Source organism: Drosophila guanche, unplaced genomic scaffold, assembly GCF_900245975.1.
Source record: "Drosophila guanche unplaced genomic scaffold, DGUA_6, whole genome shotgun sequence".
NCBI lineage: Eukaryota > Metazoa > Arthropoda > Insecta > Diptera > Drosophilidae > Drosophila > Drosophila guanche.
In genome coordinates this window covers 5,305,647-5,356,369 of record NW_022995743.1, presented here as the reverse complement: position 1 = coordinate 5,356,369, position 50,723 = coordinate 5,305,647, and the positions used below count along the sequence as shown (strand labels likewise).

Below are 50,723 nucleotides of genomic sequence, written 5' to 3'. Positions count from 1 at the left end.
GGGGGGGAGTGAGTGTACAAATGTGAAATTACATTATGATTGGTCCTAGAAATGAGATTATTATGCAACTGATTCTACACACTGATGGATGTCCTGCCACATGCCGGAGAGGTTAACACATCCGTCTGCGGGGGGGGGTTCGCAGGGTGCGTGAATAATTTATGCCCCTAATGTCCGGCAACAGTCCAGCCTAATGAGACGCCACTGTACGTGGTGCATGCGTGTCGTGATAAATAAATACGGCAAAGACACCTTCTGGCCATTGCCATTGTGATAATGCTCGGCAGAGCAGCACACACGGAATCTACATTTGAATTTGAATATGAATAAGCATTCATAAGTCGCACTAAACACTAAACACTAAACATGGAATGTGTGATTTGGCTAGTAATGACAATTTAACCAACAGCACAAATCATAATGTGCAACATGACGCGTGACACACTACACATGCAGCGTGCAACACTCACGCAGGAGCGAGATAACAGTTGTCTCGTGGTGCACGACAAATAACCAAAATGGAATATGGAAAATTTGTTGATATGCACCTCCCCACCAGACACCCCAGTCACCAGTTCGCAAGAGCAATAGCCTTTACATAGAATTGCATGTAAACATGTGTAAATATGTATTGATGTACATATGTATGTTTGTCTATGAAAAATCAATGAATTTGACAGAGCAAAGGCCTAACCAGTTGGAGATCTGTTCGTAACCAAAGTGTCGGGCAATTAGCAGTTGGACAGAATGACACTGCCACTGCCTGACACTGCTAACATGGCCAAAATGCAGTTGCCCCCCCGTATCTCTGCTGTCTCTCTGCTGTTGCTGCTTCTATTGCTATCTTGATTCTGCTGCTGCTTCTGCATGTAAAACGTAATCCAATTGAGATTCTCGAGTATTATTTAATTATTTATAAGCCCAGCTAGCAGAGAGGACACCAAACTGTGTGCGTAGATTTGTGTATATATTTTATGAGCTGCAAATTGAGTGGGAAAGTCGAGTTAGTGACAGTTTTTGAGTGGCTGCTCGGCTAGAATAGACGAAGAAGGACAGTGTGCATTTAATAGGTAACTGCTAGTCGACAGCCTCTCGTCCCATGCTGATTGCATTTCAATTATTTAAAGCTAAAATCGGGCACGGGCTGGCATTTTTCATGTGGTCCATTCACAAAATACATTTATTCATTTGTATGCCACGCAATTGATATAGAGATGGGAGCGGGGAGCGGGGAGTGGGGAAGTGGCTTGAATGGAATTGAATAGATGATTGATGGCCGGCTGCAATATGCAAACACACACACAAAAACAGTTGATTTAATCAAGGGCGATGGAGCAGTAGTACGGTTACGACATAAATATTTCTGTACATCTAATTTATACAATTTGCCCAAACAAAGGTTATTCATTTGGGCAATTTAATTATAAATTGTTAGATAGTTTTATTTGTAGAATGGAAGAACAATGGCGAGAACCCCAGAAAGGGTTTCTCTACATGTTCCAAGTACCGCTGATGGTTTTTCTATGCAAATGTCCACACACACACACACACACACACACACTAAAAGGGAAAGGGAGAGAGCGAGCGTCATAAAATTGTTGGCTGTCTTCCCTTTCTTTTCCGCATGGCGACAGCAAAGAGCAAAAGCAGGATTCAATGGTCCTTGCGGCCTTCGCATATTTCACGTTACTTATCTTTATCATTGCCAACTAATTTCACAGGGTCCAGAAGGAAGCAGCAGGCAGCGGAGCTCCCATGCGAGTTTCGTATCTTTTTCCAGAGGCTGAGGGTACAAAATATTTGTTTATTTCTAGTTCATATCTCTCATGTGCGCTACACTTGCTGCCGCCGCACCCCAACCCCTGCTTGCTGCTTTGTGGCATGTTTGCGCCATTTTGCGTTTTTGTTTATGTTTAGCTGGGTCATTGCGGCCATTCCGCATACATACATACATGTCTATGTGCCACTTTCTCTTTTGTCTGCATGTGTGCGTGTGTGTGTGTGTGTGTCTCTTTCTCTTTAAGTTTTTTTTATTGTCTTTTGCTTAGGGTTAAGTTTTGTCGTTGCCGGGCTTTGTTTATGGGAACGTCTGTGACCCCACACACACACACAGCCATCCTGCCTGCTGCCTGCTGCTAATCCTTTTGTTGTATGGCATTTAATTTATTTTTAAAGCTTTTATTTTGCGCCGCTGCCCCGCAGCCATAGCCAGCAATGCGTTTATAGGCCGCAGAACAAGGCCAGAAAACAGAAGTGGAAGGGAAATACATTTTTGTATATTTTTATGCTGCTCCCCCAACCGTTGGCTATTTGGCTAACATCAACACCATGAATATTGCACGCTCTTAGTTTTTTTTTTGTATTTTGCTTCAGCAGAAAAACATGCAACAGGGCCGTGTGTTTCGGCAATAATTGGCTACAGCCACACCACATATTCGTAGTGGGAACAAATAGTAGGAAGGAGAAAACACATAAGTAGATGCTCGAGCAATTGGCTACACAACTGCAACAATAACAATAACTATTCAATATGCCCCGCAACAGATGCCACACGAAACCACTTGGCACTGACACTGACCCCGGGCTACCGTCACAGACAGCAGCAGCAGCAGCAGCAGCAGCAGCAGGAGCATCTGTCCAGCGTTCTGCACTTGTAAGCCTGTTCTAATTGGCCCTCATTACATCAAAGAGTTTTCGCGTGGGGAATACCAAGCACAAAAATAAAACTCATCTGTGGGCGAAAGCGTGTGTCCGCTTTTCCACTTGTCCGCTTGTGTGTCTGTTGTCTGCTGTCTGTTGTCTGTGGCCATGGCAATGGTAATGGAAGGGATCGACTAGGGGCCACGCCCTGAACATCTGCTGATGGCCATTGGAGGGGACGGTACAGCAAGGAGCTTGTTTTATTTCGGCTACCATTGTTGCGTCCTTGCTCTGCATGTCCCTTGCGCGCTCTCTCCGACATTCGATTAATCTGTGGCTGTTCGTTCAGTGGCTGTGGCTGTGGCTGTGGCAGTGGCACGCCACGCTCCGGTGTCCTAAAGAAGTAGCCCAAATAATTGCTCTCCATTAGCCTCTCACTCTCAAGCAGACGACCTTGAATGGATTTGAATGTAGCTTAATGTTTCCTCGCCACTTGACCATTTAATTAGCTGTAGATATTCCATTGGGATACTTACGTTTTGGTTCGTAATGAAATTGTGGCATTGAAAGATGTTAAATATTTTTTTCTTTCTCTTCTTTTATGGGAAAAACCACACAAATGTTCATTTTATTCTTGTAAAAATATTCATTATTATTCATTGCAAATTGCAACTATATTTTCCACAGTAGAGCCATGTTTTTGCCACTTTTTTCTACACTTAAAAATTAATTTATTGTTATCTTTCCTTGTGTCAGATGTCCCACTTTGATTTGTTATTCTTTATGCTCTCATATAGTTGTTTGGTTTGCCCAAACTCCGCATCCGTGACGTACTATTGCGGAGTGTCCTTGGCCACAAACACACCAAAGAGAGTTCGCTTCCATCCGAAGTTTAAGTCACAGGCATGGGAGTGCTCATTGCACTCGAAACTAATGTCCTAATGAATGTTGATGCCTGTTTGATTTCCGCTCTCCAAAATCCACTTTCGCTTTTCCCCACACTGACTATCGATTTCGCTGCTGGTGTGTGTGTGCCCGTGTGTTTGTGTGTTTGTGTGTGCGAGCGATAATACTTGATATCATTGTCGAGAGAGAGAGAGAGAGAGAGGCAGATGTCCCAAAGTACGTGTCTGTCATTTTGAATTACAAGAGGCTCGGAAATGTAAAACGGGAACGCTTGTGGGGCTCAGCAGGGGTGCGCTGGGCAGACGTATGAGTAACGTCTTGGATATTGCTGTGCTGTGCATTTCTATGGACTTACGTCGGTCGCACCCCACAGCCATCTCTCTGGCTTGTGGCATAATTGTGCGTCGTTAAGTTTATTATGAAGTGGCATGCACACGCACACAGCTTCAAAGGGAGTCCACACACACACACACACAAACACAGCCGCACAGGAGTGACTGGAAGAGGACTTTAAGTCAGCAATTGGAAACTAAATTGGAATTTTTATGACAGCCATCAGGCAGGAACGTTCATGGCGTGGGCATGGGCAATATCGCTGCAGAGGGCAGGGCATTGTGTGAGCGCATTTGACCGACAAGCTCTAACAACTATGAGCACACACACACACACACATACACAGATGCCACACGCATAAATACAGTTATAATGCGTTTTGCATTTGGTAAATTTCCCCCAGGCCCCGTTTTCGTTACGGTTTGGGCCCTTTCAACGTATTAAGCGTTGACATGGCCAAAATTCACGCCTGAGTTGGCCAAATGATGTTGAGGCTGCCCCTGCCCTGCTGACTGCCGTTTCTGTGTAGACTCCAACTGGGACTGGGTCGGAACCAATGAAAAATTGAAATTGTTTAGGATGCAGCAGCCAGCAGATAGATTTTCTGCCTGTCTGATTGAGTGTTAAATTGTTCGCTTTGGTCATACAAAATGCTCATCCATTTAATATAATGGATTCAGACTCAGTCTAGGACTTCTGCCTGCCCTGACCCCCCCTTGGCAGGGTTTTTTTCTGCTGACTTTGATTTTATATGTAGCCGCCTGCAGCAGCAGCAGCAGCAGCAGCAGCACACGCCCACCTCCCTTGGGAGTGACTGTTGATATGAGCAAAGAACATAATAAACGATACAGCCGCAGTCGTACTCGTACTGCTAGTTGAATGTAAACACACGAGTGTGTACTCCTCCAACTGAAACTATTGCCTGGTACAACCCACTCCCGGGGCAATGGCAAACAGCTTTTGGGTTTCAGCAGTTTTGCGGCTCTGAAGTTTGCTCGATCTGTTCTGGCTGGGTGCTGCTGTTGTTGTTCGCTTTTAAAGCCAAGTTTGTATTTGCAATTGAATAGAAATCAAATGGGCAACAAATCAAACTTCCTTGGAACGAAAGCAGAGAAGATGACTCCGAGATCCGAGTTACCTCCGTCCGTCAGTTTGCAACTTAAAACTGGCAACTTAATTACACGGATTTCTCACAGAGTCCGGCTGAGAGTCGTTGAGCCGCTGAGAGTGTGTCTGAAGTGCATTATGCCGGGTGGCTGGCTCTCGTGGCAGTAAACTGAGGCGCCACGGCATTCTTATGGCCAACTCGATGAAGACAGGCATCAAGTGTCGCCTACAGGCAGCCACCATTTTCATCTTCATCGTGTTGGCTCTCCTTCTCATCTTCGACTTCGTTCTCTTCGTTGTCGTCATTCTCATGAACGTCGTCGTCATCATTCTCGTCACACAATTTAGTTTTATTAACTGAAGCGAGTGGCGGCAGGAGACCGATGCAGAGTCCAGCAACAAAGTGAGCGAGCTGATTCTGGTGGCTCCCCAAATGGCTTGCCCAAAGCTGCCACTGCCACTGCCACAGCCACTGATGGCCCCTTAAGTCATCCATACAAGAAGCCATTTCATTTTTATAGTTTGCATAATTTTATTATGTTTTATTTGTTCGTTTCTTTTGGTTTTTGTTTGGTTTTTTGTTTTTTCAGTTTTTGGTTTTTTTTTTTTTTAGGTAATTTACGTTACATTTAACTACACAGACTTAGTGGCTAGAATTACTCATTTCTGCAGCTGCTCAATTATTTACACATACACATATTCTGGGGGAGGTGCCACAGACGCAGCAGCAGCAGCAGCAGCCGCGCCTCGGCTTTGATTTTGATCGGAACTCCGTTCGCTCTTTAGCTAGTTCGTCTGTATTGCACATCTCTCTCTAAGACAGTTAAAAGTTTTGTCCACTAATTAAAAGTTACTTTACTTTAGTGAATATTTTGCGTTATTTTAGACAATTACTCGTAGTTTATTTTTGATTACTCGATTGTTTTTTGTTTTTTTTTTTGGTTATTTCTCTTTTGATTAACAACAACTTCTGGCCAAAACCTGCTCTCTTTTTGCACACTCACTTTTCCTACTTTTTTCTATAACTTTTACCCAATAATTTATTTACAGCTTAGCTCTGAACTTCGAGCTAAATCAAAATGCGTAATCAAAATCCGTTCTAATCAGTTGAGTGGTTCTCTGTTGCTCAGTAAAACTCCCACCATAAATCATAGCCACTTCCAAAGTGATGGCTGTCCAGAGTTCTTAACCCTAAAGAGTGGGTAGGATATACATCTGGTAATGGGTGTACGGGTGCTCGCTACTATTCGGTCAGTTCTTCTTTTTGAATCTGGAAGTGACTCCCTCAACAATCTGTTACTTTGCTTGCACCACTTGATCAGCGGTGTATCTGCCAGTAAGTGTTTGGTTCAGAGATAAATACATACAATATACGAGATATTCGATAAAAGCTCTTTGTGCTCTTGCACTCAAAAAAAAAGTTGTTACAGTTTGGCTCTAGTTTAAGTTATTTTTGTAAAAGTTAATGGCTTAAGAAATCATGAAATCTTTTTATGAAATATTTAAAAAAATAATCTGTAATCTCAAATATTTATGCACTCGTACGTATGTATGTATGTATGTATGTATGTAGGTCTGTAGTTGATAGTTTTACAAAGTTTTTCCATCTTTCTTTTGTACATGTGTTGGAGTGCATGCTGCAAGTTTTTGCGCTCTATCTCTGTCCATCTGTCTCTGGTTTGCGGCGTCTTGGGAGCACTTCTTTGGGAGTCTTCTCGTCTGTTAATAAGTGTGAAGTCTGTCACTTACATTTACACTAACACATTCACAAAATACAAACACACACACACACATGAACATAGAAAGGGTTTGATTGATGGCTTGGCATCGTGTGTATACGAGTATGTAGAGAGATTTTGAGAGATTTCTTAAGCTTGATTCGGTTTCTGTTTAGTTTAGAGCTTAGGGTTCTGGGATTCTGGGATTCTGGGACCTTAGTACGTATGCTCTGATGCGGCCTTCACTTCCATGAGTAACGTACGAGATAGAGAGAGAGAGAGAGAGAGAGAGAGAAAGGGAGAATTAACTAGTTTAAGATTAGGGGCTAAGATTTTCCACTTGGCTACAAATGCATTCCTTCGGCAGTTGCCACTGCCAGTTGGTGTTTCTGCTCTTCCGTGGCGCCTCTTACGAGATCTTCATATATACACTCGTGTGGAATATCCGATAGCCGGTGGAAATGATTATCATAATCATATGCAGCTGAGATTGCATTGTCTTGGTGGAGCCGCCCACATGTCCGTGATACATGGCCGCCGGATTGTCGCCTGTGGAGACCGAAAAGATAAGAGCAGAAAAGAAATGAAATGAAATGAAATGAATGGAAAAAGAAGAAAGCAAGGCACCAGCAGAGGGGCGAATATGAGAATGAAATTTGTATACAAATTTAATTAAAATCGTGAAGAAGAGAGCACACTTACGAGGACACCCGCCACATATATGTATGGACGAGTATGTGTGCTCTGCCACACACTCGCGGGCTTAACTAACAAAATGCTAATGAGCGACGTCGCTTCATCGCGCCAGAAACTTATAAATTATGACTGGATCCCAACTATGTGGGTTGGTCTTTTGTTTGCTCTGCTGCATGGTCGTATCTTTGTGTGGGAGAGTGTATCTGCATCTACATCTGTGTGTGTGTGTGTGTTTATGGCCTGGCTTTAATGGCAGTTTTGCCTGCCAAATGGCTGGTGCTGCTGCTACTGTGTGCCATCGTCGTCGTGGTGTGTCGTGTGCGGGCATTTGTAATCCACATGCTTGCGGCCGTGTAATTTTCATAAATTACTTTTATTGTTTTCTCTGTTTTCACTCGCGTGATATATGGACTGCAAATGAGCTGCACACACACACACACAATTGCGGGGACAGATGCCATTTCTTTGGTTTATTCAAAGTTTTATATTCCATTTTGCGTTGATAATTGAAATTTCCTTCAGGCAGATAGCTGAGCGACAGACTAATTGCATTTCTGATTGGGATTCGGGGTTCAGGGTTCAGGGTTCAGGGTTCCCTCTCCACTCACCTTTGAAAATGTGCACCAGGACACTGGCCGGCTGTGTGTTGCTGGCCACGCAGGTGAAATTGCCCGAATGTTCGCGCCGTGTCCGCTGGATGGTAAGCTCCGATGATTGAAAGTCTGCAATTGGGAAGAAGAATCCATGTTGCAGGTTGATTTGTGTGGAGAGCAGCCGCATGCCGCACTCACCTGGCTCCGTGGACACGTTAATGCCCCGATCAATGTCGTAGTTAATCATGCGGTTGTCGTGATACCAGAATATATACTCGGATGCCTCCGTGTTCTGCACCACGCGGCACTGCAGCCGCAGCGTGGAGCCCGGAGTTAAATATCGTATCGGGGGCCCAGAGATTTCAGCGCGTGCTTCTAACCGAATGGAAGGGCGAAACAGAGACCAGACAATGAAATTGAGTTGCAGTCCTATCCATTCATAGCTGAAGCAACTTTCAACCCAACATATACAGCCTGATCCAATTGCAAAAGCCCAAGCGAACTCTTTAGCTCTGACAGTCCAAGGTCAAGTCGAGTCACAGTCAATTTTCTTTTGCCGCTCCGAGTGCAATCAATATCCCTCAGAGCTCCAGCTCCAGCCTCAGCCTCAGCTCCAGCTCCAGCTCCAGCCTTTCATCCCTTTACACCATCAGAGCAGAGCAGAGCCAAGAGCCAAGAGTTGGCTCAAGCTAAATGAGGGCTGTCACATCAGTTTCCATGTGTGCCCGAGTGCCAGAGTGGCTTTGTTTTTTGGGCAAAAAGGACCCCGAAGTGGAGACAGGGAGGGCCATTAGGCGCAGCACATTCAGAGTAAATTGTTTGTTAAATTCAGAATAATGTGCGTCAGTTAGCCAAGGACAGCGCGACGAGTTGAGAACTTGCTGAGTCGTTGCCATTTGGCCCGGATTTCCCCCCGACCCTGTCCCAGCCCCTGCTGCCACCTGGAACATGGACCGCCCTCTGGCACATGGACACTTCTAATTTCAGCTTGAGCGCATCGAAAAGGATGCGCAAATGTGGGAAAAAACTAAAACTGCTGCTGAGATTTTCCACCAGAAAAAGGCAACACAGCGTGAAATTATTGAATGCAGAGAGCCGTAACTTGACACAAGCCCAAAGTAAACCCGAAACTGGGGGCGGAATGTGGGACAAATGTGGAGGCCTCTCGCCTCTCTACTTACCGACGACACTGAGGTGCAGGAATATCGATGTGGGCGGATGTGTGGACACCTGGCACTCGTAGACGCCAGCATCACGTAGCTGCACGAATTTGATTTGCAATGTCCAATCCTGCAGGCGAGAACAAACAGCAGCCAAAACAAGGAGCAAAAAATACACAAAAATAGAGAGAGAGAAAAAGTTAGTGTTAAAAGGCCTGTCCAATGGAAGTCCATTTGCTGGCAATGGTTGGCCATTGGTTGGCCTATTGCAGGAATATTTTGCAATATTCTTGCCAGCATTTTTGTCACGTATCTCCGATTCCGAGGCCGACAAGGCGAAAGGGGCCAGAGTTCGAAAAGGCCATTTGGTATGCAGGTGGCGGCGATACGATTCCGATCCGTGGCGATGCAATCAGGTTTCCATCTGTCTCCGGTCACCAGACCCAGACCTAGACTACATGTCCCACGTTCCAATCGGCCATCAGTGATGTAAATTACTCTGCGGAACTCACCTCGGAATGCTTCAAGTGCGTGGCACTGAAGCGCTCATCGCTGCTGTACGTTGTTAAGCCGACCGTAAGTAGATGATAATCCTTTTTGCGTATCCACGATACCTAAAAAAACAGGGAGAGGCAAGCAGAATGGCACGGGGATTAGCAGATGGGGGTTGATGCCATTAGCCGAAACACAATGGACGCTCCAAGCTCAAGGACTCTTTTTTCTTTGCATATTTAACATATGCCTAGTACTGGGTCTCGGACTGTGTTTGGGTTTTACTCTTGGGTCTGCTGTTAAAATGTTTGCCAATCCATCAAGCGACAGGGACTATGACGATGACAACAACTTGATGATGATGCAATTTTCCAAAAAAGGCGCCAGCTACAAAATGGATGGAAGGGCCAGCACCAAGGGCAAATCAAAAAGCAATTACGTGTAGGAATTGCTACAACAGCAACAACGACAAACAGCGACAAAAAATAAGATGACGACAATCAACATAATAACAGATTGATTGATCCTAGGCTCAAAGTTCGAATTGGCTACCTTTGTATCTGTAAATAGACAAACAAACAAATAAATGCTGAGGGCGTGTGCTGAAGAGGCTGAAGCCCAATAGACTAGACCCACTGGCCCACCCACCCACACTCGTGTCCCACTCGGCGAATGTGACTTTAGCCAATCTTAAATGACCATTAATCATTTCTTCGACTTTTTCTTTTCGTTTCTCGCTTACGTTTTTTTTTTTTTTCCAATTTTCTGCTGATGATGAGAGCTGCTAAAAAACACATCTATTAGCTGTCCATATGGGGTTATTGCCTGATGCCATAGAGAAGGGGAAGGCCTCCAGTTGAGCCGGGCCCCATCTAAGCGCGTGTATCAATCAATTTTCAATTGATAAGAACCTTTATTTATTGGCCCCACAGTAAAGTAACAAAGTAAAAAGCAAACTTTTCCTCCAAATATTGACACACGTGAGCTCCCAACTCAAAGATGAAGCTGAAGAAAGCGCACGAAGAAATACTTGAAATTAAGCTGAGCGAGGAAATTGTTAAATCAGCTGCGTTTGCTTTCGCGTTTTGCCAATAAAAACGAATTACATTTGCCGTGCTTAAATGTTTAATGCGGCGTATACGCAATGTGGCGCAGCGAAAAATTGATAGGGAGCAGCAGCAGTCGAGGGAACAGTTTCAGTTATCCCCCCATGCAGCTTAAATAACATACTTTCAGTTTGGTATAGATTCTCTTTGCTTTTTTTGTCTTGAGACATATTTCAAACGGGCGGGCAATCGGCAAAATTTTGCAATTGAATAGCAAAAAAAAGGAGAGCGCTGGCAGTCGTTTATTATCAAGATTTTGCAGGCATATGCTTATGAAATCTTCAGATATATGCTTGTACTTTTCCATATATCTATTCAATACAATCTGTAACAGTAAAAATCGCGTGTGTGAGGCATACATTGCGCATAAATTCCATTTTGGCCCCAAAGCTTCTAGTCGCCAGACGGCGTCGACGACGACGACGGAGACTACGGCGACTCCCAGAAGGAGAAACACATCTATATCTATGTTTTTTTTGTGCGGATTTTTATGATATTTATGATGGTAAAAAGGAACGGGGCGAAAAGGAGTGGGTCTGCGACTCGGACTTGGGACTGGGACTGGAACTGGCACTGGCACTGGGAAGTGGTACGTGTCGGCAAATAAGCCATGCAGCTAGCCAGCAGAAGATACGAAAAAAAAAATACTGGCAGAAAGCAGACTCGAGTGGAAAGTGTGGATGGGAGCCAAGTGAAGACATCAGCGCCAGCGTCGGAAATGTGGAGAGCAGAAATAAAATGTTGCGGCAATTAATCAAAAGCCTGCGAATTCCTCTACCCCCGTGCGGCACAACTTTTTATGCTGCTGCATACGTGTGTGCGAGTCAAGAGTGTGTGTGTGTGTGTGTGTGTGTGTGTGGCGCATAAATCTCAGCTGCCACTCTGCAGGCTCCTGCGGCTGCTGTGGCGGTTGCGGCGATTTCTGCTCCTGTGGCGCTACATCTGCGGCACGCAGATAATTGTTTACATTTTACCTTTTCGAGCTCTATGTAAAATAAAAACTGACGCGTTATTTATGGCCGAAACAGCAACAGCAACAGCAACAGCACACACACCACAAATCATTGGTTAGCAAATTTATGGCAAATTTATGCTAACTACTTGTCTCCTCAGCCCGTAGCCCATGGGTAGGCCACATATTCGGCAAGACGAGTGCTCGCCCCCGGGGCCTACCAATGCATTTATCGGAAAATCTCGATGCCTGACAGCAGGCCCCACAGCACAGGGACGGGGTTCAGGCGGGACCCACCTGTCTGTCTGTCTGTCTGTCTGTCTGTCGGTTGTGGAGTAATTGCATGCCTTGGTGGCTAAATCTATTTCCACCCTTCCCCTCCCCTTCGTTGGAGTTTGAATTCACTTTACATTTTTTCACACCCCCACTCAGCCTCCCACCCCTTGGTGTGGTACAAGTTTTGATTGGCTTTTGTTCTTCTGCATGTTGTTGCATGTTATTGACGCACATTTCTGTGTGCTTTATGTTCCGCTGTCCAACCAATTTCCGTTCTGACACAATCCCAATGGCCAACAGAAAACTTACACAGGTCGACGTGGGGCGGAAACGGGCTGCTGCGGTGCCGGGGGAGCTGCAGAACTGTTGTAAAAAAGTAAAAGCAACTTTTTCAATGTGCACAACTTTTTAACAAGCGATTTTAATAAAATTCTATTTGGAAACTGCAGCAGTAGCCGCCATTTTGGTTGCAACTTCGTCTCCCCACACAAAAGGCATTTCCCAGTGCTAGTTGTGTGTGTGTGTGTATGTGTGTGGGTGTGTGGCAAAGAGAAAGAGAGAGAAAAAAGGACATCACTCCGTTGCGAAGGGGCGTGCTGACTCGAACGAGATGTTTGAGCGGGAAAATCAATTTGGAAATTCTCAGATTACAGAAATAAACTTGAAGAAGGTGAAGAATATGTATACATACCTGTGTGAAAACAAAGCAGTAACTATGTATATTGTACATTGTATATTAGTGCAGAACGGAAATTAGATTGGCATCGATTCCTCTTCGTTTAATTCCCTCTCAAAATGCAAGTGCATCTCCTATTCGTTGCTCAGTAGCTGTACATATGCGGTTTATTTTACGAGTATATCTCCCTTTTTTATTAACCATTTAACTTTTCTTGTTTTTGTGGCAGTAGAAGTGCAAATATGTTGCAATCCGAAAAAAACAGCACTCAGTTTAGTGTCACGCTATTTGCCGACCACTTCTGTAAGAACAATAGGGTGGCTTTTTGCATTCGAGTTGATAACCATGTTGAATTGTTCCTTGTCAAATAAACTGAATGCATTCCCTGTCGAGGCGGATGGACATGTGGCGACAACAACTGCAATTGCCCTGGAATGTGCTGCACAAATATCTGAAGGGTAGTCTACTCTTATTTTTGTGATCTCACTCTCATGGGTGTTTCCACACAAATTTCACCAAAGCGTATTTAACCTAACCAAAAGCGTATTTATTGCCCAAGAGTTAAGACAGAGAATAAACCTTTGCTGTTGTTTTTTTATAATCAGTTTTCATTCCTTCATTTTCGGTTTTCAATACCAAATCGATGAATACCTTCCCACATTCCCTTGCAAGCAAACATTCATTCATTCCATTCATACATAATTGAGGCCAAATCACACGAAAGTCGAGCTCAATCTAGCGGAAATGCATTTTAAGTGCAATTACTGAACATCGAAAGCAAAAATGCCAATTTCCATAATTGCTGGGGGATGCGAGGGATATGATGGGTTGGTTAAAAAATAAATACAAGAAGTCATAAATTACGAGTGATTGGCCACAACCTTGCTGCTGTATAAACGATCCTGAGTGGAAAATTGAGCTAATCATTTTGGAGAGTTGGAAAGTTTACAAACGTATCAATATTAGTGTTCAAGGACTTTGAACGTATTTTCTGCATTTAATTGTCTTTAATTACTGAAATGCCCTTGAATGGATTCAATATTTTCCATAGTTTCCACCCAACTCAAAGCCTATCATTAACGTGTTCCGGGACTGCCTCTAGGATATTTAATGAGCATCCACACAATTCTCCACATGGAAAATAAGTGGAAATGAAAATTACCATGGGCCAACTATTCAACGGCTGTCAACTGCGTGAAAGGCGATTGTTTGCCTGCGGCATTTCCACATTTAATGGCAGCAGTCACAGGGGCCCCAATCCGAGAATTATTTGGTTGGCAAACAATTAATGATTGCATAGCAATTAAAATAATTAAGACTTTATATGAGGCTCAGGCTCTTTGGGGACTGTCACGGCATTGAACTTTACCCTATGCCCCACACCAACACTCCCACACACACACACACACACACACCCACATCATGCGAGAGCGAGTGCTGCGGTTCAGCATAATTGTTTTTGGGTTTGGGGTCAGACCCCGAAACCTTTTGTCGTTCACTCACAAAAGTTTATAGAAATGATGAAGCCATTCTCCATACTCAAGACACGGACAGTGGAGCACCGAAATCTGGGTCAAATAGTCGTATTCCCCTTTGTTTGGGACATTTGTTTTAATAAACATTGTGACAGGCAGGCAGGCAGCAGGAACATCAAGAAAGGACTCTCCGGGTGGGCGGTCTTGTTGCCTTTGACTGTGGGACTGTTGGACTGTGGGACTGTGGAGCGCCTTCATCAAGCTGTCGACTGGAATGTCTTATTAGCTGGCAAACAAGTCCAGTCTCCATCTTCGGCCCTGTCCTGCCCCTCTACTCAGCTCGGTCATGTCTATTGTGCTGCTTGCGTGTCTGCCCCTCCTTCAGCTGCTTTAATTGCGGTTAAGTCTGCCGGCAGCAAAGTGATAATGATTTGTATTCCTTCAAAAAGGTTTATGGCAATTTTCGTGCCACATTAACTTCTGGGAACATCGCCCCTTAAGTGGCTGCTACGGCACGAGCATTGTCCTGCCACCTCCTGCCACACTTTTCCAGGCTTATTATAAGCTCAACCTAATGTTTGTGTCACTATGTGGCTGTACTGGACACACAGATACGCCCGCCCACAGACTGCCACACTCGCTCTGAATGGTATTTCTAATTAAATTGGATTCTCGAAACCTCGGACCATAGGAATATTGCTCCGGCTGCTCTGCACTTGAGGTGACCGACTTCCAAATTTGACAAATATTGGCCAGGGTCAAAGAGTCAGCAAATACAATTTGGGTATTAGATTCGATATTTGAACTCTTACTTGGGAAGCGTTAAAGAAGTTTGAATTGCTAACATCATTCAGAAGGCGTTTAAAATTACAATTTTCATTTCATTTAATTCATAATCAAAGGCAGACTGCTGCCATCGCAGAGCAGCTGCAATTCCCACGAACCTGGTGGGTGTAATGCAAAGATCCAACATTTTCTGGCCATATTTTGTTTGCCGTTTTGCCGTTGATTCTGGCATGCACGAAGCAGCTGTGCAAACAGCAAACAGCACATAGACACAGATAGAGATACAAAGATACAGACAGACAGACAGACAGAGAGACACATTAGAGCTCGAAGGTCATTGCAGCCATAACCGAGACGAGGCAGTAAAATATTTTATAATCTTTTATGTTACTCGTTCCACAAAAGAGAGAGCTCTACAGCGACAATACTGTTTTGCGAATGCATGAGTGTTGTGGGGGAAGAGGACCACGACTAGGACTACGACTGGGACTACGACTACGACTGTGTTTGTTGAGGTCCTTGCTTTGTTTGCCCTTTTTGGTGCGGCTGGCGACTGGAACTTGAGTGCAAGCAGCAGCTTAAGTCCGCACACACAGCAAATGGAGGCCAGACCGTAAAATTATTGAATGGAATGCTCCGAGAAAAAGAGAGACAGAGTTCAAATAAAACGTTGAAAGTGTGTGTGTGTGTGTGTGTGTGTGTGGAGAGTATTACATTGTTGGCACAATAACCAACCTCGCAAAAGGCATATGATTCATGTGCCACAAAACAGAGCAGACCAGAGGGAAACTTAAGCTGAAACTATGCAAAAATTATGATTGTGCAGAAAATATGGGTTTGTTTTGTTTTGATTAAGCGGAGCGGTTCCTGAATTCCGGCTAACGTAGCCCCAGCCAACCCTTATCAAAATTTGTGGCTAAATTATTTGTTTGTTTATTTTTATATTTTATTTTTTGTTTGCTCAACAACTAAATGGCTTCTGTTCGGTTTTGGTTTTGGCTTTGGTTACTCTCTCTGTCTGTAATGCTTGGACCGGGGCGATGCCCATTTCCACAACCTTATCTGATCTTAAACTTTGCAAATTATATATGCATCAACATACACACAAACATATATTGTACTGTATCCTACTGCTCCTCCTGTGTTGCTGCTGCTGCTGCTGCTTCTGCTTAAATATTTGCTTAACCTTTTTTATCTAAACGACTGATCCGATGGATCCGAGCCGTTGGCTCCCAATGAAGAGGCTACCCCAAAGCGTTAATTTTCATAAAATACCATTTTTGGTATTTTCTTTGCTGGAAAATGGTAAAAAACATGCCAAGAGGAAACGGCTGCCAAAGCTTACCATCGCCCCCTCTTTCCTTATATATGTATCTATTTTCTAATCTGCATTGGAGAACATTCTCTAGAAAATTATAAATAAATTACCTTCTATCTTGCCAGCAGACTGAGACTGAGGGAGTGAGAGAGAAAGGTGGACATTTTGCAAGTTTTTCAGCATTTAAGCTTTTGGTATTTTCTTTTGTCGGAAGCCCAGACGACGCACAGGCGAAGGCGGCGTGCTGTGATCACATTTAATTACTGCTACTTTTCTCTATGAAAATGTCCCCGAGAGAGGCGAGTCCAGACATTAAAAACGACAATTTATCTAAAAAGTAATTAAGTGCTCAAGTCGTACAGACACACGGCTGCTGCACGGAGCACAGGGAGCACAGGGAGCACAGGGAGCACAGCAACAGGGCAATCATGGGATTCAGAGACACAGAGGCAGCCCAGGAAGCGGAGGGGGGAGAACACGGCACGACTGCAATTCGTACGAGGAGCCGAGCAATGTGTAAACGGACATATTTATATAAATATATTTATCAAGTGTGGGGTACAGTGTGCTCTCAGCAAAAGGGGCAGCTCCTCAAGGGCATTGAGCCATTTAACCACTCGGACCAAGGACATCTGCATAACAGAGCGATAATATTTAAATGTAATTACTATACAAGCGACATCAAAGAAGAGATTACCTGGTTCTATGGCAACAAAGTACAAGTTATTCAAGAAAAATAAACCAATGAGAGGCAGAGCCGAGCCTTCCCTGTACCTAGGGTGTATTTCTCTGGTCCTGGCTCTGGCTGTGCTGCTGCTTTAGTTCAATTTATATGAGAGCAGAGGCAAGTGCAACAGGAAGGAGAGGAGGCATTCCGCTTCCCACTGGCTGATGGCTGTCGGGACAGAGCGAGGGACACACACGTATTTGCTTAGTTTATTTTAAATGCCGTTTAAGCTGATGCTCTGGGATAATACCCTAATGACATATTTAAATGTCTTAATTTAAATTCTTAATTTGAAACGTTTGCTGTCTCTCTCTCTCTTGGGTCTGCGTGTGCGAGAGGTGAAAGGAGTTTTTTAGAGCAATTTGTGAGCTTTGATTTATGTGTTTTATATTTTGCAAGTAAATTTCCATATGCTGTTCCAAGGAGGACTTGTCTTCCAATTGAACAAATAATTATTCAATAATTACCATCAAGGATACTATCCCTCCGGGCCATAATATAGACAAAGAGAAGGGACGTTTCCTTCCACACTTTTTACCCTCATAAAAGGCAACCAGTGTGAAATGATGGCACAACTGTAAGGAACAATTGCAGCAAAATGCCGAAACAAAGGCGCGCTCAAGGAAGCAATTCATTTATTTAATGTTTCCTGCATTTTATTGTCGCCACACAGAAATTTACGACAAACGCCAGCAGAATGGGGACGCGTAAATGTTTAGTGTGTTTTCGTTGAGCAGGAAAAGAGGGGCCTAAGGAAAGGTGAGGCCAAGAAAAAGGGCCTGGGATTCCCTGCTTTCACTTGCAGGCAGATAAAAAGGCGGGGCCTTGAAGCAGATATTTCTATGGCGATTTCTTCCTACACTGCAGTGCAGTGGCAGCGAGTGGTTTGGTTTTTTCGAGTGGCACAAATGGAAACATGGAAAACATGGCCCATGCCGATGATGCTTTAGGTGTGTACTTCCTGCCCACTGAACCCGTTCTGCACTTTTACTTGTATTCCACACAATGCCATTGACATTTACATGGGGTGCAGAGGGGAAGTAATGAAATGAAAATGCTCTTTAATGTAGTCTGAGACTGTTGCATATTTGTCGACTTTCCATTGTAAACTGCACCGAAAATCCCGCCAGTGCAGTCAGTGCAAGTGCAATCACTCGGACTGAGAGGCCAGGCACCTCCTGCTCGTATTTGCTGCCAACTGGTAGGCCTGGAATATAATTTTCATAATACAAATTGCTTACTTATGTGTATTGTGTGTGCTTGGGCTGAGCCGTAAGCTCTGGCATCCACACTTGAGCACGCAGTCGTGCAAAGTGCAAAGTGCCAACTGGCTAACCAACTGTGCATGTACAGTAGAGACAGCCTAGAAGGGCTTAAGTGCTGATTAACTTCCGCACCGCACACTTGAAGGCCCAATTATGAAATCGTCAATTTGAACCAGACACACACACACACACACACATCAGAATTTCCCAAACACTCAGGCACTCAAACGCCCAAACACGCACAAGAGGGTGAGAGGATGGACAGTCTAATCGTGTCCAGCACTTGATGGGAGTGGCACAAAATATCTACAAAAGCCAACACGAAGACAGAGAGAGAGAGAGAGAGAGAGAGAGATTCATGGGTCGGCTTATACAAATACAGGAGACGTGACGCACACCATGGCGTATGAGTAATAACTCTAGACAAGCGGAAAATTAATACCACTTGAGGCCGAGGAGGCCCTGCCATATGAATGCCTTCAGTGTGCTCACCAATCTCCCAGGAGATGGAGGAGGAGCAGCAGCATGAGGATGAGATCTCCCAAAAGGTGTAATTTGTTGTGTTGTGCTGGTGTTGCCTGCCCCTGCCCCTGCATGTGTGTTTCGCCTGCCTAATGACCGTCTCAAGTCATACTGCCCCACAGCCGAGAGTGTGCAATGAAATCTCTGTGTTTAGTGCCGAATTAGTTTCGCCGGAAGCTGGAGTACGCTTGATAAATAATTCTTTAATGAAAGCTGCTTCAGATCAGAGTATTAAAGTAATCGCCAGAGTACGGCCGCCCATCTAGTGACTCATTCATCTTCCATCAATTCACATTTATTGCGTTTCCATTTCAATTAACGGACGAAAGTCAAACGCTTCCGCGCCGAAAGGAGGTGCTAAGTAAACAGGAATAAAAGTATCACCATCATCATCTTCATCATCATCAACGCCATCGTCATCGTCAGCGCTCCAGCAACACAGATAAAGTCAAACAAGGCCACAGCAGTGATGGATTCATTTTTGATAAAATATTAAAACAATACGAGGACGCAGCAGAGTATCAAGAACTTCATAAGGAAAATAGTGTGGAGAAGGAGGAGGAGGAGGAGGACTAAAGGTAGCGTTTACTTACCACGCCCTCTCCAATATGGTGCACGGTGCAGGGCACATGGGCGGTGGCGCCAATCTGCGTCGTCACCACCGTTGAGTTCTCGGTGCCGAAATACATGGGCGAGCCGAACACACTTTCCACACCATCGATGCTGTGCGTTGCCTCCAGATGGTTCTCCACCGGCTCCGATCTGTGCCCGGCCATGGGTATTGGATATGGCCCGGCCGTATCTTTGGCCTGTATCCGGGAGTGCTGCTGTGGGTGCGGCTGTAGGGGCTGCTGCTGCTGGTTCTGACTGTGGCGCTTGTCATCGATCAAGTTGGTCGAATCGAAGCTTGTTATGCTGCTCCCACTGGCTGCGGGTCCCTGGGCATAGGGCTGCGGCACGGGCACTGGCTCCGGATCCGGATCCGCTTCCCCCTCATAGTCTGAACCAGCGTACGAGGAGGGCTGGGGAGCCGTGAGGGCCGCTGCTGCGGCCGATGCCGGTGACATAATTAAATTTTGATTTATATGCCTCTGTGATGACTGTGTGCTATGTCCACTTCTGGCTGCCGACGCTGTGCTCTGCGGCGCCATTGTGGAAGCGGCTCCTGTCCCATCCGTTGTGGTAGCTGCTGCTGCTGCTGCCGTGCGGTCTGTACGGGAGAAGAAGAGGGGAAGAATGACATTTTAAAATGTGTTAATATATTCGTAGCTGGTGTCCGTCCGCGGCGGGTTGGCCAAAATAATAACAGAAACAGCATGAAGTCAATTCATTTGGATTAACAGACAGGCGCCGCTCTGCGTATACGCAATATTTTTCCAAAACATTTCCATTCGGAGAGAAAGACAGGGGGCTAATTAAAGTCAAAGTCGTTTTGGTTTCATTTCTGGGAAATATTTTAGGGGAAAGTCAAAGGAAAACGATAGGCACAGTGTATTCTGGCATTAACCAAACATATTTCGCACGGAAACCAAATGGCATATTGATTGTTCTCATATTTTTGTTTGCATTTTGCACACTACTCTTTTGGGTGCAGTTTGAGACGCTGTTCTTGAAGCTATTCTTGTTTGAATGTTTAATGTCACCATGAGGAATTGTTTTGTTTATTGCGTGCCATTGCAATTGAGGTAATATAATGCACTGCAACGAGAATCATTTGGAAGTCAGTCTGTTATGGTTTTGGTAAGCCACACCCACACCAAGACACAGTCAAAGAGCAACAGAACCACGTTGAAGAAGGTTTCTTGCTTTGGCATTTTTGATTGTGTGTGTGTGTGTTTGTGTGTTTTGTTGTGCCAACAAAATAATATTTCACAATTAACGATAATTGCTTCTATGGGGGAAATGGGGAGAATGGGGAGATGCGAAATGTCAATTAACTTGAATTTTCCAGCCTGCAAATTGAATAATGGCATTGCATTTGGTTTCTAATTGAAAATTTTGCACTGATGTGGATTCCCTGGCCACAGAATGAGGCGAAAATGTTTAGTTTTCATCTGGAGTCCTGGGGGGGCTGGGCTTGTGTGTCTGGCTGTACAGCCTTACAATAATGTAAAATTAATTATATTGGCATTTCGAGCACGATGCGATGTCTTTTGTGACGGCACTTAATTAGCACGTTTGCTTGGATTCCATGAAGCTCCACAATGATTTGTGAGGCTCTCAATCTTCATTGGCAGGTGCTTGTCCCAGGGGGATCGGATAACAATTTGGCCACTCAGCCGGTATGTGGCATTGCCGAACAATCGGGTCAATCAATGCAACATCTTGCGTTTGATACCTAGCAGTTTCCTTTCCCAATTTGTTGTCGTTGTTGTTGGCAGTCTCAGCAATTGTTAGTTGGGCTGTCACTTGTCTAGCCACAGCAATTTTGCCACCTGCAGCCCTGCAAGGATTCAGCTTCACAGTTTGTTGTCTCTACTCAGAGGTGCAGGTCAGCGCTGCCAGAATGGCTACTCCAGATCGTGCCATTTCCATGATTATGCACTAAAATTCCCATTTAAAGATCTTAGATCTTACAATCTTTTAGCTTAAAATTAAATGAATCCTTTGAATTCCTCAAATTGTGTGCAGCAGCATGTTTCGAGGTTACGGACTTAATGCCAAATTGTGCAAGTACTCGGACTCGTTGCTGCTGCAGCTCCTCATTGGCAAGCAGAACTTGGCCAGAACTGAATCGTGGCATTTTCGTCACGTTCGCACGTGACGGACGGCAAGGCGACATGCCAAGCTCTGCTCACTTCTGGGGTTCCTCTTGCTGCTTTACGTACATACACGTAAACGTAATCGTAATGGTCGCTGGTAGACCACAAAACAGCTTCTGAACAGTTCGTAGTTGCTGCAGTTGCTGCTGCTACTCCTGTTGCTCCTTCACCGCACCTCTTGCTCCTCGCTCTCTCTCCCTTGTTCCTGCAAGTGCAAATTTGCATTCTTCCGATGGTTTGTGCGACTTTGTAATTGAATTTTTCACGGCACCATTGCAGAATCACTTCCCGGATCTATGTCCCCAGCTCTGCATTTGCAACTGCCTCTGCAGTGGCATTGCTCTGTTCCTGTTACGTATTTCTCTTGTTTCCGGCAGCCGTAGTGTTGATGGTGGTGACTGGGATTGGATTTGGAATCGCTCTGCTCTGCACTGCCCTCCATTGTGCAACCTCTGTTATGCGCATTGTCAACACCAAAGACCGAGACCAGAAACGAAACCCAAACGAAAGCCACAAACATGTTGCAGCAGCAGCAGCAATACTACAACTCGTGCATTTTTTTTGTTGCTTTTGTTTCGGGTGATTTTCAACTTTTCGTTTGGCAAAACATTCGCAATTTGTGCGTTCGCTAAACTTTCATGATCCCCCCATTGCCATTCCCATTCCCCTGTCTCTCGCAAATACCAACAGCATTCTTCACCCGCAACCCGCAACCCGAAACCCGTCTGTGTGCGACGACATTTTAATCAAAAGTTGGCTGCATGCTGCGTGATTCCGCTCAGGCACCCAGAGCCAGAGCCAGAGCCAGCTCCAGTCCCAGCCCCTCGCTCTGAGCTAATATCAATGATTCCTCATATGGCTGGTGGCTGTGTTGTGTCATCATCGCTCTGTAGAATACGAGCTGATTCCTATTTATGCTGCATCTGACATCTCGTGGCATGACGTTAATTAAGTTTACTTACACGCAGCTCACACACACAGCTAAAGATGGGGAATATCAACAGAAGGATATGCAGGGAGTCAAGGGTTACAGCAGCTGGGCAAATGAGCAAGCAGCTCCCATAGCAGACACAGTTCTATCAATTTAAATGAACCCGCTGAACACAGCGGGCCCTACTATTCCAGCCCCTTCCACTTTCCACTGACATCCTGTAGAAACGAGGCCAAAATATCCATCTAGCTAATGCATTTGTTGCCAAGTTTGCTCCGTCATCAATTAAATATATTGTTGTAGGAGAATGTACAGCGAATGTGCGGTGGGAAGCGCATTTGGAAATGCCATTATCATAATTATGCCAGCGAGCGACATCCTGTTGGACTCATTAATTTCATTTGATTTCATATGCTATGTAACTCTACGCATTTCTCTAATTAAAATACAAATATATGGCGGCGGGTACACATCCGCTGGCCACGCCCCCCGGCTGCATAATTTATAACGATTGCAGCAACTAAATTTGCGGTCATAGAGGTTCGGGACGGGAATTGTGAAACAAATTCCTTTGGCAAACCTTTCGGCAAAACAATGGCCCATGGCAAAGTTGTAATTAAATGTGGCAGTACCATGCGAAATTGGGCAATAAACGAGGCTGCCAATTCCAGCTTTAAATCCGTATTTTCGAATGCTATTTTTAAGTTAAGTTAAAGCGATTGCCGCCCTCGCCCTGTCCCTGTCCCTGTCCCAACAAGGAATCCTCCTCCCTGACGACTCTTCGGGAAACTTTGGCCCTTGGTTCATTACGAAACTTTGTGCGTTGGACGCTGCTCTGTTTTTATGGCAAATATTGTTTGTTGTGTGTGTTTTCAAAATGTTTGCATTTGACACTTGGCGGTAATTTGTGTGTAAATGCGTCAACTGGAGGCGCTCGGCCAGGAGCCGTGGTCCAGGGAAACTTTTCCACTCCGCAGCCATTTAATTGAAATTCCACAAAATGGCCCCACGCATGCCCTCCGCCTCCAACTCCGCCTCCGCCTCTGCCCTGTCTGTAGCTTTGTGACTCTGCAACCTTACGGGGTCTGCCCTGCCTTGGTGCCTACTTGGGAACTTGTTGTTAATGGGCACTCACGGCAAAAGTTGGTTGTTCGTGGCAAACGGTTCACTTTGCGACGCGACTGTCATAACTTTGATGGCTCCAGCTGGCATATGGATGTAAGGCGGAAGTGTAAAATCAGATAAGTACGACTGCCACCGAATAGTGGTGCGACTATTCCGCCATTTATTTTCCAATAAAGCCCTGGTCCAGGGCGAGGCAATCGTTAATGTCGTGAATCCAGGACCGCACAATGGCACTAACAGAGCCGAGCAGGAGGCGCAACTCGGCGCGGCTCTCTCGTAAAAAGGCATTAAAACCAAAAGTAAAGTGCCTATTTAAGTTGAGTCATAAAATTGGCTTTCTATCTGGCAAAGGGAATGGCAAATGGCTGTCAGAATGGGGATTCCAAGTGTGGAGTGTGCGGAGAGATGGCGCTGCCTGGATACTGGAGAGCGTACTGCGCGAGGCATTCTAATTTTGTTTATTTTATTTCAATTCGTGTCTAAGTGTTCAACTTTGGGTCTTTGTGCGGAGACAATATGCATGGCTTCTGCTCCGTCTCCCATCTCTTATAGCCTTAAATTCCCAAAGAATTCTCAACAACTTTTAAATAGTCGAAGAAGCCGGAGTATCCCGGAAAAGAATAAGCCAACTTTTAGCTAATTGGAGGGTGGATGGGTGAAGTGGGGAGAGATGTCGATGTCCATGTCGTGAATCACTCAAAAATGTTCATTTTTAGATGAGATAAGATGAGAGTATCATTATCCGACGACACTGATTTCGGGCCAATAAATTATGCCCGCGAATGGGGGCGGCGGCGTCACAGAGGACTCATAAATTATGGCTGCAAAATAAATACGAATGCGAGGTACACAAAAAATATGTTTCAGCGGGCTTCGTTATGGCATCCTCGAAGTCCTCGAGCCCCGTCGAGTGCGCAAAGTGAAATCAAACGGAATGGCGGTGGCAAACGGCAAGGAATTCATACAAAATTCCATAAGTTGAGTGCGTGAGTGAGTCTGAGTGTGTGTGTGTGTGGGTGAGTGGGGTAGTCCTGACGACTGTTTTTTCAGCATAATGAAGATTTATTTGTCAGTGGAATTTGCCAAGAACTGCAAGCACGTGTGAACTAGAATAGATATCTGGCCGGAATCCATGGGCCATGGCAAACCTTTCGGCCTCTTGGCCTGGCGAAACGGCATTCAATAAATGTTTAGTATCTGGCAAAGGGGAATGTGGCAACTACATAAAATTAAATTGTCAACTTCCGCAATGTGGAGGCATAAACAGGAACCACTCTCTGGCCCTCTAAGCCTCCCACCGACCACTGACCAAGAACTGGCATCAAAGTGAAAATATTATTAAACGAGAAATACAGAAACGGACGGACAACGGACAACGGACAAAGCAAAATGGAAAGAAATAAAAAGGAAGACAAGAGCGGGAGGGAAAAGGGGGGACAGAGAATGAATGAAGGCAACTTTTTGGCAGTCCACTTATTTCGGGCGACCAGACACACTTGACGTTTTATTTTTTTTATATTTTTTTATACAAAGCAGCGGCGACGACTTGGAGTCCAATATAAACTGCTATGCTCCTGCGCCGGATGTGGCAAATTTGGTGCCACTGAGCAGGACACAACAAGAAAGAAGAGTCGGGGACTGTAGCGGACGGGGCAGAGTGTAATCAAAATCGGAATTCAACTTTGACCAGGATTGTGGTTTACCCTGCAGATTTGCAGAAGCGACCCCAAAGGTGTTTGGGACTAAAAACGTTCGTTTTTTTTAGTTTGTGGTAAATCTAGCATTCCCTTTTGCTATCCTGTAACTCCTGCACGGCATTCCCGGCTTGTCAATGCCATCAGGGTAACTCGTTTCAACGCTACGGACTGAGACCGGGACCCACCTTCGGGGCCGTCGACTCGTCTTGACGTCGTGGCGTCACATCTAATGCCCTTGACGTCGTTCTATTTAAGTTCAATTTATTTGCGGCCAGGCGACTAAGCGAATGCCGTTGATCGATTCCTGTTGTAGAGCAGCACAAGCGTACATCACCATGCCTCACATCCCCCATCCGCATGAAGGTCCCTGGCGTTGACACTCCCGTTGACTTAGCCGAGATTGGGCAAATCTCGGGGCTGCCTTTTATGTTTCAAATGTTTTTCTGTGAACTGTCACATTTGTCCCTTATCCATTTTATGCCGTTGACATTTCTCACTAAGCCCAAATAGAAAATGGGCTTACAGTCGTTTCCTTTATCCGACGGCAAGAGGCTACACTCGGCCGGCCCTTCTGTCTGCTCGCAAAAGATATATTTTAAATGTAAAATATTTACTCGAATTGCTTGTGACCATAAACCCATCAGCAGGACTTTGCTTTCAGGTGGAAACTGATTTGGCAGGTGGCAAATGCCATTCCTTATGGCAATTAAACGGATAGTCCGACCACAAGCTGATTTGTGCACTGGCAAAATGCAGTCAAGTCTTCGTGTTCTTCTCCAAACTGCTCGTTGCAGCCGCAGGGCACTCGATTTAAGTGTTTGACCTCATGTCGGGTTGCTCACTCAGGCATAATTGTTGACAGTGCGGCAAGTGCAAGTGCACAGACATATACGTTTTAGCTAACAACAAGCCAGAAGTTGCAACAAACTTGTATGAAAACCACAGCCATTCGTATACCACAGTATGGATCAAATTGTTTGCTGCTTATCGAATCTAATCTGTTCTTGGAATACACTATCAAAATATGCTCATGAATTATTTACTCCCAGCTGGCAGCTGGCAGCTGGCAGCTTAAAGTCTGCCGTAATGAAAGTCACTTAGTTCTGGTTTTATGTTCAACTTTTCACATATTATTTAAACAAATTGCCCGTAATGCAGGAGCAGGCAAACAGAAACAGAAACAGGCAACTGCACTTTGCATGTTTTTCGACCATTAGGACATGGAAGCAGGAGCATTGCACGAGAAACTAATTGCAGGCAAGGAGACGAAACTTTCTGTGGCTCTGCGCATGAAAAGATGATGATGGGCGCCCATTCAAGTGCAATCTATCCCCACTGCGGGTGCAATCTATTGGCAATTGTTGTGAATGCCACAACACGGAACAACACGAGGAATGCCACATGAGGAAAACATTTTATTTCATTTCATTTCATGCAGCATGAGGAGAAACTTTTGCTCGGTCAGGTTGGCTATTGTTGGGGCAAGGGAAACATCGAAGACCCAACTGAGTGGCGACTTATTCAATTTGTTTTGTTGTGTCTGCTGTTTTTTGTTTGTGCACCATTGCTGTGAGTTGATTGCAGCTGCTTCATCGACTCAAGCAGTGTGTTGTTGCACTTGCAACAACTTAATTAGAGTTTGGGTTTCTCGTTTACGAACTTTATCCGAGCATAAATCCTCACCCTCCCACAGTTCGGCTGCTGCCAATGAGTTATGACTTGTAATGAATGAGTTTTGATGGAAATTATTATCATTTTGCTTCAGGGAAGGAGCATTAATTCTAGGCCAATCGATCAATCGATTTTGGTCCAACAAAATAAGGCCAATTTCGATGGACAGAAAGGGAGGGAGAGAGAGTGAAAGAGAGAGCGCGGACGGGCACAGGAAATTGTCTGGGGAAATCTCTCGCATTTCCCATCCGACTCGACGTGGCTTGGACGAAGACAACATCTGGCCAAGGGTTAACTGAATAAACCCGAAGAAAGTTTTCCACTTTCGTGTTTTTGCTCCAACCCCACCCCGCACCCTCCTGCACTGCGTATATGCAAATGAAAGAGTGGAGCAGCAGGAGGCGGGGTGGTAGAGCTGCAGCTTGGAAAACTGAGAAAATTAATTTCATTTCAAGATTTACTTCTTTGAAATTCTATTTGCGTGGCGGCGCCCACTGCCCCGCCCCACTGCTGCCTTGCCTGCCCCACGGCCATGTACGACAACATTTCGACAAGGGAAAACATTTTCGCTCCCGCTGCCACGGCCGCGTGGCATAAATTTATGAACGGCAAAACATTTCCACATGCTGCTGCTGCTGCCTCTGCTGCTGTCTCAGCTGCTGCTTTTTGGCATGCTGGCAAATCTGTGGCACCAACAGAAAATATTCAATCTATGTGGCACAGACTCTGATTCTGAATTCTGAATACAGTACTTGAGACTCTGTGCTCTGTGTGCTCTCTGTGCTCTGTCCTCTGACTCTGGGACACATTGTTAAAGCAAAGTCAACTGAATAAATGTAAAGTAGGGCGGGCAAATGAGCAAAGATTTTGCCGAGAGTCGCCTTCGAGGGTTGGACACACGACGGTTGTTATGGGTGTTGTGGGTTGGGTTACTCGGTTACAGTATCTAATGACTGAATTTGTTGTCTCAGTCCTTGCTGTCATCATCATGCTTGCCTTGCGACGGGCATCTTGTTCTTGTTGGGTGCCCATTAGTCGTCGCAGTGTGGACGGGTATGCTCATATAGAAGGTAGTTTAGTCCTCTCTAAAGTCTTTTTATACGACATTTGGAATGCATTATCTTCTGCAACTTTTCATTTTTCGGTAACTCACAGTCGCAACAGTTAACCGCGCTCCTGCTGGTCCTTTTACCATATCCTTAGTCAGTACCGCACCCTTCCTCCTCCTCATACCGTCAGCACTGCTCACCCTTGACAGTATCATTAGGCAGTCGCTGGCGGCTCTGGTTCTGGCTCCGACTCCGACTCTGGCTTCAGCTTCAGCTCTGACTCTCTGCTAAGCGTTATCATTTGTCCTTGAGCTGCTTCAACTGTTTGCTGCTGTTTTGTGGAAACGCGTTAGCTGTACCCCAAAAGATTAAAGCCAACAATGGGGCAACCACATCCCAGTGAATATCGCTGCCTCCGTCTTTTGTTTCTTAATTTTTGCTTAGCTGGCAGCCGGCAAAATGTTATCTTTGCGCTTGCTACATGTTTATCATTTTGCCGTGCCCCCTGCTGCCACTGCCAACTCGAGTGAAATTTAAGCAGCCGAGTCATAAATTATACTTGTAGCCACGCCACTCCACGCCACTCCACTCGCCGCCCCGAGTCTCAAATATTTGCATACTTCTGCGGGAACATGTTTCAATACGTTCCAGTCCATAATCACAGATCGCTGGCGAAAGCCAGCCGCAGAATGGCTTCAATGTTGCGTCACAGCGGCATGGAACACCCACGCACTCCCACCGCTCCACTCCACTGCTCCTCGTACCCATTGACAATAATTTCGACGGCAATTTTCATAAATTAGCCTGCTCCATCTGTGCCCCTCTCCTCTGGTGTGTTGTCTCGCGCTTGCTGCCCTTGAACTGCCTTCCAAAAACTGTCAACTACTTGAAGAGTAATCCAAATGGTTACGCAACAGCAAACTTATTTATACACTGACAAAAATTGTGCCTTCTAACTGGGGAGGGAAAATGCTTTTAAAATGCTGAAAACTCTACGCTTGTGCACATGTGGAAGGTAAAGTGTTTGCCCTGCTCCCCCCCTCACAGCTCAGCTCTGCCTTTGTCACTGAGTTTGCAGAGCTTTAAACTTTAATTTATGTGGTAGGTGGGAGGACTAAAGCTAACTCGAACTGAAGCCAGCGAAAGTGTAAATTATCACGGTAATTAAGTGGGGAGACTTGTACATGGATAGAGCTCCGCGCCTTCGGCCTTGCCCGGTGTACGGTGTACGGTGTACGGGTATTTGGCTTAAGGCCGCTTTGCGTGGCCCATAAATTTATAATTTAATGCAAAAACCACAAAGACCAAACTCGGTTGGAGCCCCAGGCATAGCCACACTTACAGACCCTGCCCCTGAATTCTCAACTTCTAAATCTACAAGCAAAAGTTTAATTTGAATTCGAATTTTGAGAAAAATAATTATCGCGCGTTTGGGTGTGCTCTGGACTAAACACTTAATGGCTTTCCGACATATTTATGAGATTAAGATGAGCAAAAGTTAAGGAAACTATAAATAAAGAATGAAAGGAGGCGAAAGAAGGGAAAGGGAAAGTGATGAAGCAAGTGCTAAATCGTTTTAACTTTTTCTTTGTAGTTTTGCTGCATCGATTTCCATGGCGTTCCTTTGAGATTACTCTCGCAGTTTCGGCTGTGCTGATGCTGACCCCCAAATCGTATTGGCCTTGACAACTAAGCGACCCGAATGTCCGGCAAATTGCCCACTCTCTGACCTCTCTACCACTGCGCCATGTCGCACGTTGTGGTGCTGCGAAATTAATTACCGCATCGGGGCGCGAAAATGGCTGCGCCCCGGATAATGCCTCAAAAGTCATGTCCAACTTTTGTGTGTGTGGGTGTGCGGGGGCGATTCCAACTAAAAAGTTTCTAATTACGACCATGAAACCAGGCTGTCGGAGGCACTGCTATCGTGTTTTACCCTCTGCTGCTGCTTTCTTTTTATGCCCGTTGATGTTTAAGTTTTTAATAACATTTACCGCGGAGCTCCGTGTCCATGTGGCCTGTGCCATGTGCCGAGTTCCAAGCTATGAGGAATCGGCGGGGATGGGAGGCCTGACGGCTGTGGAGGAAGGAGCAGCCTGTGCAGCCTGTCGCTGTGGAGGAAGGAGCGTATGCGGCGGGCATGTTAATACACTACGCAGGCTGGAAGGCAGGCAGGATGGAAGCCCAAGTCGAAGCCGAGGCCGAAGCCATGTAAATTGTAATTACACTTAAAGCCATAATCCAGCTTTATGCCTAAAACTCGCGCCTCCGCCAGCCTGCTAAGCCCCGGCTTGAAGGTTTACCAGCGAAGAGTAATGGAGGGGAGTACAAAGACATTGCTCGCCCTCCCTCTGCCTCTCTCTTTGTCTTGGTTTAAGCAACATTTTTGGTGAATTTAAGTTCTGCTGCAGATAAATATCCATATGGGTTAATTATGTATATAAATTGTGCAATACTCTTCAATAAACATGCGAAAACTTTTCAGCCCAAAGCAGGGGAGAAACACAAAGTTAACAGACGGAAGCCGGGGGGAACTTTCAAGTCTTATTTTCCGCGCGAAGCACAAAGTAGTTCTCTGTGCGGCAATCAGCTGAGAGACTTCCTCCGCTCGATGCACTGACTGTGGGAGTACAAAGCATTTCCCCATATGCCTTTCAACGAAACGAAAAGAAAGGAAAGGAAATGAAAGCCTTTCGCATAATTCCAATTGCGGAATTTAAGGAGCAGCATCACTGAGAGAACTTTATCTTGATGACTGCTGCTGTTTGGGCTGCTCACGCATGTAGATGCTGTGGCTGTGGTTGTGGGGGGGTGGGGTAGGAGTAGGGGTAGGGGTAGAAAGTGGAATAAGGAAACTCCGACGCCATTTTGCTTTGGATATTTGGCGTCAATGTGCTCGTTGGCATTTAAAACGCAGACACTTTGCTCTAGTTGCCTCGACGCGCAATCACTTAGATAATCACACACACACACACAACAATACACATGTATGTGTGTGTGTGAGTGTGTGTATCCTGCTCGTATGCTTGCATATTTTCTGCCAAAAGTTACAATTTTTCTTGGCCCAAAAAACGAGGCGGAGGCAAAGCCGAGCAACAAGACGAAAGTTTTCACTTGAAATTCAAGGAATTGCTTTTGAAAAGTTTCAATTTCTGGCAGTGTGCGCAAGTTGTTAGGCAAATTCGCTTTTTTATGCACAATTTGGAGTTGGAGGTGGAGCTGAAGGCAGGAACTCCGTTCCAACAGATCTGAAAGCCGAAAGCCGAAAGCTTACGTGAAAAACATGCTTTCCGTAATGAAATTGTGTCGGCGGGACAACCTGCCTTAGTGCGACATAAAACACAAAGAAATCCGAGCCGCACTTGAGGCAAATTAATTGTTGAAACAACATTTCTCCGCCACCCAACCACTGCCAGCCCCTCGCTTGCCACTCAGAGTTCAACTTTGCGCAAGTTTCGAGTGCGGCCGCCCGTCCAAGTTGTAATTACATGAGACAGAAGGTCGATCCCCAGCCGCTCTGCCTTGCCACTTGTCAATGTTGCCACTACAAAAAAACAAAAACCGAGAAAAAAACCCGCTTGTTAGCCCAAATTTTGGAGTGCCTGACCACGAACCCGCCGCGGAATGGCCGCGGAATGTGCGAAGATCATAATCAGCCTCTGTCAATGCTCGATGATGGGCAACTTTCCGCACGCAAAAGTTGAAGGTGGTAAAAAACAGCAAAAGGTAAATCAGAAAACCATTTGCATCGACTAAGACTAAGGCTTGGGCTGTTCGGGTTCGGTTTCGGTTTCGGTTTCGGGCTGACTCTCACTTGTCCTTAATAGCTCGCCGTGACTGGTCAGGATTTTGGGGGCAAGAAAGTTATTCCAGCATCCATGAATAGAGAAGGGAGCACAAGGGGAAAAAAAGGGTGAAATGTTGCAAATTGTAAGCTGGCAGACAGCAGGCTGGTGGCAGCCAGGAGGCTGCCACGCATGAGGCTAGTGAGTATCTAAGTGTTCTCGTTGCTCCATGCCATCTATCCACATTCCTTCCACATATGGCACACACACACACACACACAGACACACAGATGTGTCTATGTCTTCACATTTGCCATTGCCAAAAGGCGGCGCCTCCTTTGAATTATGTAAAATTTACGTGCTTTCAGCGCTTAAAGTGCAGCCAACCATGTGTGTGTGTGTGTGTTGCTGTTTGTTTGTTGGTGTGTGTGGGACCATTAGTTTTTGTGCCTGATTATTATGGCTGCCAGAGCCAGCGGCAGCCCTCACAGGCACCCCACGTCCATGTGGTGTTGCATTTGTAGCAGGTGAGCTTTATGGCTATGTTACCGTTGCATTTACCACCACCCAAGCGTGTGTGCCCCTGCATGTTCCGAATTAAATTATGCTTGCCAACGCGCTTTCGGTCTGCCACTGACACTGCCACTGCCCCAGTCCCTGCCTCAGCCCTGGCCATGCCATAACAAACAGGCCTTGACCCGGGTCGGTTGCGCCCGTGTGTGTGTGTGCCTCTCTGCCGTCAGTTTGTACAAAAAACTGTTTGCCGGCAACGAAGACGCATGGGTAAATGCTTCTTGCACCCTATGACTGGCTCCCCCTTTTTCCCGTGCTCGTCAATCATCTTGCGTGATTAACAAATGGATGCATTATCCCTTATGCCGGTGTGAAACTGCATTCGCCTTGTCATTGCCGCCATTGTCAATCGATTGCCCAACCAATTCCTAGATGTAAAAGAGAGGAGACAGAGGTAGTGGAAGATGAGAGAGCAATTACGAAGTAATTTTATTTAATTCCCACGTCAAAGACTAAAAAGCTTTACGTAACAGAATTTGAATAGAAATACGAGAAATTTAGTAGTTGATCAATGGATTAATTGTTGAAGTTAATTGATAAAGGAAGAAAAAATATGAAAACAATAAGAATAAGTATTTAATGAGAGGATTAAGCAATTTGATGAACTAAATGACTGCCATATTGACAGTGTCTATTTATGTCTATTTATGTTGTTCATCCACACATTCATTACTAATTAATTGAAGATACACACCCTCAAAATACACTGACGTAGACACATTTCTGGTCTTTCCTCTGGTGTGTATTTCATGTAACCCAATATGTGGCACTCCCTATCGCCATGGGACACGGAAAAGGTCTTATTTCGATGCGGTGGCAATTAACGAAAGCTTCGCCAGCCTCCCTTCCGGAAAGCCTCCGCAGCGGCCGTCCATACAGTCTCTACGTGCATACGATAGTTAGCCCAATTAAACCGACTTGCCACAAGTGGCCCGCCACCTATCCCCGCTGCCAGCTTCAATCGGTTTAACTTTGTGCCCGACTTTCACAGCAATTTGACAATTTCGAACCCCTGTTCGAAACACCCACATGCACATCCACATCCAAACCCATATCCCAATGCAACTCCTGAATGGCAGACGGGCAGAGCTGCGCTGTTCTGGCCCCGTTATGCTCTACTAACTCTACTAACTGGTGGCTGCTCTGCAACTGCAACTGCTGTCTGTGAGCACGTGGCTTCTACATTGCTGTGTCAGCAGCAGTTCTGCCAGAGCATCAGCTGGGAGCAGGTCAGATTAGAAGGGAAACCGCAACGAGATACTTTGGTTTCGATCTGTCTGATGGAAATGTTTGAAGCATTTTACCAACGGAGAAGCAGAGTCTATTGCTGTTTCGAGGGTTTTAAAACTGACAAAACTGTGAGCTCAAATCTAGACGAGATGGCCTTGGGGGAATATAAATGAAAAGATACCATAAATACATAATTAAAGAAGAGAACTTTCCAAATATTTATTTAAATCTTTGTATCCATTGAGCTGCAGATTTATTTTTGGGAATGCAAGTGGAAAATTTGCTTTTGGGCTACAAGTGTTGGCGCTGCAGGGCGGCCTTCAAATCCCCGAACTCGGCCCACAGACATGCACGCGGGGCATAAATCTATTGATTTATATGAATAATACATATATTTACATACATTTCTGGCATATCCACAGCCGCAGGCATAGACACAGATACGAAGACAGCTACAGCCACAGACGTGATTGTAATACCTACATTCTATATAGTGGATGGCGCTGGCTAAATATTAATGCGCTCTAAATAAAAAGCGGCATGAACAGCCGCATAAATTGTTTTTCCATTTGTGCACTAAGCTCTCAGCATTCTATATTTTTATTTTCTATTTTCATTTTTCCATCACTGGGTTTCCGTTTCTGTTTCTGTTTTGGTTTCTCTTTTTTTCCGTTTTTCTTTTTGTGCATTTTTCATTACAGCATTGACAGTGACAGCGACAGCGACAGCTGGAGTGTGCCCCAAAAGGCATAGCCCAGTGGCGGCAAAACGTGGCATGCAACAATGGATGCGCCAGATCTGCTGCTGCTGCTGCTGCTGGAGCTGCCAGAGCTGCCAGAAGTGTGCTCAGCACTGCCCCTGAGGCGACATGAAGTGTGTGCGTTCATGGCAGGGACGAGCGGAGAGTGAGATGTTTTTTGTATAACGATTTTACAGGCACATCCCTTTCCCTCCCGACCCATACACTTTCGGGGGCACGCACAAAATGTGGCACAGCCAGTGTTCTAGTTTCCACATATTGGTGGCCTGAATGCCACTCGGCCTGGCCTGCCGCTTTCCCTCTCTTTATGCCGCTTATTCGATAGGTTTTCTTCGAATATCCTCTTATGCCTCTAATACCCATTCCCAAAAGGGTATTTCTGACCTCATTACATATTCATACATAAATGTAGTACATGCTAATTTACATATATTTTATTACATTTCCAGAAAAGCTGATTGGTTCTCTTCGACATGCATAGACCAAGGTATGTAACATCCAAATCAATTTAAAATCTTTCCCAAAGCTATTTTAAAATGAAATTGAAAGGGTATTTAGTGTGCGACCCGTACTCACAAATGGATTTTCCTGCAGTTTTTGTATTTGTTTCAATGATTTGGCAACAAAACATTTGGTCTTTTCCCCTCTTGCATTCGCCTTTCCACTACTTGCTTCTTCTCCTTCTTCTCCGTGTATTTTTCCATTGGCGTGGCAATTTCTGGCTTTGTTGATTGCTTGACAAATTGCCAGAAGGCGGGCAAGAGATGGGCAGAAACAAGGGCACGAGACGGGGACAGCCGACAGGAGGGCAGCCCGCTTTCAGTGAGAGTTGTAGACAAGTGTTCTCTTTGTTCTCACGGATNTTTATGTTGTTGTTTCTGCTGCTGTTGCTGTGTCAGGCATTGACAGGTGATGCACGATTTCCGCGCGCCACGACCCCACAACGCCAAATCCCAGAACTGTCAATGTGCTCGACAAGGCCAATGAAATGCAACAAATTAACGATTTATCTTCTATAGAGTGCTACAAATTGAACAGTGGTATTTCGATTGAGGGGGGAAAGACAAGCGTTTGTGGACGAAACAGTTTTATTTGGTAGTGACATTCCAATGAAACGGGACTCGCTGTGCTTAATAAAGACTCCAAAACGGGAAAAAAATCAAATCAGAACTGCCACCCCGCTGCTTTTTGTTTATATTAATTGCCATACTATTATAATTATATAAATATAGTATTTAAAATTGACATTATTGCATTGCATTGAGCCGTAAGTTAATTATCCATTCGAGCACGGGGCTCGTGACCGCCCAATAAGCAACCGCACCGAACATTTTATAAGGTCGGATGAATATAAAATGGATTTGTGTGGGAGCATGCGTGTGCATACTTTTTGCACGCAGTGTTTCAGCGTGTGTTGTGGTTGTGTTTGTGTCATATTTACCGCAAATGCCAAATGCCGCAATGCATGCAATAAAAATAAGTGCCGCAGGTTTTTGCATCCTGTCAAGGACACATCCGCTCCTGATGCGATATAATCCACTTGATGATCGCATTTTGCCGCCCTTCTTACTGTTGTTGTTCCTGTCAATGTTGCTGCTTGTGTGGCAGCAACTGTTGATGGCAAATCGGTTTGGTGCACTATGAATATGTTTTGTTGATTTTGTTGCTTTTATTTCTGCTGCCGCTGCCGCTGCTGCTGCCGCTGCTGCTGCTGTCAATTGTTTTGCATTCGTCAATCAATTTATCGAAGCTTTAATATGATTTCTTTTGTCCACTACACTTTTCATTTGGATTTCCATGTTGCATCCTTTGGTCTTAATTAAAATAATTTGATGTTGTTTTGTTTTTTTCTCTCTTACTATTTTCCGACCGGATCTTGCCATGCGTTTTACGTTTGTGTTTGGTTTTCAGCTTAATTAAATGCAGTTTCTGAATTGATTTATGCACATTTTCAATGAATCTCGAATGCAATTAACTTCATAGCTCATTCGGAAACAACTTTTCACTTTTAACATTTAATTGAATCCTTGTGGTTTTTGTTTTCTCGATTTTCTGTTAGTTTCGGCTAGTTATTCTTTCACTGATTTCTCACTCACATTCCACAGTCACTTATGTGAGGCGCCAGGCCTGCGGCCACACACGGGAACATTCTTGGCATTCATAATTCATTCCGGAAGCGGAATTCACGCACAGTCCATTTAAGGTGCACTGGCACGTCGCGTCACGACATGTTATCGGATCGTAATACGTTACAGATCGCGCAAAAGCAACTCAGATCAAATCGATGACCGAACACCGAGTGGAAGCGAACCAAACCCGTTGCCGCTGTGGTCAGAATTTAACTGAAAAACGCGCTGGTGCCGAAAGGAGAATATGACCAGAGCAGTGCCCCGTAAGTGGCAGACCAAGACTCAAGCCGACGTCGGCGTTGGCAGTGAGCTTCCTCAGCGATGTCTTTTCCTTGTCGCTCTTTCGTGTCTTTTGTTGCTGCTGTCGGTTCATATACTTTCTGCACCCAGTGTGGTGGAGAGTGCTTCTGCTGCTCTGAATCTGCTGCTTGGACAGTGCCTGTCTGTTTACTTTAAGCTTTCGCACGCGACTGAAGCAACGATGGAGGACATGCCGCTGAACAGGCGACAGGCAGCGGCAGGCAGTGGCAGCAGCAGCGCAGTCTTCACGGAACGCTTCGTGCAACGCTCTCAGTAGCTCTCAGTCCCTCTTTATGCGCTCTTTATAGCATTTTATGGCATCTGCCTACCGGGAGTTTGGTCCATGGAGAGGAAAGGGTTTCGTTTCCCTATTTTTAGGCACTCAAACTAATGGAGTTTATGCTAAATGTCTAAGCCAGAAGGACCCTAAAAGTGTGCATATTACATTTAAATCTGTTTTATCTGTGAACCCAGATTAAGTATATTTAGTTTGCAGTATTGATTCGATGAAATTACCTAAAATATTAACCAAAAACCCAAATCCGCATTCTACCAAGGTTATGTGCATCATTTTGAAGGCCAATGGCTTTGAAATTAAATTTCAGACTGCAATATTCGACGCGGATATCTTCCATATTGAATGAACTTAGTACGCAAACTAAAACTTGAACTCTTGCCTGGCACGCTGTTGGTCGTCGTCGGTCAACAGCTGTTACAGATTTTATAGCAAACATTTTTCCCCAGCAAAGCATCAACTTGTTCCGGCTCTTGCTCTCCTTCAGCGCGCACCTTCTGCTTGTGCGCCAAACGTGTCGTCGCTCTCTCAGGCTGCGCTGCTCTCTCGATTCTCTCCTCACAGCCGAACGATGAGCGTCGAAGCACGCTGGGGCTTCGTTTGGTGCCGAGCAACGTCCCTGGCGACTGCAAACAAACGCCAGAAAACGGCTTCAATTTGGGTTATTGTGCTGAAATTAGTTGGGGGCTGCGTACCGTGCCCTCTCAGCTGATAACTTTCCCTTTCATATGCAGCACTCGCTCCACCGCTCCACCGCGCCACCAGCATAGCTGCAGCAGGTTTAGGGCGTGCGGACAATGCCTAGCATACTTTCGGGCTAGCCAAACATTCGAGAGCTCAGCTCTCGTCTGCCCACCTCCCCCTTTAGAGGAATATTTCGAACCAATTCAGCTTGACCTCACCAGAAATTGTTGGGGTAGGACTTCACTTAAGGGCCTTCGAGGGCTTAAGTTGCGTTTGGAACTCTACAAATCTGCGTATCCAAACATCAGGCAATGTAAACTTGCCCATCAAACATTTATCCAACGTAATGCCCCCGATACTTTTCCCTATTTTTCCACAATTTGTCTCATCCAATTCAGGATATGTGAATAAATTGCCAGCAATTTCTGTTGCTGGGTAGCATATAAAAAGTTACACTTGCGAAGGCCCTTACTTTTATGTACCCGCAGCGGCAGCAGCGGCAGCGGCAGCAGCAGCCGCAGATTGCTCCGGCTTTCATTATCTAAAAACAGGAAAATCACAGACAATCAGTTAGCGCTGCTCGAGCAAATAAACTCGTCAAGAACCAACAGAGGAACGACCAACAAACAAAAGAAAAAAGGGAAAGTGAAGGGCAAGATGTAGATAAAGAAGCAGCAGAGCAGCCGCTGCAGAGGGAGAATCCCAGACCAGACAGACCAACAGACCAACAGACAGACGGACGGACGAGACAACTTTTCTTTCTCTGCTTTTTCGGCAAGGTCTCCTCTCCGCTTCTCGAAGTAAACTCCGACAAAAAAGTTTGTCCTGGAGTTGGACCTGCCGTTTGCCAGTTCCAGTTTGCAGTCAATGGTGCGTCATTATTTTCATTTATTGGCACAATCAGTCAACGTTTTATTTCCGGAATGTAATTAGGTAAACTGCCAAAGACAAACACATCCACACACACACACAAGCGAGCACACGCACTCAGGCACAAACTGGCAGGAAATACGCTGACAGATGCAGATCGGCATGCCAGTGTGCGAGTGTCCTTTATTGGCCATGTGGGGAGAAGCAGTCGACAGGCAGACATGAGAGAGCATGTAAGGGTCGCTCCTCAGAGGGTGCATTCGACTGGCTGTCAGTGGGGTAAGCTCTCCTCGACGCATGGAAAAATGTTTCCACAGCTTAAGATGAACTCAAGCTCAAGATTTACTCAAATGCTTTAAAGAAAAGAGGATGAAAGAGCGATGAAATGGGAGAAAATTTAATGAACTTTTGGCTAATATTTGTACATTTAACGTTAGATATTTCTCATCATTTCTATTACAAAATAGAGCATCATTTGAGTTTTGGAATATCACAGCTAAAAATAATTATCTAAAGCTGTCAACTGAAATGTTTCCCTAAAAGAAAGCAAACTCTTCCAGCATTTTCTCTTTCTACCGTTGACCTTTGATGGAAAATTCCGTTTTTCAGATGCTGTAAAATGAATTAAAGAAAAATTGACGGACAGAGTAAGGGAACAATAAAAGGACTTAACAAGGAAACACATCTCAGCCAAGTGGAAGCATTTGAAACAAGCTGCAGCCAAGTGCTAACGAAATACCAAAAATTGCCTGCTTGCGTCTTCCAAGCTGGTAGCTGTAGCTGTAGCTGTAGCTGTAGCTGTAGCTGTAGCTTTAGCCGCCGCCTGTTCTGCAGGTGTGTAAGTGAAACGCCTGCACACCACTGAAAATGGTAAAGTTTGCGCAAAAAGATGAATTGCTGGCAGAAGAACAGCACAAAATGCCGAAGCTCCCCAGACTCAGACCCCAGTCTGAGTGAAGCGAAGCGTTCCAGATAGAATTTGAGCGCAGTACATTTTTCAATCGACTCGCTAATAAAGGCAATAAATATTCGATTCGCTTTCGCTTGGCTCCACGCTTTCCCCGCTTTTCCCAGTTCCCTTCAAATTTCCACTCGATTCCCCGCGTTTCGTTTCGATTCGATTCGTTTCATCCTGCTACGTCGATTGAAGTGTTTGCCTTCTGCGAGTTTATATATTGTACGATTACTAGATATAGTTTTTTTTATTCTTTATTTTTTTTTGTATTATGCCTGATAATATCTAGAATCCTGACATTCCCTACATCTATTGCCATCTTCGCTTAACACGCTTTTCTTTCGCTCGCTCGCTCGCTCGCTCGTTCACTCTCTCTACTTTCTTTCATTATTTTTTCTTTTCAACTCTCCTACAGCATTGTGTTGTTGTTTTCGTTATTTTCCTTCCTTGTTAGACACTGCGACAGGAAAAATTTCATTTCGTTTCGCTGCATTTCACGTTAAATTCAATTTAACTGGCGCTGGTATTTCTCACTTGTTTCCACCTTGTCCATTCACTTTTCCACTGCCATCCCATCCCGTGGAGCATCTCCCCGTAGCATTATTCACAATTTTCACTACTATTTTGCTCTCAATCCTCCGTCGGCCTTCCCCCTCTTCTTTGTTCGTTGTTCTTTCGTTGTTTTTCAGTAAATAAAAGAAGCGCAGCAAAGCAGAAATGAAGAAATTCTTCAAAATGGAAATGTGTCACACAATGGGATTTTGGTCAGGCCAAAACGGACTACTCCTAGAGCCATTCTTTTGATAGTGGGTTCCGGGGTTCGTGTTCGGTGTCGGGGTCGGCGTCGAGTCAGTTCGGGTTGAGTTCCCCTGAAAGTGTGTTAAGCGCATAAATGATACACACAGTTACACGTCAGAGACACACGCACACCACAGAGACGACCATGCTGGGAGTCGAATAAAATTGCATGATTCTCTCTCCCACTATAGCTACGGCCATGGCTTTGACTAAATTGCTGACGTTGACGAACTGGCAATAGTTTTACTTCCTACTTCCCCATAGCTCCTCCCTCCAACTCATTTTCATTTTTCAGCCGTTTTTCCATGCAAAGGGGAGTGGGTAGGAAAAGAAAAGTATAGCGGGCCGCTCTCCACTTAACCAAATTGAATATGGAAATGGATTTTTATTGCAATTTTTGTTGTTTTTTCTTCTTTTGATTCGTTCGTTTCGACTTGGGAACAGGCGAACATTGTGGCAGATTAGATTATCGCCCAACAGTTGGCATCATCGATTTTTGCAGCAGAAGCACTCGCCCCGGGGAGAAGTTCCCGGTTCTCGGCGAACTTTTTGGTGGCAAAGTTTATTGAAATATTTAGCGGGAACTTAAGTAATAAGTTGCCGAATCAGTACGCAAAAGATTAAAGTCCAATAAAACAGTGGCTGGCGCATAAAGAGGGGTCACTGCACACCAGAGGGGAGAGTATTTCAAAGGCAAAGTAAACCAGAAACCGCCGGGCAAAAATTGGGCTTTCATTTGCAATTACGGGGCAAAAGTTTGCCACGTCTTCGGTTTGGTTTGGTTTGGTTTCCATTCCGTTTCAGTTTCAGTTCAGGTACGGCTGGCTAGTAATGGGCTTTTAAGCTCGCTGAGCCGAAAATTACAATTCTCCTCCATTCCCTTGCTGTGGGGAGAAGATAGCTCTTCGACGATGACAGGTCCATTGAGGGGCTTCATACAACAATACCCCATGCAGAGGCATAAATGTGAGCCTTGTGAGCCTGTCCTCTCCCATTGATTGTTTCTGCAGGCTGCAGATGCTTCCCCGTAATTCCTGATGGAGATGCGATGGCATATGGCGAGTCGTTAATTATTTTTGCACAATAAGCAAGCCGCGAGTACAGGGCCTGAAACGAGCTGCCAAGCGGCCAATTATCCACCATAATGCTGTGATTTAATTTAAAAACCTGTCACAGAGCGAAAAAGAGTCCTTTCATCCACAAAGAAGCGAGGACGATGATGGCTTCGCTTTGGCCATATCTTGTTAATTATGCCCAAGGCAGCACCGTGGGTGGGTTGGCCGTTGGTGGCCCAACAATGGAACCGTCGTCCCACCCGAAATGGTTTAATTTACGACTTAATCTGCGCTTAACCACTCTTCGCCGCCGATGCACTCTGAAACGAAGAGATCCAACAGATCCTTTTGTTCGGAGACTGCACCACCTTCCCTTTCCATTCCTTTTGGCACTTTCAACTCTCAACAGAAGAGCTCCCAAAAGCCAGCTTACAGCAGAGCTTATGTCCGCTTAGGCCACTTCATTATGAGCAGAAAAGTTTTAAATTACATTGCAGAAGCCCCCCACCAGCCAGTTGCTGGATGGAAACAATGCAATTATTCAAAGTCCATCGATAGGGAGGGATGAGTTACGTCAAAGTGTTTGTCTCGAGTGTGGGATACATGTATCCAATTGTGCAACTTGTTTGCCGATTGTAATTATAACTCTGCATTAATTAATGTGTGAATATTGAAACATTTTCCCAATTATGCTCAATTAACCAGCATGTTGAGGCTGAACATACATATAGTATATATATTGATGCAATGCATTCCTGCAGGGACTCACCGACATCACGCGCAATTGGATGCCTAGCTGAGTGAATGAATTTGTGGATGGTTGCCTTTACCTAGACCGGACTGGCATGTGCAAAGATTTACAGGCACACAAAGTGTAAGAAAATCTGCTCAATAATGGGTACAGAAACCCAATCATCTGAATATTTCAATGGAATGTTACGTATCAAATACGCATTCAATGAGACATTCCATGAGCCATTCCATGAGCCATTCCATGAAACTTGCTGCGTTATGTGTGACACAAAGGGGTGAATGATTTCCTTTTAGGTGCAATGAGCTAGAGCTCTTTTCGAAGCAAAATCTTTATCGCATTTTGAATGGTGTTAATCCATGCTGTCACTGCCAGGAGGTCGCTATCGAGGTCAACAGGCACTGAAGGGCATTGCTGGAGCTGGGCAATAAAGTCATTGTTCAATGCGCAAGATGTCTGGATTAATATTTCACAATTAATAATAACTTTACATTATTTTTGAACAATCAATTGAGCTACTTCTTCCCAGAAATACTTCGAATATGATTTGTGAGTGATTTTACAGGCATGTCCATGACTGTGGGAAGCTCGGCAAGGTGCAAGCCCGCACCCATATTCCGAGCTTACTGTCAAGCCATAGAACGAGAGCGCAGAGAGCCAGCTGATGGCAATGCAACAGACGGTGGCTCGGCTCTGACTCTGACTCTGGAACCGGCTGCTTAAGTCCCGGCACAAATCCCAGGCAGAAGCCGCAACTGAAATCGAAAGCCTTCTGACTCTTTCTCTCTCTGCCTTTTGTTTGGCGATTGCATTTTGTGCCGGAGGCTTTTTGGTAGCTACTCGTAAGCACCTCCTATAGATATAGGGCTCGCACAGATGGGCGAAAGTTTTAAATTAAAAGTCCAACGGCAGCTTATGGAACAATTTACAGCCGCTTAAGCCACTTCATTACGGGCAAAACGTAGAGTATCCATTGGGACAGCGAGGCAAACAGCAGAGCTTAGTTTTTGTTGGCAAACTTATTGTGTGTGGCCACTGACTGCTGGCCAGTGGGGAGATTATCGATTATCGCTGAACAGATAGCACCATAACTCTATCTCTCTCCCACTTGGCAGCTAAGTTTCTGACGATTTTTTTAATTTCATTTAAAATTGCATAATTTTCCACCAAGGCATTTCGCTGGTATTTTGTCTTTAATGATGTTTAAATAAAGCTCGTAGCCATTTGATGGTTACCTCGAAGACACAACCCCCCATCATTTATGTATTATTTACATAAGTATGTATTTATGTATGTAAATATGTATGCTTGTCAGTTGAAATGGAAAGTAAACTGTCGTCACATGTGTGTTTAGATTGTTAATAATTTGACGTCTGTCTCTTTGGGTTTGTCTTTGCCAAAAGTGAAATTAAATTCTTCGTGTCAGCCCAGCTAAGGGTAGAGAGCCAGAGCGGAGGCTGAGGTCGGTGCGGATGCTGCGTGGGACAGGAAAAAGACTCCATTGACTGTCACAATCAGACTCGAAAGATCTAAGGTCGGAAATGTGTTGGGAAATATCCTCCTCCCCCCCGACACTGAAATACATACAAGTTTTAGCTGCCAAACGATAGCAGAAACAGTTTTGTGGCGCAGAGGGGTATGGCAAGCGGCAGGGGGGGGTTCGGTACCTAATTAGTTTTTATGAGGATGCACACTGTTCAGGTGCTCACACGCACACGGTGCACGGGGCAAGAGTCGCCGCTTCCGATGCGTGGCTTCGTGCCGGAAGCGGAAGTGGATCTGGTGTCGGCAAAGGACACATGCAGCTGCTGCGTGTGCGTGTGCAGGCGCGTAATAAAGGACGTAAGTGCATCATGTGGTTAATACACTTTAATTGCACTGTTGCCAATGGTGGCCAGCAGCACCAGCGACTACATCGACTGCTACGGTGGCACCTCAAACCTCGTTCCTCGTGCCTGCGCCATTTAACTTGATTAAAGTGTGCATTTGGATTACGTTGTGCAGCACTTCTAAACTGTGCAACAAAAGGTGCTTGGGGGTCGAACCCTAAAACGTAATATCCACCAGTAAAATCAACTGGAAAAGCCAGTAAATCTACGACACACAAAGGAAATGTCCCTCTCCATTCGCCCGCTCGCTCGACAATTCCCTGGCGTGCAATGAAAGCGTTAATAAATTTCATGAGTTCCCGCATAAAAACTTTCCTCTCTTTCTGGCTCACTCTCTCTATATCTCTCTCTCTCACTCTTTTAGTGGCCTTCTGCCGCGCTTTGAAATGCAAATTCTGATTCCTGTGCAGCATCACTCCTCTGTCCGCCTGCTGCCACCCGGGAACCTCGTCTTGGGCGTCCATTGAAAAATTTAAATCACATTTACAATCAGATTAAATCTCAATGAGCATTGGGCTAAAATTCAAATGCCATTCTGCCATCAGACCGCACAAATATTGTCACAGAGAAATCAAGGCCGGCAGCAAAGTCACCGCAGTTAGGCAGTCAGGCAGCCCCAAGCATATGGCACACACAACAAATGTTTCCCCACTCCAATCTTGCTGCTTTTCTGTTGTAACTATTTATTTAAAAACACGGCAGCAAATGCCAGGCAACACGAAAATGTTGCATTGAATTAACATTTAGAGAGCGCAAAAAAAGGTGTCGTGTACGGCAAAAAACATGAACAAAATGCTGCTGCAGTGGGGTTTGCGACTAAAAGATGCCCATTACATGCATAAATAAATGTATATTTAAGGATTCTGCCTCCAGCCTGTTATTCTTCACGATACACTGGGAAATTTCACAGCAAAAAGAACAGCGCTGCATGTTTCACATTTTTAATGTTCTCGGAAAAAATGAGAAAAACTTGGTGAGGGGGACTAAAAATAAAACAGAAAACAAACAAACAAAGCATAAATAAATGCAAATAATTTAAAATGAATACATTTAAAGTAAGCCAAAGTGTTGACAGTGGAAAAGTTTTCTCCTGCGGCAATTTGCATAAAAAACTTATTATGGATTTTTAGTTGCCCGCGTGCAAGTTTTGCTCTCCAACAATGAGAGCGGACAGAGAACCACTCCAGGGAGTGGTAAAAAACTACCAAATGAACGAATTGATTCCAGTCAATTAGGTGAATATTCACTTAAAAGTCGACAATTAAAAATATATTCATTTAACACAGTTTTAATCACATCAACTTTAATTCCGTGGCAAAAACAAGAACAGTCTGGAAGAGTTCTGGAACGGCTCTGTCCCTGTGTCGCTGACTGTTTTGCCAAGATAAGAAAAAATAATGTAGAGCAATTTATTTGTATTTATCATTATTTGTGTGTTTTTTTTTTTGATTTGTCGAGACACACACAACATCAATAAATCAATTGTGGCAATATCCATGCACAGACAGCCAGATAAATAGAGAGCTGTAGACTTGCACCCAAAATTGAACAATTCCAAAGATAGGAAAAGGAAAAGTTGAACAAATTTTAGCTGCTATTGTGCTGCTAGGTGTGTTTTTTGTGGGTAATAATTACAGCTATATTTTGTACTATCTGCTACTTTTCTCTACGCTTTCAATATGCCTTCAATTTTATTCCGCTTAAATTTAAACACATGAAAGTTCCCTTTTAAAGCTTCACTGCAACTGCATGGTGTCAACTCCTACTGGCATGCGGCACTTTTGTATGCTATACCCCAATGCAATGCTCTTTTCCGAATGCACTTTGAAAATTAAAAGACCTATTGTGCGTGCCCGTCTAGACCGCGTCGCTATTTGCATTCGACGCTGCTGCAAACAAAGGAAATGACAGCAGCCACGGCCAGGGTAAACAATGGACAACAATAATCCAACGTTGACTCTGCATGCCACCCACTCCTGCTGCTGCATGATGACAGTTATGCCGTTTTTAATGACAGTCGAACAGCAGCTGGGGAAGCGAGTATTTAAAGGCAAACAGCCACCCGTCGTGCGCCCCCTCATAAGTCGTATAAATCATTGCGCTTTTGGGTCTCTCGTGTAATGAAAATGCTTAACAGCTACTTGAAAGCCGTAACCTGAACCTGAACAGGACAGGACAGGACAGGGCAGAACAGAAGCCGGCTCACAATGCCACTCGAAGTGCATTACATGACTCAACCAGCACTTCAGAGGGACAGAGAGAGAACTCCGGTGTAGAGAGCACTCCTTTTCCACATTGAAAACCATCAACCGAGAATGATGTGACACCAGCAGCAGCAGCAGCAGCAGCAGAGACAACCCAATCTGATCCTTCATGCAATACAAAAGGAGAAGGAGCAAATGGAGCCACTGACTGTGACTTGTGGCTTACCGCGGTGGCTGTCAGAACAAATAAAATGGCTGCCCACATTCAAATTAGCACTTGTCGCCTGTTAAATTTGCACTTGACTCTGCCTCAGAGTTTCAGTGGGGGGGGGAGGGAGGGCCTCCCGAGAGCAAAGCCGCATCCAAGTTGAGTGCCACAGATGCGCCTGGCAGGCGGCGGGATACCAGCATTCGGTTTGGCGTGGCTCCCCACCAAAAGTTGGCCCTGTCGTCTGCCCTGCACTTTTGATAAATCGTTCGAGTTGCCTGTCGCGACTTTACCATAAAAGGTGCCTAGCAGCACATTGTTTAAACTTGTAACTTATAAATCTTGTTTGGTGTAACGCATGATATATGAGAGCTACACATACGAGGGGAAATCATCATCATCATCATCGTCTCTCCGCCGCCAGAGTTCTCTTTTTCTCTACGTTGATAAACATGTCACTGACTCTTTTGGCAGCAACTTTTTCAAAATAAAACCAAGCAAAGGAACGGAATGTGTGGCGTTAATTAGGAGAATTTAAATTTTGCACTCTTTATCCAATATTCCTCAGCTGATAGCGCACTCGCAACGATCCATTTAACCATCCACTCAAAGGGGAAGCAGGTAAACCCCTTGCGCTGATAACTAAATTTCATGGAAATTGGGAATTATTATAACAACTATTTATCAGCAACAATTTGTGCTATCAGTTCTCGGAAGCGGCTCAGTGTTCTTAGAGTGAAAAATATTCAAAAAAATGGGCGTATAATCGACAGATTAAAATCATTATTCAAGTGCCACTTCACATTGATTTAATAAAACACGCACGATATGTGGCCAGATCGTCTGCAGGGCCATGCCACGGCCAATATCAAGTGATTCAGCAGCTCTAAATTAGGTTCTTATATCACATATCACAGAGCGAGAGATAAGACATGGAGCAGACTGTCAGACCCCAGCTGAGGGGGGTGAAATGCTTATCAGCGGCAGCCTCATGGAACATGTCGACTGATTGGGAGACGTTTTACCCTGCAACACAACAGCCACGCATCTAACCCACGTAATGTGGAGACACGAAAGATGGATATTGGCTCTGCTGAAGCCAATTAGCAGCGAATTTGCCATGTTTTCTCCTACAATATCTTATCGGAGTGCAACTTCCGTGGTACAGGGGAAGCTGGCATTGCCATTCCGTATAAAAGGGGCCTGCAAGCGGCAGTAACACCAAATTGAAGAGCAATAATCATATAATAAAGATGCATCTGTACACACGAGTTATCCTGCTGGCCGTGACCCTCTTCAGTGTGAGTTGCAGCGACAAAGCAGCTACAAATGAGACACTTCAACTCCTGTTTTCTTATATGTAGGTCAACGCTGCCCATTTCGGAGGTGATGCTGCCCTCGAGCAGGTCCTGTTCCGCATGGTCGAGGGACAGATGGAGTCTCGGGCGCTGTCCCCTGCTGGCCAGGCCTGCTCCAGCAACTATGTGAACGCAACCACCAAGAACAGCGAGAAGCTCGCCAATGCCACCAATGCGTGCGAGGATGCCGCCAACAGCACCACTGTGGCCAACAACAGGAACAGCAATGCCACCGTGCTCATCATCCGCAACCAGCTGCTGTCCCTCGAGCAGAATCTGCAGCTCTGCCGCAACGAGACCGACTCCGCCCGCTTCATCAACTGTACCGTGTCCACTGTGCGTGTTTATTCTTTACTCTCAATCTAGTGTCAGTCCCTGATGATCTCCTCTTTTTACAGTTCGACAAGAACCTGCAGCTGCTGGACTCCTCCAACTCGCAGGCCTACCAAACTCAGTCACAGTTTGCCTCGAACGCCACCGTTGTGCAGGCCACACGTTCCAACTGCATTAGCGCTGCCGTCAGCGATGCCAAGGTGCTGGCCATCCAGGCAGCCAACGATTTTGACACTTGCGTGGCCAAGATTCCCGCACAGCGAGTGATCTCGGAGAAGCCCAAGGAGCAGGAGAAGAAGGGGCAGAAGCCAGTGCAGCAGCAGCAGCAACAGGATCAGAAGCCAGTGCAGCAGCTGACACAGCAGCAGCAGCAGCAGCAGCAGCAGTTGACATCCGCTGTCGAGAATTTGCCAGTGAATAATTAGACTTTCGATGAACAATTAAAGTTTTCAACTTTTTAAATGCATTTTCCCCCCTCTTGTTGTGTTCGATGACTGATCGGGAAGTTGGTTTTTCCGAGATGGGGTTTCCGGGGATTTCCTTCTGGCCATTACTCAGCGGCCAACGCTCTACTCAACGTTGGGCTATAAAACTGTTTATCAGCTGACAATGCATTGTTATCAACAGTTAAACTGATTGTGGCAGCCCCAAAACAATTATAGATAAATTCACTTAATGAAAAAAAGTGAAAATAAATAATCAATTTTGAAGTGGAAGTCGCTTTAAAATGGTCAGCGGATGCCAGGGGCCGACTCAGAAACGATTCGAAGTGCCTTGATGGAGGTTCTTTGCAAAATATTAGCAGTGTGCACGCTGCTCGTCAGTGCCCAGGTGAGCGGAGAGCGCACAGCCAAGACCCACTAGAAAGTTATGAACCAACAGGCGATTCTCATAGGCGTTCGTGGCAGTGGAGCCAGCCAGCTCCAGCTCCAGCGAGCTGTCCTGGAAGTCACTTTTCTTTGATGCCCTCGTGGGAAACTCCGATGAGTTGCAGGCTGCAGAATCCCTGGGTAGCCTTGAGGAGTGCACGGCCATCTACACGGTGGAAAATGTCGAGATCCTCCTAAGTGCCGGCTACAAGATTCGCCGCTGCATCAAGGTCGCTGAGAAGGACATTCGTAGGGACCTGAAGGATGCCACCCACAAAAAGAAGGAATTCGAGCGGGAGCTGCGCTCCTGCACCAGCCGCGATTGCTACGTGGACTCGGTAAGTGGAAGAGTGATTGCCTTCCCCATCTCCCACCGATGGCTGACTCTAGCGACTCTCATCTCATGCAGATCATGAACCTGTTCAGTTCCGTCCGCCTCAGCCGTCACGACTACAGGCGCAGCAGGCACTGCATCCTCAAGGAGGTGGAACAGGCTCTCGTTCAGCTGGACAGGGCGTCCATCGTCCTTGCCTTTTGCCTCGCAGACCAGCAGCCACCCCAGAACAGCACTCTGTCCCCGCCCATCTGGAATACGACTCACACCACTCCCAACTGGAACTGGAACACCACTTCCGGTCCAAATTTGAACACCACCGAAGGCCCGTGGTGGAACAACACAACCGCTGGACCAAATTGGAATACAACTGAGGGTCCCTGGTGGGGAAATACTACCTCCGGTCCGAACTGGAACACAACCGAAGGTCCCTGGTGGGGAAATACCACTTCCGGTCCGAACTGGAATACAACCGAAGGTCCATGGTGGAACAATACCACCCAAGGTCCCTGGTGGAACAATACCACCGAAGGTCCGTGGTGGGGTAATACCACTTCCGGTCCAAATTGGAATACAACTGAGGGTCCCTGGTGGGGAAATACTACATCCGGTCCAAACTGGAACACAACCGAAGGTCCGTGGTGGGGTAATACCACTTCCGGTCCAAATTGGAATACAACTGAGGGTCCCTGGTGGGGAAATACTACATCCGGTCCAAACTGGAACACAACCGAAGGTCCCTGGTGGGGTAATACCACTTCCGGTCCAAACTGGAACACAACCGAAGGTCCGTGGTGGGGTAATACCACTTCCGGTCCAAACTGGAACACAACCGAAGGTCCGTGGTGGGGAAATACTACATCCGGTCCAAACTGGAACACAACCGAAGGTCCCTGGTGGGGTAATACCACTTCCGGTCCAAACTGGAATACAACCGAAGGTCCGTGGTGGGGTAATACCACTTCCGGTCCAAATTGGAATACAACTGAAGGTCCCTGGTGGGGAAATACTACATCCGGTCCAAACTGGAACACAACCGAAGGTCCGTGGTGGGGAAATACTACATCCGGTCCAAACAGGAACACCACCGAAGGTCCGTGGTGGGGTAATACCACTGCCGGTCCAAATTGGAATACAACTGAGGGTCCCTGGTGGGGAAATACTACATCCGGTCCAAACTGGAACACAACCGAAGGTACCTGGTGGGGTAATACCACTTCCGGTCCGAACTGGAATACAACCGAAGGTCCATGGTGGGGTAATACCACTTCCGGTCCAAACTGGAACACAAACGAAGAGCCATGGGGGGGGAATACCACTTCCGGTCCCAACGGGAACACAACCGAAGAGACAGGATGGG

The 50,723-nt window shown here is 45.5% G+C and overlaps 3 protein-coding genes across 4 annotated transcripts in view; 2 read left to right on the top strand and 1 right to left on the bottom strand.

Annotated features, from left to right (window-relative positions):
• Nucleotides 1–6,522: 6,522 nt before the first annotated feature.
• LOC117589957 lies at nucleotides 6,523–36,916 on the bottom strand. 2 transcript variants are annotated; one of them, XM_034282268.1, is made up of 7 exons: nucleotides 35,773–36,916; nucleotides 19,342–19,958; nucleotides 9,666–9,767; nucleotides 9,175–9,283; nucleotides 8,192–8,365; nucleotides 8,009–8,122; nucleotides 6,523–7,253 (listed from the first exon to the last, which is right to left on the bottom strand). In XM_034282268.1, the coding sequence occupies exons 1-7, from the start codon at nucleotides 35,882–35,884 to the stop codon at nucleotides 7,114–7,116; spliced, it is 1,368 nt and encodes a 455-aa protein (XP_034138159.1). In that variant the 5' UTR covers nucleotides 35,885–36,916; the 3' UTR covers nucleotides 6,523–7,113. The 2 variants fall into 2 exon arrangements, with proteins under 2 accessions (XP_034138159.1, XP_034138150.1); XM_034282259.1 differs by having other exon boundaries at nucleotides 6,524–7,253; nucleotides 8,192–8,368.
• A 10,764-nt stretch (nucleotides 36,917–47,680) lies between these two features.
• Nucleotides 47,681–48,626, top strand: LOC117582139 (ras-interacting protein RIP3). Its single transcript, XM_034269725.1, has 3 exons — nucleotides 47,681–47,770; nucleotides 47,834–48,163; nucleotides 48,226–48,626. The coding sequence occupies exons 1-3, from the start codon at nucleotides 47,723–47,725 to the stop codon at nucleotides 48,583–48,585; spliced, it is 738 nt and encodes a 245-aa protein (XP_034125616.1). The 5' UTR covers nucleotides 47,681–47,722; the 3' UTR covers nucleotides 48,586–48,626.
• Nucleotides 48,627–48,883: 257 nt separating this feature from the next.
• Nucleotides 48,884–50,723, top strand: part of LOC117592449 (nucleoporin nup189) — a 2,932-nt gene continuing 1,092 nt past the window's right edge. Inside the window, exons 1-3 of the mRNA XM_034286213.1 lie at nucleotides 48,884–48,991; nucleotides 49,056–49,367; nucleotides 49,439–50,621. Coding sequence (XP_034142104.1) covers nucleotides 48,899–48,991; nucleotides 49,056–49,367; nucleotides 49,439–50,621 — 1,588 coding nt within the window. The 5' untranslated portion in view covers nucleotides 48,884–48,898. The remainder of the gene's footprint in view (nucleotides 48,992–49,055; nucleotides 49,368–49,438; nucleotides 50,622–50,723) is intronic.

What these genes read in the sequence shown, in the direction of transcription:
- LOC117589957 (XM_034282259.1), bottom strand. Translation starts at nt 35,884, where the DNA reads ATGCGATCATCAAGTGGATTATATCGCATCAGGAGCGGATGTGTCCTT. An exon ending in CGCACTTGAAGCATTCCGAG is followed by an intron (nt 9,284 to 9,665) that starts GTGAGTTCCGCA and finishes TCTCGCCTGCAG; the next exon opens with GATTGGACATTGCAAATCAA. An exon ending in CCTGCACCTCAGTGTCGTCG is followed by an intron (nt 8,369 to 9,174) that starts GTAAGTAGAGAG and finishes CCATTCGGTTAG; the next exon opens with AAGCACGCGCTGAAATCTCT.
- LOC117582139 (XM_034269725.1), top strand. Translation starts at nt 47,723, where the DNA reads ATGCATCTGTACACACGAGTTATCCTGCTGGCCGTGACCCTCTTCAGT. An exon ending in TGGCCGTGACCCTCTTCAGT is followed by an intron (nt 47,771 to 47,833) that starts GTGAGTTGCAGC and finishes TCTTATATGTAG; the next exon opens with GTCAACGCTGCCCATTTCGG. An exon ending in TCAACTGTACCGTGTCCACT is followed by an intron (nt 48,164 to 48,225) that starts GTGCGTGTTTAT and finishes CTCTTTTTACAG; the next exon opens with TTCGACAAGAACCTGCAGCT.